This window comes from Arachis ipaensis, chromosome B4, assembly GCF_059453495.1.
Source record: "Arachis ipaensis isolate K30076 ecotype BB chromosome B4, ASM5945349v1, whole genome shotgun sequence".
Lineage (NCBI taxonomy): Eukaryota > Viridiplantae > Streptophyta > Magnoliopsida > Fabales > Fabaceae > Arachis > Arachis ipaensis.
This window is the reverse complement of record NC_142439.1, coordinates 146,896,038-146,966,310: the sequence shown is the minus strand read 5'-3', so window position 1 is coordinate 146,966,310 and position 70,273 is coordinate 146,896,038. Positions and strand designations below refer to the sequence as shown.

At 32.5% G+C, this 70,273-nt stretch overlaps 9 protein-coding genes, 1 non-coding gene and 2 pseudogenes across 13 annotated transcripts; 6 read left to right on the top strand and 6 right to left on the bottom strand.

The window, feature by feature from the left end:
- Positions 1-1,392: 1,392 nt before the first annotated feature.
- On the bottom strand, positions 1,393-7,114 carry LOC107635636 (beta-hexosaminidase 1). The gene is made up of 15 exons (XM_016339159.3): positions 6,563-7,114; positions 6,382-6,465; positions 6,024-6,059; positions 5,426-5,537; positions 5,271-5,341; positions 5,017-5,147; positions 4,271-4,287; positions 4,097-4,145; positions 3,484-3,584; positions 3,133-3,192; positions 2,970-3,003; positions 2,573-2,671; positions 2,409-2,468; positions 2,086-2,336; positions 1,393-1,795 (listed from the first exon to the last, which is right to left on the bottom strand). Exons 1-15 carry the CDS (start codon positions 6,959-6,961, stop codon positions 1,620-1,622), a joined length of 1,680 nt encoding a protein of 559 aa, XP_016194645.1. The 5' UTR covers positions 6,962-7,114; the 3' UTR covers positions 1,393-1,619.
- Positions 7,115-13,878: 6,764 nt separating this feature from the next.
- LOC107635634 (metal tolerance protein 11) lies at positions 13,879-17,995 on the top strand. 2 transcript variants are annotated; one of them, XM_016339157.3, is made up of 6 exons: positions 13,879-14,326; positions 15,486-15,595; positions 15,767-16,012; positions 16,315-16,395; positions 16,489-16,722; positions 17,294-17,995. In XM_016339157.3, exons 1-6 carry the CDS (start codon positions 14,152-14,154, stop codon positions 17,636-17,638), a joined length of 1,191 nt encoding a protein of 396 aa, XP_016194643.1. In that variant the 5' UTR covers positions 13,879-14,151; the 3' UTR covers positions 17,639-17,995. The 2 variants fall into 2 exon arrangements, with proteins under 2 accessions (XP_016194643.1, XP_016194644.1); XM_016339158.3 differs by lacking the exon at positions 13,879-14,326 and adding an exon at positions 14,749-14,850.
- Positions 17,996-23,115: 5,120 nt separating this feature from the next.
- Positions 23,116-29,477, top strand: LOC148569597 (putative sulfate transporter 4.2). Of its 2 annotated transcripts, none has more exons than XM_088485866.1 (17): positions 23,116-23,661; positions 23,856-23,904; positions 24,478-24,679; positions 25,183-25,351; positions 25,518-25,583; positions 25,666-25,773; positions 26,110-26,217; positions 26,317-26,382; positions 26,593-26,653; positions 26,789-26,916; positions 27,199-27,240; positions 27,667-27,783; positions 28,149-28,200; positions 28,311-28,449; positions 28,520-28,608; positions 28,853-28,929; positions 29,022-29,477. In XM_088485866.1, exons 1-17 carry the CDS (start codon positions 23,311-23,313, stop codon positions 29,349-29,351), a joined length of 2,154 nt encoding a protein of 717 aa, XP_088341992.1. In that variant the 5' UTR covers positions 23,116-23,310; the 3' UTR covers positions 29,352-29,477. The 2 variants fall into 2 exon arrangements, with proteins under 2 accessions (XP_088341992.1, XP_088341993.1); XM_088485867.1 differs by having other exon boundaries at positions 23,193-23,661; positions 24,474-24,679.
- A 54-nt stretch (positions 29,478-29,531) lies between these two features.
- LOC148569596 (wound-induced basic protein) lies at positions 29,532-30,699 on the bottom strand. The gene is made up of 2 exons (XM_088485868.1): positions 30,519-30,699; positions 29,532-29,782 (listed from the first exon to the last, which is right to left on the bottom strand). Exons 1-2 carry the CDS (start codon positions 30,587-30,589, stop codon positions 29,710-29,712), a joined length of 144 nt encoding a protein of 47 aa, XP_088341994.1. The 5' UTR covers positions 30,590-30,699; the 3' UTR covers positions 29,532-29,709.
- Positions 30,700-31,123: 424 nt separating this feature from the next.
- LOC148569595 (U12 minor spliceosomal RNA) lies at positions 31,124-31,275 on the top strand. Its single transcript, XR_015882535.1, has one exon. It is a non-coding gene; the product is annotated as a U12 minor spliceosomal RNA (small nuclear RNA).
- A 2,517-nt stretch (positions 31,276-33,792) lies between these two features.
- Positions 33,793-35,886, top strand: LOC107637444 (uncharacterized). The gene is made up of 3 exons (XM_088485407.1): positions 33,793-33,940; positions 34,184-34,289; positions 35,414-35,886. The coding sequence occupies exons 1-3, from the start codon at positions 33,896-33,898 to the stop codon at positions 35,569-35,571; spliced, it is 309 nt and encodes a 102-aa protein (XP_088341533.1). The 5' UTR covers positions 33,793-33,895; the 3' UTR covers positions 35,572-35,886.
- Positions 35,887-41,479: 5,593 nt separating this feature from the next.
- LOC107635631 (uncharacterized) lies at positions 41,480-46,085 on the bottom strand. 2 transcript variants are annotated; one of them, XM_016339154.3, is made up of 5 exons: positions 45,637-46,071; positions 44,874-44,973; positions 43,494-44,732; positions 42,562-42,736; positions 41,480-42,437 (listed from the first exon to the last, which is right to left on the bottom strand). In XM_016339154.3, exons 3-5 carry the CDS (start codon positions 44,661-44,663, stop codon positions 41,815-41,817), a joined length of 1,968 nt encoding a protein of 655 aa, XP_016194640.1. In that variant the 5' UTR covers positions 44,664-44,732; positions 44,874-44,973; positions 45,637-46,071; the 3' UTR covers positions 41,480-41,814. The 2 variants fall into 2 exon arrangements, with proteins under 2 accessions (XP_016194640.1, XP_016194639.1); XM_016339153.3 differs by having other exon boundaries at positions 43,494-44,973; positions 45,637-46,085.
- Positions 46,086-49,023: 2,938 nt separating this feature from the next.
- On the top strand, positions 49,024-49,869 carry LOC148569594 (uncharacterized; annotated as a pseudogene).
- A 342-nt stretch (positions 49,870-50,211) lies between these two features.
- Positions 50,212-52,875, bottom strand: LOC148569593 (uncharacterized; annotated as a pseudogene).
- A 3,161-nt stretch (positions 52,876-56,036) lies between these two features.
- On the top strand, positions 56,037-57,540 carry LOC107635630 (small nuclear ribonucleoprotein SmD1a). Its single transcript, XM_016339152.3, has 4 exons — positions 56,037-56,220; positions 56,319-56,395; positions 56,822-57,013; positions 57,126-57,540. The coding sequence occupies exons 1-4, from the start codon at positions 56,207-56,209 to the stop codon at positions 57,185-57,187; spliced, it is 345 nt and encodes a 114-aa protein (XP_016194638.1). The 5' UTR covers positions 56,037-56,206; the 3' UTR covers positions 57,188-57,540.
- LOC107635629 (triphosphate tunnel metalloenzyme 3-like) lies at positions 57,531-58,496 on the bottom strand. Its single transcript, XM_016339151.3, has 2 exons — positions 58,167-58,496; positions 57,531-58,053 (listed from the first exon to the last, which is right to left on the bottom strand). Exons 1-2 carry the CDS (start codon positions 58,384-58,386, stop codon positions 57,665-57,667), a joined length of 609 nt encoding a protein of 202 aa, XP_016194637.1. The 5' UTR covers positions 58,387-58,496; the 3' UTR covers positions 57,531-57,664.
- A 4,816-nt stretch (positions 58,497-63,312) lies between these two features.
- On the bottom strand, positions 63,313-63,745 carry LOC107638190 (putative glutaredoxin-C14). The gene has a single exon (XM_088485463.1). The coding sequence runs from the start codon at positions 63,712-63,714 to the stop codon at positions 63,313-63,315; it is 402 nt and encodes a 133-aa protein (XP_088341589.1). The 5' UTR covers positions 63,715-63,745.
- Positions 63,746-70,273: the final 6,528 nt, after the last annotated feature.

The window sequence follows — 70,273 nt, the reverse complement described above, 5'->3', positions numbered from 1 at the left end:
TATTGTCTTTATAAATTAAAAAAAAATTAATCTGACAATTCGCACTCTGCGAATTCTATAGCCCCAGAATTTTGTAAAACATCATAACTTCCAATATTAAAGGATTACACCCATTTTTTATCCAATATAAAAAAAAATTAACCGTTTAATTATTCTTGATATTTTTATAATTTTATCAAATTTTTAATTATGTTTCTATATTTTTTTTTAATTAAGTCCTTACTCTTTAGACGTTATATAAAATTACAATGATAGACTTGCATCAAGTAGTTAAATGTTACAGAAAATTGTTACCAACATTAGTAGAAAAAAGGAGATGAAGATTACAACAATATATATGCTGTTATTTTACTGTTTTTTGGTTAAAAGGGACTAAATTGAAAAAAAAATTAACATCTAAAAATTCAATTGAAAAAAAAAATATAGAGATTTAATTGAAAATTTGGTAAAACTATAGAGACCTTTAGAATAATTAAACCTATTAAAAATAAGGTTTAGTTATTCTCTTTGTCCTTATAACTTCATCAATTTTTTAATTATTTTTATATATTTTTTTTAATTACGTTCTTATACTATATCAGATTTTATAAGTAAGTCTTTTTTTTGGTGACTTATAAGTAAGTCTTTATTATAATAAAAATATTGATATTAACAGAATATTTTGTTATTATACTATATCAGATTTTATAAGTAAGTCTTTTTTTTGGTGACTTATAAGTAAGTCTTTATTATAATAAAAATATTGATATTAACAGAATATTTTGTTAAACTATATAGAATATTCAAACAAGGGTTAGGTATATTCGTTTTGTTTAACGAAATATTCCATTAATTCCATCATTTTTGTTACGACAAAGACTTAATTACAAAATCTGATATGATATAAAAACTCAATCGAAAAGAAAAAAAAAAGTATAAGAACCTAATTGAAAATTCAACAAAACTATAAGCATAGTGTAGTAAATAAACCTAAAAATAATTTGTACCCTAATTGGAGTAATGATAACTGTACTTGCAATTATATACACCAGTTCAATTTACATCCTCATTACCGAAAAAAATTATGAAAAAATAACAAAAACAGGATTTTGTAATGAAAGTACTTTCATGTAGTATGAAATTTTGCTTTGCTTTTTGTGCAGATTAATGTCTGTTTATTTGTATATAGTATTGTGAAAATTACTTTCATACCATCAAGTATCTTTCTTATATCATAAACTCAACTTTCATGATTCACCAATAACTAAACTTATTTCACCTTTTCTTTCTATGCAGAACCATTTTCTGGTGACTTGGATGAACATCCTTAAATGGTGTGAATTGCAACTAGCAATTTCTTTTCAAATTTATAAACACATAAATTACTTGGATAATCATAATTAGATACTATAGTTTATCACAATGGACATAAACATAGTATAAAGAACTTTCAAACAACACACATAATAAAAAGAAGTTTGCTTTTATAAACAGATGGTAAAAGAAGTGGATACTATTTTGTTAAAATTCATCAACTTCTTTCATTTATGATGTCACTGTTGCTAAGCTCACTAGGGTGCCCTGACATACACAACAAACATGGCTGCCAAGGCTTTGATGTTTGATAGTTTTAAGACTCATTATTGACTGTAGCACGAGCCTGCGCCGTCTGGAGCCTGTCTAGCATAAAAGTGTCTGACAGGAGCGGCGGCAACCCCACGTCTATTCAACAGGCATCTGAAGTTTAGCAGCCGCGGCAAGGTGGTTGAGGTAATATTTGCTTTAGGAGTTGACTCTCTTGGACTCCACAAGCGTTCTGTGCCAATCAAGTAGCACTTAATATGATTGCGAACACAATATCAAAATTAAACTCTATATATATCATGGTAGAAACTCATGTGCAGTTGTTTTCATGTGATGTTACTAGTTAAATATCGTTAGATGATTTCACATGTTTGACTAAATTATTATCTAACATGAACACAACTGCACGTGAGTGTTTACCATATATAATTGAAGAGATACTTCGACAAAAGAAAAATGAATGATGCAAGAATGGCGAATGACAGAACGTCGAACAACTTGGCATCAGTAAAATGTGCATACCTGCAGCTGCAGCCGCTCGAGGCCATATTGTTTGCTGAATATCGGATGTATCAGCCGTCTCACCCCACATGCATACTTCTCCACCGATTACAAGCTTTTGCTGGGAGGCGTCGTATATTCCTTCTAGCGGCTCGGCCTTATAGACCTCGTCCCAAGGCACATCTAGATGGTCAAGATACCAGACTCCTTGGTTACTGAAAATGCACCTGAAACCTTTCGCAACAGCCTTCGGACAAACGCCGGGACCCAACCTACAGTTTTGAGAAACACATTTGAGTTTTGTAACATAATAAGAGTACTTACTTACACTGATGGAAACTCACCAGTTATGCACTATAGTTTGTGGATTGAGCTTAGATGGAAATGCATTGAAGGTTTCTTCCCTGAAGAGTTATCACAATAAGAGTCAAATCTATGAACACATGTAAGATTTAAGAGCGTGACATCGTAAATACATAAAAGCATTATGTATATATAGAGATTATACCAGTTCACTGGGGTCCAGTTTTTCGAAAGGGCTATTTCTTGCGCTTTCAGTACGAAATATTGATAGCCATCTTTTGTAGTCAAGTTGTTAGTCTGGAGCCTGCATTTCAGTTAATGGTCAAAACACTGAATAGGCATCAAGCATAAACATTGTGCAAAAAAATGAAGTGTCTAAAATGGGACAAGAGAAGCTGATAAACTAGATTGTCTGTTTGAAAATCGAAGCTCTGCACGGTGGAAAAAAGAAAAGAAAAGAAGAGAAAATATGACATGATCACTTTACCAGTCCTTTACATATGAGAAGTTCTACTTGAGATTCCAATAATTTATGTGCTCAAATGCTAACTGCTTTACATGAACAACAATTAAAGCATCATAAAATATAAAGAGGTTAGTACCATTGTTTTACATGAGGAGTTTTGCTCCAGCAATCTGTCGAAACAAAACATAGTTCTTACATCAGTTCGCAGCAGTTCACATTACTTCTTAATTACAGTAATCATTCAAAGTCTAAACTCTAAAGAACAGACTTTTTGATCAAGTGAAAACAGTCAAACTGACCTGTATTAACTTCGTCACCACCCAAGTGAAATAGCTCAAATGGGAAAATCTTTCTCAACTCTGAAAAATTATTATATACAAAATTAAGAAGTAACCAAAAAACTGAACAAATTATAACTAATTGAACTGTTTCAACTATACGGTAACAGCTAGTTTAAGAATGTCATCAAGCACTACTATGGAGGTACTACACATCAGAACAAACTAGTTTTCAATAGTATTGCCAAGGCCAACTATGAATCCACAAGAAGTCATCAATGATTTATATCAGAGAATACAATTATTAATGTAGCACACAAATCCAGAAAGAACAGAACAACTGTGAGGCTCCGGGTTTTAACAGAAGCTAACCTGTCAGAATACCGGAAAAGACATCAAAAGTGAAATTCTTTGAAACATCTAGTGGCTCCCTACAGGTAGGTGATGGCCAAAGATCCGGATATCCGACACCCCTAGACATTTAAAGAAAATAAAAAAGGAAAGACAGAAAGAATGAATGAAAATAAAACAAAGAAAACAAGTTAATTTTTATCGGATGCGCATTAAACTTGATGTTCATGAAGCCAGTAAAATGCTTAACATGTGGCTTTTGTCTTCTTGATTTCAAGGTAACAATCTGACCAAGCAAATATGGAAGGGGAAAAAAAACTTAGCAACTCCTCACTATGATAAACAAAATTGTGAATTCAATGTCAAACCATAGCACTTCTTCGAGGATACATTGAGCTAAATACCGACAATCAACATCTAATTTTCCGACGAAGGACTTACTGTAATTATATATTACATTTTTCAAACTAATCATCAACTTCTCTATGGTAAACTATGTCTTTCAAATCTTGAAGTAATTACAATGAGTTATAAAAGTATATGAAATTCATTGCTCTTACTGAGTAACAATAATAAAGCCAATTACTATCATACTATCAAGCTGCACTTAAGGTATCAGAAAATGTTTTTTTACCATGATTCTGCATGACCAGGGACATCCACTTCTGCCATCACATTTATGCCTGTGATAAATCATGCAAATATTCATCAAATAGATGATCATTATAGCTTAACAGGCACAACAGGGGGGAAAAATCATAGTCGACAAGCATAATTTGCGTGATAAATATATTAAATCAAACCTCACCTCTCATTTTGGCAAAACTTTTAGCAGCACATGGTGCAACATGGAATAAAAATAAGAGGAAAAAAAGTATTAGTCTTTGATAGATTAAGAAATTTGACTCAAAGATATGCCCTGAAAAGTAACAAGTTGGTAAAAGGAAAATATCCATGGATCAATTATCATTATTTTGGAACATAGAACATGTTACATTTATAGCCCTTCCCCATCTTCAGTTCTAAAACAATTTTTTTATTAAAAAAAAAAAAAGAATTTCATTAGATGAGGAGAAGGATAATACAAAATGTGGGGATAAGGGATTTCCTATACAAAAGCAAAACAAAACAAAAGGTTTATCACTTTATCTTGAAGCATAGCTTTCCAATCTTTCAATATGTCAGAGAGGGAAAGTCCCTGAACAGATCATGAGCTTTACACCAAATTGATGCTAGGCGTCTAACCCTATCCCATAAATCTTGCTTGTAAGAACATGTATCATTGAAGGTGTGTGCCTTATGCTCCAACCAAAAGAGTCCTAATAGTGGCAAAAACTGCCCAGTGCCACAAAACTTTTGCCTCTTTTCTACCCACCAAACCCAACAAACTATTGCCTCTTTTTTAAATTCAACTATGAGAGGATTCAAAATTGCTTGTGATGATAAAAGTTTGAGATATGTTTACAGTAGTTTAGTTGTGGTAGCAGCATTATTTACAATGGGACAGTGTGAAGCAAAAATGATTGTAGAGAACTTGGATAAGGTAATTCTTACTTGACAATTTCATATGCATCCTCTACTGTGTAGCGTTCCCATTTTGTGTATGAACCGTTCCACAAATTTGGATATGAAGGTACCTCAAGAGGAAATGACTCTTCATCTATGATGTGCCAATGCAGAACATTCTATGGGGTTGAATAAACATCAGCATTACATGAAACAAAAAGAGCAGGATAGGCTTGTTAGGTTGATACTTCTTCAGTTTCTAATTGTCACAAACAAAACGAAACTCGTGACACTGATCTTACAAATTTAGCATAGGACATAGAGTCAATGATCTGCTTAATTACAGTAATTGGTAAATAGTGTCTTGATGTATCTGCAAATTAAAGAAATTGAATAATCATCATGATATAAAATTGATAATTGCAGAGTTTTTCTCAGTGAAAACATTGCAGCTCACCCAACATAAGCCCGCGGTACGCAAATCTAGGCTGATCATGGATGACCCAAGGTGCTTTGTGTATTTGTACTGTCTTAGTTGTATAATCAAAAGAACACAATTGGCTGAATGTCTGGTGCATCATGCAAAGACAATAGATTATTTTCTTTAAGCAACTTACAATCTAAATGCAAACACATACTTCGGCAGTATTGAGATTGATATTCGATAATGTAAAGGTATAAGAAGGTAATGCACTTGTGCAAGGATAAAAACAGATTTCAGATTTACAATTCCTATGGAGAAAATGCATACCTACAATATCAAAGGTGGATCATGCATATAGATACATAATTTGAAGTTAAACAGTATATGTCACAATTAATCAGGAAATATTTGGTATCTATAACTCTTTTAATCAGATATGAAATAATAATGCTATCAAGGAAGTTTAGGACTTGAAAACAAGAACTTAAGTGTTCTATGTTTATCAATCTCTTTCTTCTCCTAGATTCTAGGCATGCTCCTCTATTTCAAGTCCCCTAGAATAAGATGAAAAGGCAAAGGGGAAAAAGTCTCAGCTGATTGAGTTGCATGCACTTGCAAATTCTATACATACCTCTATTCCGCGCAATGCACCATAAACAGTATTCGCCTACAACAAATTGAGTGTCAAAATAAGATTACTAGCAATCATCTAGAATGGCAGTATTGCTTTACATTATCATTACAAAGATGTCTTTGAAGATGATAGTTAAAATATTGACATGCATTATGTTGAAGCTGAACAGTTTAGTCAAATATATTAAATTATCTAACGATTCTCAACTATTATCTTAGTGAGTTATAAACACTTGGTTCATTTTTTTTTTTCAGTTTTAGAAAAAAGAAGCAATGTGTAAGCTACTATCAATTACCCTAAAACAAAAGCATACAGATAAATAATTAAATTGTTGTAATCACAATTCACAAAGCACCTCAATTGTGACTTCCCCAGCAATGGAATCCTCCTTGACTTTTGAAACCTGCAAGGTATAGCTTTCATCCACTCCAAGTTGAAGCTACAAAGAGAAAGAGAAAGTTGCCATCTTTTTCAAAACCCATAAAAGAAAACAATCAAAAGAGACCAAAAGTCTGAAACTTTAAGTAACAAACAACCTCATCATTGTCTGAATGGACAGTGATCTTCAATTGGGAAACATCATATTCAGATATGATACTTTCCACCAACACCCTCTTAAAACGAAGCCTTTCACCAACATTACCACTACCACTGTGCTCAAATATGATCTTTTTGTACCTCTCAAAAGCTTCTCCAACAATGTAAGAGGCACCAGCACCACCAGTTCCAGCTACAGAAAGTTTGAGTGAAGGGTCAACTGAAAGAACTTCATCACCTGAAGTGAATTCAGCTGGTAAAGGCCAAAGGTATGTGAGGGATTCATCAAAATGGGGTTGTTTGGTTCTGATTCCTCTCGAACCATCAAGTAAAAGTGATTGAGGAAGAACAACAAAGAGAGCACACAGAACGAAAAAGTAGCAGAACATGCGAAGCATGATGATGATGATGATTGAAAGTCCAAAGCTTGAAGAAGAGTTGAATTTATAAATATATAGAGAATTTTTCCCTCTTATATATTTGGATGATGTGAGTAACAAGGTTAATAGATTTGGAAGAAGGTGAAGACTGAAGACCGAAGAGTGAAGACTGAAGAGTGCTAGTGCTACAACGTTTACCAGCTTGGGGATCTAACTCTGGTGGAAATGTCTCTGAGTTTCCACCGGTGCAGAAAAGGTTTTAATGGCTGTAAATAAGCCACGTGGCGTGTTTAAAGGTGAAACAAAAACTAATTAGAATAAAATATATTTTTTGTCGTTAAAGTTTGACAAAAGTTTTAAAAATACCCCTAAATTTTATTTTGTTTCAGTTTTGTCCCAAAATTTTTCAATTTGCATCAAATATATCCATGACGACTAATTTTTCAAAAAATTTAAGACCAATTCAACAACAATTTCATAAGAACAACCCTCAACACAAGCAAATCAAGCATAATATTCATGCATTATTGTTAGATTGATCTTAAATTTTTTTAAAATTTAATCGTCGAAGGTATATCCTATACAAATCTAAAATTTTTTGGATAAAATTAAAATAAAATAAAATTTAAGGATATTTTTAAAATTTTTACCAAATTTTAAAGATAAAAAATATAATTTACCCAATTAATTATCTATTATAAAGGTTTTTTTATAAAAATAGAGTAATTATTCAATTTAATTTTTTAATTTTTTAATATTAAATATTTTAATATTTTAGGTTTTAGAAAATATAAATAGTCTTTAATTTTTATTTTTGTTAGACAATATAATTTTTTTTCAGTTTGATCCATTGAATTGAAATCATTATTTTAGAATTTTTAAATATTTTCAGAGATTATTTTGAGATTTTTTTAAAGTTTTTTAAAAATTCTTTTATACTTACTTTTCGAATCAAATTAAAAGAAAATGTGACGTCTAATAAATAAATATTAAGGATTGGTTTATGTATTTTAAAATTTGAAGACTAAAATATTTAATTTTAAAAATTTTAATGACTAGTTTGGTTACTCATAAAAATATTATATTATACATACTAAAAAACAGTTATTAAATTAGTTATATATATTGTTTTATATAATTTTAATATTACTTTTTATTTTAATATATATATTTTATATAAATAATTAGTTTAGCGACTAATTTATAAATATGATAACCTCGTGCAAGTGCATGCATAAAAGCTAGAATAAATAATTCTATTTGATGAAAGTAGGTAGGTAGATCAAGACAGAACAATTTCAATTATAGCTTAGGTCAAAATTTGTCTATTTATCTATTTAGTATGATATTTTAGTTTAATTTTGGCATAATTTTAGTGTCTATGATGTGATTAATTATCTATATAAAAAATTGTTTTAATTTAATAGTACATGTAGTAGTTTTGAATATACTGATAGAAACAATTTTAAAACTATTATCAATTTTAGCCATTATAGTTAATTCTCTAACTCAATCTTTGAATGTAATAGTCATTAAATAGAAAATTATATTCTTAATATATCAAAATTAATCTCCTCTATGGTGTAGTATGGACTATAGATATATACAATTTTTTAGTTGATACTTTTTGAAAATTTCTATATGACAATGTCTCATATAAAAAATTCCCATAAAATAAAATATTTTATTGTTGGGTTGGGCCTTCATTGTACAAAATTCCTATAAAGCCCACCATGACTGTATATGGATCCATATCAAAGTATCAAACCAAATAACAAATATATTTTTGGAAAAAAAGAACTTTTTAGAATTAATAATGTATGCTATGAAATATATAAATAATAGATCTAAAAATTGTTATTATTGTTTTTCTTAATAAAAAATAATTTGATCCATGAAGAGGGACTAAGGTCCTATCAATTTTTTATTTCTCCATCCCAGAATTTAAATGATGAAAGTTATTTTCAGTTTTCTTTTCAAAATAGATAAAATATAAAAACTCACAAATACGCAATTATTATAGATTTTAGATTTCCAGAAATATTATAAAAGTTATATGGATAAACACCAAGTCACCAACAAACTCATGACTCAGTATTATTGTTCATTATTATTTTTGTCTCTGTTTATTCTTTTGCGAACTTTCCTCGTCCATAAAGCAGGTTAGGGGGACCATTCTCTATTAATATGTGGCCGAATTCAAGGAAGTTGCATCATGCCCAACAAAATAAATGACTAAAATGAGTATTATATTGATATAGTTCGATTCTTTTTTAAAATAAAAATATTTATATTTTAATTTTAGGGTAAGGCACATAATTATATCAGTACAATAATAACAATTTTACATCAATGTTCTAAAATAAAAAATGTTACGTACATGTCTCCATACACATATTTATATAAATTGAATTAGGCTAATTTAAATTAGATTTTGTAGTAATAAATCAAAATAGGGTGTATCAGATTACTAGTGTTGGAGAAAACTATATAAATCGAAACAGCTTATATCGATTTATGCATTACTAAATCGAATGTAATCAATTCAATTTATGTGCATTGTGTGATAGTAATAAATTGACACAGCCAAGTTCGATTTAGTATATATGAATCAACCATACGAATAAATCGACATCAACTAATTTGATATAGTAGGATACACCTTTATAAAAAGGAACTGAAGTTTATTCCTCATTATAGTGGGGTTCGCAATGGTTAGTAATGAGAGTTTCTTAGTTTTAGTGCACTATAGAGGGTCGATTAAAAAAAAAACGTGATTTGGGATAAAATTTATTGATAAAGATCCACCGAGTGTTTTTTTAAAACCTTCAATGAGTTTCGGTGAATTTCAGAACACTATAATCGAAAAATTTGGACTGCATGGTATGAAACGGGATGATAAATTATTCTATAGAATTTCAATTTCGGTGTTGCACAACAGTGTGAAGTACGATTCGTTCGTCATAGACAGTGACAAGATTTACAAGTTCTGTTCTATTGTCGTCGCCAGTTTTCCAAGATGAAGACCCCTAAGCTATTAGCTAAGCTTGTAGATGTGGTCGGTAGTTCAGGAGGTTCGAACTGAAATTCTCAGTCGACGACAAATCCAGCCGCTTCCAGATTGAAACTTGTTGGTGCCTCGTTATCTGTGCCTGTGATTGCACATGCGGCCGTTTTAGTTGCATCTTCGTCCTTCGCAGCTGATATCAACTGCAATTGTGACGGAGTAGTAGGTGACAATCGATCCTTCAGTAATCTTGTTATTGCTATGACCGGTACTCCTGTTATGGTCCCAGTTTTCGAAGAGGGTGGAGCACTGGTTGGTATCGATGATGTACTGCGGGATGATGATGATAATGATGTGGAGTCCACCATGATTGTTGATGATCGTGATGACGACATCGCTATGAATATTCCAATTAGGGCTGGTAGAGCATCTAGTTCAGAAACTCATTAGTACTTTTCATACTTTTCAACTTTAAACTTGGATGCCATGACACAGATGTCTTTACCGGGAGTACTCTTTAAATTTGGGATCAGAGATCCACAGGATACTGGAGCGTCGGCTGAGTTCCAAGTCGAGCAGCAATTTCAGGATAAATAGGAGGTCGTGTTAAGCGTGACGACTTATAATATCCGTTGTGGAGTTGAGTACAAAATGTTGAATTTATATAGATATGTGTATCAAGACATGTATGTAACGTTTTTTGTATTGAAACATTGATGTAAAATTGTTATTGTACTGATTTAATCACGTGTTTTATCTTTTTTTTTTTTTGGATTGTCTATTTCAAGTGTAATTATTCTACTGTGATATATTTAATTATTTTACTATGATATATTTAATGTTCGATTAGCCGGGTACCAAACGGATCAGATGAGCGAAGTGGTTATGAGGGATGAAGGGAATCTGGTCCAAGGATGCTGGCGAATGTATGTATCTCCCGGATTCGTGTCTAAGGATGGATCGTTGGAGCCTCGCGACCTCACAAGCTGTTGTGGTGTAAAGGGGGAGCCACCTGCAAAAAAGACTCCGACGTCCAAGTCAGAATCCGTACAGATGGCAGGAGAGAGAGGGTATAGTGACGTACTTCGGGGAAGGGTAGGACCCTCCCCTATATACTTCGTACCTAGGGTGGGTCCCACAGAAACAGACCCGCCTTTCAAAAAATTTTTTTCCTCAGCTGTTAGGTGCTTTGCTGGAGGAGTAAAGGTGTCGAGTTGACCTTCGAATTCGGATCCGACGTGCCTGTTGGGTCGACCGCCCGGGTCGAGGCGTAATGCCAGCTGAGCTGAGTCGGAACATTTAATTATTTTGATAATCGATTATTTAGTTAAAAAAAATGCATCTGAATGTATAAATATAAAAAAATACATAATAATTAATTTATTTAATAAGTTTTAGTATACGTATTTTTTTATATTTTATTTAGATGTATATGCATTAAAATTGATTTTTTTCGACTGAAACTAATAACATATTTAATTTGTTTAGAAAAAGGTTATCGATTCTGATCAATTTTGATGACATTATCAATTTATTTATATTTTCCAATAAACGAAAATCAATTATAATAGTCTCTTTCCATGCAACTTGATAGGAGAAGATATTCAAATCCAAATCCAAGTAAAGCAATCATCTTATAATAGTCCAAAATTTTGAATAGATTGGTTATAGTAATTTAATGAGAGATTCATATTTCTTTTCATAAAATTCATCGATAATAAAATTTATATCAAATTTTGTAGTATTTTTTTAATGTAAATAAAAAAATAATTAATAAAAAATTTATCTTTTATTTTATTTTAAAATTTATTTTTTATAATATTTATAACTGAAAAAAATTAAATTATACTTAACAAAAAAAGCTGAGGCCAAAATCTTCATTTGTCTCTATATGTCCGTTCTTGTCTATAATTTATAATATAAATATACAATATATATTATATTTTTTAAATACTTTTCTTGTATAATTGTCAAAGAGAATTATTTATATGACTTTAGTTTATTGACAAACAGATATATAGTTTTCCCCAGAATCCCACTCACCATACAACACCTTCCCTTATTATGCATTGCAATAATAAATTAAACAATTATTATTTATTATATCATTCGATAATGGTATATTCTTTTATTATATTCTCTCCCACCCAGTTGGTTCTCCATCTCTGTTAACAATTTGATGTTGATTCTGAAATATAATGCTAAGAAAAATGGGCAAATTGTACATTTTGACTAAAGAAAATTCAAACATATTATTAGAGCTTTTATTTGCAATATTTAGAGTTGGTAAAAATCAATGAATATAGATTGGGTCCAATATTTGAAAACATTTTATCCATATAATCTATCCACTTTTTTAAGATACTATCTAGTTGTTTCAAAGCCATGCTGTAGAGAATAAAATACAAAAAAAATTATCAAATATTTTATTCATGTCAAATAAAATATTACATCATAAATGTTGTTAGGTTAAGAAATGAATAAATTCCTTGTCATATCCAATAAAAAGGGAGGTGCATCATACATGCATCATATCAAACTAAAAACAAAAGTTTTTTTTTTTTTTTAATTCAACATAATATTCTTTCACCAATATTTAAAAAAAAAATTCAATATTGTCGAGTAAAGAATTTAAGCCTAAAATTTTTTATTGGAAAAAAGTAGTTTTAGTATTAAAAAATTAATTATTTGATTATAAAAAGGCTGGTTATTTTTTATAGTTAATTGTTTTATCTTTACATATACATATATTTATTGTTATAAATTTTTAATATTTGTAAAACATTTTTATAAACAATTATACAAGAAGTTGTGTAAAAAAAAAATCAATTATGTTACATATATACTAGAAATAAACTACCATGTATACTGTATAGATTATAAATTTAGTATTTCATAAAAAAAATTTATATTATTATAAATATATTTGATTATTTATCTATTACATAATTAATTATTTTAATATAATAAATTTAATTTTTAATAATTAATTATTTAATTAAAAAATACAAATCAATATATATATAATACATAATAATTTTTTTGTTTTCATAATAATTAATTTTTAGTGTATATAAACATTTTTGAGAGGCAGTATATTTATCAACACTCATGCACTTTAAAAAAAGTATCAATACGGAAGTATACATAATTAGTTACCAATAATGATAGATACTCTAATATATAATTTTTTTTATATTAAAAGTATTGCATGCTCCATTATTTCATCTAAAAGAATCTATATTTTGTCAACTCTATTTACAGCAATCATAAAAGTCTTTACAAATTGGGAATTCTATTTTTTTTTTTAAAAAAACGTTGAGATTCAGTGAAGGTGATTTACATTTACTTTGATATTTTTTTTGGTAACTACATTTACTTTAATATATTATTTGATTTGTTATTTTTATCATAGAAACATAATCCAAATAAACCAAACCTATACGTATTTTTTGGCTCAGATAAAAAAGGCACTCAATTGGAGACTTCTTGGTAGAATGAATGAACACGCCATGTTTGAGTAGAAACTCTATTGGTAATTATTTTTATATAAAATTATTATTTATTATGATAAAAATTTAGATACAATTAAATTTATATAAAATTGATAATAAAAAATTATTATATAAAAATTTAATTATATTATTTAAATTATTTAATAATTATTAACTATCAATTTTACGTAAAATTGACTGCACTGTTAGGTTTTACTCATAGTATCATTTTCAAAACCCGGGACCAGATTCATCATTCATGTGGCCCTTGCTCCGCGCAAAATCTCATCCGTCCACGTGTACAATACCAAGCCACCACGCGCCAAAACCATCAATCGTCGTCACCGTCCAACAAAACCACCACCACGTATCGCGCGTGTTCCTTACTCTCTTAGTTTCAGCTACTACTCACTCCTTCAGCTCATTTCTTTTTCATGCCTTTCAATTCCCCTCTCACAGTCTCACGTTTCGAAACTATTTCAATTGTGTCTGCATCTTTATTACAAGCAAAGAAGAAAGAAGAAAGTATATCATAGCATCAACACCAACCACAACCACAACCACAACGTTCTCTAAAATGCATCAATGCAATCACAACCGTTGATTCTTCTTCTTTCAAAATCTTGATCTACTTTTTCAGTCAACAACGACGACGGCGAGAACGTTATAAACGACGGCGTTTTAGGGGTTTCTGGTGAACGGAGACAATGGTGGAGACGTTGGAGGTGCAAAGCGACGAGCAGAGATCGCTGCTGTCGCCGGACTCGAACAATGGCGACCGTTCATGGCGGTTGAACTTCGAAGGGTTTCAGATGTCGTCGCCGCACGCGGACAAGCAAGTGAAACCCTCGCGTGGAATCCATGACTGCTACGGTGTTCTAGGTACAGCACAAACGATAAAATCGAAATGTGGAAAAAAAAAAAAAGAAGGAACAAATGAAGAAATAAGATGAAGATAATTGAGTAATGATTCTAATTAGTACCTTAATTTGTAAGTGATTCAAATTAGTACCTCACATCGGTACTTGTCAGATGCTAATTTGATCGGAACTTTACTATTTTGAGGGTGAATTTGAGGATTTACTGACAAATATAAAAAATTTTGCTATAACCTTTTTGGAATTTCTTTCGGTATTGGTTTTGTAGTATATTTTCTTGGAATCTGCTTTTTGTTATGATATGGTGAGGTTAATTTATTTATTGTGAGTGGGAATCTGGAATTTGCTTTCTATGAATGGTTGTAGTTAATTGCGAGCTTGTGCTTCTAGAGTTTTTGCTGTTTCTGTGTGTACGAGAAGGATTTAAGCTCCCTGTTTTATATTCTTTTGTATTTTCTTTTGCTATAAGAGTATACTGATACTATTTAGGGTTAGTTTTTCTCTTTCCGATGGTGGATTTCGTTCAAGGTGAAATTTCAGAGTTTGTCGTTGCATTTATGTTTGTTTGGCCTGGTTTGATAGTATTTATTGGAATTTTGTGTTTTGGCCTAAGGGTCTGGGACTCTGGGTATAAAGTGAAGGTCCTTGTGAAGATTTGGGTGTTTTGGGGTTCTTTCCGTTTGCACAATAAGTTAGTAGCTTTTGGTGATTGAATTGTACACTTTCATGCTCCATGTTTTTAACTTGAAGAAGTTTCATGAAATGAAACTGGTGTATTAGGTTTTGCATTTGGATTTTGGATCTTTGCCTTGTGTCTTTAAATGGAGTTTTGTTGCTTCTGTGATTCCTGCAGATTTATGGAAGGCTTTGCTTTTCAAGTTAACAATCTGTCCGCTTGTTTTCATATGACTTGCTTACTGTGTTGTCTGGTTTATGGAGACTTTTTTCTTATTATTTTTGTGGTCCTTTAAATTAAGTTTATTTGTACTTGAGCTTTGAGTGTGCTACTGAATTTTCTTCATCCATGAATTCTTATGTGCGGATTTCTTTCTGAGAGGAGGTTAATTATATTTCTAACAAGTTTATTTTGAATGATGGTATCTGTATCTTACTCTTACCTACTGAAATTTGAAATGATATTTCTAAAAGTATTCATTCCTCAGGGCAAGAAGATAACATTGCTGAGTACTATCAGCAACAGGTTGAAGTGCTAGAGGGCTTTAATGAAATGGATGCCTTGGCAGAACGTGGTTTTATTCCTGGGATGTCAAAGGTCTATATTTCATTCTGCTTTCTATGTTTCCAGCTGAGTTTTCCAAACAAATTGATGTCCATATAATCGACTAGAGTAAAAAGTGGTTATATAAATAAGCCACTATTGAAATATATTTTAACGTTCCAAATACATCAGTGCCTTTGGCTGAATATCCAATTTTGTGTACAGGAGGAGCAGGAAAAGCTAGCAAGAAGCGAGACGTTTGCCATCAGACTATCAAATGTAGCAAACATGGTTCTCTTTATTGCTAAAGTCTATGCATCAATCAGAAGTGGTTCCTTGGCCATCATTGCATCCACTTTGGACTCGCTTCTTGATCTCCTGTCTGGATTCATACTCTGGTTTACTGCATTTTCCATGCAAACACCGAACCCGTATCAGTACCCTATAGGAAAAAAGCGAATGCAACCTTTGGTTAGTTCTCCTAATTTATATTCTTTTTGAGAATGTCTGAATATCAACTTATGTTCTTGCCTGTCATACAAAGAGTTGGTATTTTTCTGTTTCCCTATCTTCTTGGCTCTTGGGATTTACTTTATAATTAAATCAGATATTGAGAAAGATTACTATGTTATAGTTTGGTTCTGTTGTGTAATTGCGTAACGCGTACATATGTTCCATGGATAAAGCATAAAAGAAAATTTCATCGATAATTCTCTAACGGATAATTATGTTTTCATCTTGCCACTAAATATTGAATTCAAATCTGGTTGCAGGGGATTCTTGTTTTTGCCTCTGTTATGGCAACACTAGGATTGCAAATTATTTTGGAGTCAATGCGGACACTAATATCAGATGTAAGTTGATTATTGGTTATGAAGTTGACGTACAAACGGATAACAATATATCGTGTTTCTCTAATCTAATCCATTGCATAATAACAACTCCAGGAAAATGCATTCAGCTTGACCAGAGAACAAGAGCAGTGGATTGTTGGTATTATGCTTTCAGTGACGTTGGTCAAATTCCTCCTAATGATCTATTGCCGCTCCTTTACTAATGAGATTGTCAAAGCCTATGCCCAAGATCACTTTTTTGATGTGATCACGAATGTCATTGGTCTCATTGCTGCACTTTTGGCAAATTATGTAGATGATTGGATGGATCCTGTTGGTGCTATCATTGTAAGTGAATATTCCCCCTTTGTTTAATGGTTTGAACTGTGTTATTTTGTTAGCCATAGAAAAGGACACACAAGTCTTCTGCCAAACTCTCCATGAATTTATGTTAAGTTCTGATTCATACCTAGGAGTAAAAGCTAATGAACCAAAATATACAAAAATGATATTTTTTATTCCTCACATTCATTGACAACAGTGACCATCTCTGCATTAGCTTCTGCTGTCCTCCTGTATTTTTACAATTTATTCCTTTTTATGGAAATCAATATCCTGTGCAAATGGGACCTGGTTAGACGATTGCAACTGTCAAATTAGCCTCGTAATTTCTGTAGTCTCTCTTCCATGAATTATTGCATGTTATGATGGTTTGATGCATACAGCATACCTTTTATATCATACTCTAGACTTCTAAGATTTAAAGAACAAGCATTAGTCCTTTTGAGCAGTACCATATTGTGATGGAAGCGATGTCATATTATCACTATTTATGTTTACTTGCCAGCCTATATAATAGCTTGTAACATATAACTTTCAATTGCCTTACTTATGGTTATGGCTGACTCTTCTACTACAGCTGGCTTTGTACACTATCCGCACATGGTCGTTGACAGTGCTGGAAAACGTGAATTCCCTGGTTGGAAGATCAGCTGCACCAGAGTATCTTCAGAAACTAACATACCTCTGCTGGAACCACCACAAGGCCGTGCGGCACATTGACACTGTGCGTGCTTACACTTTTGGGTCTCACTACTTTGTTGAGGTTGATATTGTCCTGCCTTCTGATATGCCCTTGCAAGAGGCTCATGACATTGGGGAATCACTGCAAGAAAAGCTTGAGCTTTTGCCTGAGATTGAACGTGCCTTTGTTCATCTTGATTATGAGTACAGTCACAAACCTGAGCATGCCCAATCCCATTGATAGCAGCAATTAGGAAATGCAATGCCTTGCCATCAATTGTAAATGTGAACCATTTCACTTGGATTCCACTCTAAAGTTGCTAATCTTCCACATAACCCTGTCATGCATCATAAGTTCTTAAATCTCAACTTGGTAATATATGCCCCAAGTGTATGTCATGATAGGAAAATCATGCAGAGATCCTTGAACATCCCAGAGTACTATAGTAGCAGAAATAGATTCCTTGCTTCTACCTCTATTCAGGTACAGTATCACCCATGTATTGTATCTCAATATAGGGTGCTGGTTAAAATGTGCAAATCTAATGTTTTCCTTGGACCAGTTTCATGATTAAACTATAGGATGTGTTTTTTTCTAGTTCATGTTTTTGCCTTCCAATTTTCCGTGATTTCTATGTCTGGTAATTTTGTTGAAAAACAATACATGTGAGGGCTTTAACATCAAAGATCAATCTGGTAAGTTGCCAAATTAAAGATGAATTTCACGTGTAATATCAAGTGATTCGAATATTTAGATAACATACCAGCAAAGGTTATGCATAACTATCATCTTAGATTTGAACATTTCTGTAACTCTTTCACACACACACACACACTAGCTATTTATTTTTTGTGTTGGAGTGCAACTGGTGTTTTCTAATAATGTGGATGGTTAACATTTTTTTTTTGTATGGACACCACAAATCTGAGGTCAGATTTGTGGTTTTTATTTTTTTTAAAAAAAATTACAAATCTGATCTTTAAATTTGTGCTTTAACAATAAAAATTTTTTGAAACATGCAAATTGAACCCTCTGATTTGAGGATTTTGAATTTTTTTTTGTTTTTTTATTCAAAATTTACCCTCAGATTTCTATTCCTACACAAAACCAATATTCAGTTTTCTATTCTACCTAAAATCTGACCCTCAGTTTTCTATCCCTACCCAAATCTGAGTCTCCGATTTGTAGTTTCTAATTTAAAAAAAAATAATTATCTCTATATCCATAAAAAATATACCAACTCTCCATAACTATGTATTATAAACCTCTCCAATTCATTACCAAAAAAATTAGCCCCACACACACACATATATATATAGGGAAGGTCTTTAAATAAATGTCAAAAGAGCTGGTTTTATTTCGTGACGTGCAAATGAGTCTGTGGATCAACCGATGAAGTCAAGGAAGATAAAATATAATATTAATATGCCATGTGCGACACGTTCGACGTATGAAATTCATAATAGATCCAACAAACAAGATATTTATTTAATTTAATGTCCTTTTACACTAAGCATCATTTTCTGTTTTTTGTTTTCTGAGAATGTTAGGGGATAACATTTATTTAAGAGAAAACTGATGATTATCTAATTTTTTAATAATAATAATAATAATATCGTTGTTAAAGAGAAACGTTTTTCTTTTACGTATAGTATAATACGAAATTAAACTAAGACAAACAATGGGACACACTTAATATACTATATTTAAAACTAAAAGTTTATCTCAACTTTGCACGAACCATCTAATTTTGTGATTATACGACAATTTAGGTGTGTTATCCCTAACCATATGCAACCTGACATAAACAATCGAACCACCAAAAAAAAAAAAAAAAACATAGTGCATGAGTCCATGTCTTCGGAACTAAGAATTCATAATATATATAATTACCTGGTCTTATTCGATTCCTTTGTGTTTGATTTCAAAACATGAAAATGATACTACCACTTAAGTCAGAGAGAGTATTTAAAACTTAAAGAGGTTAATAATGTAAATAGAAAACTGCTTAGATAAGGTAACATCTACTGAGAAGTTAGATCTTAAGTTGCGTGTTCAATAAAGACTTGTTAACCTATTTGTTAATTGTAATTAGTATGCGACTATTTCATAACATCTATTGCGTAACACCTCAATATAAAATTCTAAAACATGCGTGATTCTGATTCATAAACCTTGACAAGCAATGAAAGAAAGAAAGAGCAATCACCATCTTTAGAATAATTTATTTAAAACTTATTTTATTCAAGTGATATAATATTCCATCGTTTAATTTCAAGTGACATGATAAATAATAATCTAATAGTCTAATATAATAATGATTAATAACGATTAAACCATGATCTTTGAAAATGTTTGATTTCAAATACGTTTACCACTCCTAAGATACTATAATCCTATCTACATATGCATGTATGTTTCGTAATTAGACGGGTAGTCAACTCACTCGTCTATTTAAATAAGTGTAAATGGTTCAAATCTCGTATTGTGTATGCATGAAAATGAAAATATTGATTAAGGGTGTTCAAATTCAAACCGATCTAAATTAAACCGTTCATTCAATCCAATCTAAACCGAAAATCGATCAAAACCGTATTAATTTGGATTTGATTGGATTTTATTTTTTTTAAACCGCTGGATCGGATTGGATTTCAGATCTACTTTTCATAACCGATCCAATCCAATCCAAACCGCACAATGTGCAATAATATTATTATTTTATTATTATAGTTACAATTATACTTATAACATGTTTAATTTGTTAACATTTTATATTATTCATGTATTATTATTATTTAATAAATATTTTATGTTTAAAATATTATTTATTTATTTATTTATTTTAACTAACCTATAATTTTATTTCTATTATTATGTTATCATTAGCTTTTTGAAATATTATTGAGACTTATTATGTCATTGTTGATTATTTAAAATTTGATGTTGAGACTTGTTATGTGTATTTAATTTTTTTAATTTACAAAATCGCAAATCCAATCTAATCCAAACCGCTTAAAATTGGATCGGATCGGATTTTTTCAAGAAAACCATCCAATCCAAACCGCACCGCAAGTAAAATTAATATTCAGATTGAATGAATTTTTAACTTAAAACCGATCCAAACCGCACCGCGAACACCCCTAATATTGATACATAGATTTTAATGTTCCATAAGCAATTATAGTAAAGTTGTTCATATCATTGACTGTGACAACATCCTTCATACAATAATAAGCACATTATATAGCAACATACATTAAATACAAGTGATGGTCCAATTGCCTATTTTCATGACCTGATTATTACCTGACAAGTTAGGTGCATCATTGTGTAAGTTTGTAACCAAATTTTATTCCATTTTATTTTATAATTTTTTTTTTGTGAAAATACTATTTAAATTTTAATGAACCCCAATTAGTTTGATTTAAGTTAGTGACTAACTCTCTCAACAAACATGTAATGACCAATGGTATATCATTCTAACATATTTTTAAGTTACTCAAAGTACAAAATACAAAATGAAGTTTTTAAGATATATTTGATCCAATCATAGTACAGTGTGAATACAAAAATTCAGTTATAAATTAATCTTTGTGTATAAAAATTATATTTGGCTTTTCAAAAAAAAAGTCATTATATTGTTATAAACAAGTTTGATTATTTGTTTATTATTAATTTGATTATTCTAATAATTATTATTTAATTAAAAAAATATAAATTAATATATATAAATATATAGAAATATATAGAAATATATAATGACTAATTTAATTACTTAATTAACATATTGTATTAAGTATTTTTGCTAAGAAAATGAATATCAAGAGTTTAGATACAGTCTTATTACTGCTTTATTAGTAGATTTTAAATTAATTATTAATTAAAATATATTAAGTGATGAAAAGCAAGTTTCTTTAGATAATTAAATATTCCCATAAGTAGTCAATGACAATAAATTTTCACCATAAAAAAGGTGAACTACTTAACAAATTAGAACCTTACAGCTATATTGATTAAGAGTAGTATATTCCTAAAATTTAAAAGATTAAGAGTAGTATACAATTTTATAAGAAAGCTGATTAAGCCAAATCCATCATTTAAAAAATAGTGAATACCCATCTGACCCTGACAATTATCTCAAAAGGACAACGGGACTTTTAAAAAAAAAAAACATCTAATTCGGTCTCTGATCTTTTTTTTGGAATTGATTAACTCCTGTACAAAAAAAAATAATATTAACTTTTTCTTAGTACAGAGACTTCATTATCCTTTCGAAGTAATTATTAAAAAATGAGTTGAGTTTTTTTTTTTTATTAAAGATCTCGTTGTCTTTCGAGATAATTATGAAAAACTATTTTAAATTTTTTTCTTTAAAAAAGAATCTTGCTTGTAGTTGCAGCGTATCCCATAATATTTTTAGATCTTCATGAAAAGACGTCTAGGTTCACGTCAATCATTCAAAGTTGAGCTACTTATTATAAATAATATAAAATTTACAGCTAATAATATTATGACAAATGTCTTCATTGTTCATTATTTATTTGCTTTTGTGAAAATATGATTGGCTTTCTATAGAATTAATTCAACCCACCAATACGGGCACATACATTATTGGCCACCATTTCGAATTTCCCAATAGATCATATGGCATATCAAACGATGAATAACTAATAATGAAATCCTATAAGAAATTATTAATTTCATCATAGAGTAAATGATATTTTGTCCTTTTATGAGGGGAAGATTCATTTTTTTTCCACCTCACTATTCGATTCATAAAGTGGAGCTTAAGCCATATTTGACTAATAAACCATCAAATAATAAACAAGTGAAGATTTGGTTTCCCAATTCCCACGTTTCTTCTTTCTTTCCCTCCAATTATTCATAGGAAGAATACTAAATCATACCGATCAATATTTTCAAAAATATTTATAATTTAAACTCATATATATATTAGTCCTAAATAATATATAACTCACAATTAATCACTAAAATTTCAATCATTTTGAAGATTTGAATATATATATAAAATTTAATTTTGATAAAATAATTTTACACGTGTATTTAATTATTTAATACTGTATTAACAAAAATAACTTCCTTTCACTTTGATATCGTGAATAATAATCATAAAAAAATAAATGTGATTATATGACTATTAAAACATTTTACATTATTAATACATTAAAATTAAACTATATATATAATACATATCAACTGAATTTTTTTTAATGTGACACACTAGCACTTAAATTCAATAATACATGATTATTCATATATTTTTTAGTTTAATAGACTAAAAATTAATACTTATTTAATCAAACAAATCAATTGACTAATTTGACCAAACTAAATTGCATATTTAGAACACTAAATATGAGATCTATACAAATATCTAAGAAATAGTAATATAATTTACAAAACTGAGTAAAATCCACATTTGTTTAACTGTTAAAATTTCTACAGGAGAAATTGACTAAAAGCTTTTCACATGACATCAGTTAGATTATTTCTCAATCAACTTTCCTTATTCGTCATTATTATCATTATTATTATTATTATTATTACCAAAGATATGAAGACTTGAACCCACAACCTCTTAAATGAGTACGGAGAGTTTATGTCATTTGAGCTATTACTCGTTGGCTATTATTATTATTATTATTATTATTATTATTATTATTATATAAAAGATTTTTGTGTCCCATCTTACCCTTGAGTTCTTCTGATTTGTGTCTCATTCAGTTTTTCTTTTCCCTTTTAATTCTCCATCACTACCTATGCCTATGCGCCACAACCACTAGTTAGTTATACTTTCAAACTTTCAACTTCGAAACTCATTCCCACGCGCCACACGCGCCACGCACGCGCATGCTCTGAAATACCATCACCGAAATGCGCCGGCGCTGCGCATGGAGATAACCTACGCATCCCCCAGCTTCGCCGACCTCTCTTCCGCCTCCATGACGTCGCCGGCGACCAACACTACCTCCGCCGCCGCCGGAACAGCCACATCCCGTCCGGTCAGGATCATCCCCCTTCAGCACCCGAACATTACGAGGACGTCTTCTTCTTCGTCTTCCTCGTCGCCGTCGCCGTTTCCGTTCTCTCGGTGGGCGATGAAGCTCCGGCGAATGACGTGGATCGAGTGGATCGAGTTCTTCCTACCTTGCATGCGATGGATTCGCACTTACAAATGGCGCGAGTACTTCCAGACCGATCTCATGGCCGGCATCACCGTCGGCGTCATGCTCGTTCCTCAGGTAACTCATGCTTTTTTCGTTGCCGAGAAAAAACGGAGGAAAATTTGAATGAGTTCTTATTTGAATTGCTAAGTTAAGTTCGTGTTTGGTAAATGATTAATTGTTAATAGATAATAGTTTCTTTCTTAATCTGTGATTTCATTATAAGCTGTTTTTAACTAAGCTGCTTATTGCTCGTTCGTTCGTTCATGCAGTCGATGTCTTATGCAAAATTAGCAGGACTGCAACCGATATATGGACTTTGTAAGATTGCTCATCTCTGCTATGATGTTGAACGGTTAATGAAGTTTTTCGATTATGCATGTAACGTAGTTAAGCATAGCTTCATGAATTTCTAAATTTTACTCATCTCTCTCTCTCTCTCTGTTTTTGAGTGATTGTATGTGGGAAAAGGTGATAGAGGCCAATGGCAATGTTTTCTTTACTGGAAGAACTAAAATAGTAGATGAGAAAGAAAAAAAGATGAGCAAATTGATACAAAATTATGAACGAGTTTTTCCAACTTAGACAAAACCAATAGAACTCTCAAGTTGTTGACATTGTTTGATTTAGATTCAAAAATAGTTTTCTTTTCTTTTTTTTCTTTTATCAAATCATCTATGCACAAAATAAATATATACCGTGTCTTCCAAGCATCTCCCAGAGTTTGATTCTTACGAATCAAGTGTTGTTCATACCATGCTAATCTTAAAACATGCTATACTTTTGCTTTCATTACTTTTGTAGCTTGCATTATTTGTGTGTCATATATTTTTGTTGCTTATATCCTGAAGTTCTATGTAATATTTTGTTATTGATGTTATCTTTGCAAGGAAGACTCTGGATTTGTTCCCCTATTAGTGTATGGGCTATTTGGTTCTTCTCGCCAGCTTGCAGTTGGTCCAGTCGCATTGGTTTCTCTCTTATGCTCCAATGTGCTAAGTAGCATAGCTGACCCATCCAGTGAATTATACACAGAACTGGCAATACTATTGGCTCTTATGGTTGGGATAATGGAGTGCATAATGGGAATCTTGAGGTATTTTTGTCATTCTCATTTTCTGAATATAGGTTTAGTATTTTACCAAGGCTATGGATACATGCATGGGCATTTCCTTAAACGTTGTTTCTCCCTTTATGTACTGGTATCTGAATATCTGATAATTTAACCAAATATATAGTTGTACTTTATTTTCACCATGCGTGTTAAATTGATCAAATAATTATTTTGATACAATGCCTTTGAATCGATATAGGGTTGTGTTAGGCTTGTGATATTGTCCTAATGTATGGACACGATGTAATGATGTCTTTGGATTCATTTGGAATATGGCTTTATTACAATTAAGGTTAAGGACGATAAACGTGCTTGTATAAATTGACATGATGATTCTAACGGATTAATTGAAATATGAGTACCGTAACCAAGAGGAGGGATGGGACTCTTATGGCACCTGTTATACTTCAAACAAACAATTGAGCATCAACCAAGTTTTTTCTTATGAAAAGGATTTTAAGATACTTGTCTTTTGGTTGTTTCAGGCTGGGGTGGTTGATTCGTTTCATTAGCCATTCAGTGATATCTGGGTTTACAACTTCTTCAGCTATCATCATTGGTTTATCTCAAGCAAAATACTTCTTGGGATACGATGTAGTCAATAGTAGCAAAATCATACCACTGGTTGAGAGTATAATAGCTGGAGCACATAAGGTATGCATTACCGTCCTTGCGTTGCTTGGTTAACTTGAACTAGAATCAGTGCATGTATGACTTTCTAGTGAATTTTCAAGTAAATAAGTTGTTGTTCATATAACTATCATGGAAAATTGTTCCTTCTGCATTTCTTTATTAACAGAGGAGGTTTTCCCATTTGTAGTTTAAATGGCAGCCTTTTGTGATGGGGTCAATTATGCTTGCAATACTACTTACCATGAAACACCTGGTATGTATATGTCCGGTATTTGCTAAAACGTTTACCTTTTCGTGTCAGCTTCCTATTCATTGTGTTGACATTATACATTCAGGGAAAATCAAGGAAGCAGCTAAGATTTTTAAGAGCCGCAGGTCCCCTCACTGCAGTAGTTCTGGGAACTATCTTCGCGAAAATATTTCATCCATCATCAATTTCTCTGGTGAGTACCTAAAAAGATGTGACAAACTATTGGCCTTGCAATGCACTGGTCATATTAATACTCAAACATTTGACTCTCATGGTTCTACAATGCTCAAGAAACTTATTGCATACTTCCATGTCCTCTGATTATTACCCTAAATTACTGTCATAAATGAGAAAAATGTGCTTTGTTATTTGTACAGATAATTGATTTTTGTATTATACGTGACTGTAGTATTCAGAGTTTTGGACTTTGGGTTATTCTCTTTGAAATAATAATTGAGAGCTATTGATACATGAAGCTGATCAAATCCAATGTAACAAACTGATTAATATTGTACTGACTTTTGACTAGGTGGGAGATATACCTCAGGGCCTTCCGACATTTTCTGTTCCTAAAGCTTTCGGGTATGCAGAATCTTTAATTCCAACTGCTGCTCTTATAACTGGTGTGGCGATATTGGTAAGGTCTCCTTTTTTCTTTCATTGGGTTTTTCTATTTGAGCTTAATTAAAATAGTAGCTTGGCAGTTTGTTCTAGAATCACATAAATTTCCAAACAGGAATCTGTGGGTATTGCCAAGGCATTAGCAGCTAAAAATGGGTACGAGTTGGACTCAAATCAAGAGGTATATCTCTTTCCAAAGCATTTACAATGCCTGTTTGTTGCAGTTGTATAGAAGTATCTCCAGTCTAGTTATCCGTCCTGAGATACGGGATGGATATTGCTAGTAAAACTCATAGCAATTATTGGATTGGATACTTTTGGTTTTTTCTTTTATTTCATGTTTATGCAATAATCCAGATTGTATTTAATTTGTTTCTGGTTTCCTGGATAGTTGGTTGGGCTTGGTGTTTCGAATGTTCTTGGCTCATTCTTTTCAGCATACCCTACTACAGGTGAGACTTCTGTGTGACTCTGAAAATATTTAGCTTTCTGCCATACCAAAGCATCAATTGATTTCGGAATTATGACCTAACTAGCTCAAAAAATATATTGAAATAATTTTCATTTATTCTGAATGAGTAATACAGGTTCATTTTCAAGGTCAGCTGTTAACAATGAAAGCGGTGCCAAATCTGGAGTATCTGGGATTGTTTCTGGAATTATAGTGACCTGTGCACTTTTGTTCTTTACTCCATTGTTTGAGTACATACCTCAGGTTTGTTTTCATGTCTTTTATAGACCATATGCTGTGGTTGAAAAGGTTTTTCTTGCAGTTGTCTGTTTCAGACTAAATAAGTTCAAATGGAGATTCTACTACAGCGACATGCTGGAATTCAATCATAAAACTTAGAACAATGTTCACTAGTAAATAGCATTAAAATTTGAGAAATTATTTAACTTTATCTTTCCTTTCTATTGAATTTAAACTTCTTTCTCAATATGCATTTTCAGTACTGAGTTAGTGCTTACTATGAATTTTATTGTCCCAAAAATCCAGTGTGGTCTTGCTGCTATTGTTGTCTCTGCTGTGATAGGTCTGGTAAGAATTCCCCCTTTCTACTAATGAATTTATTTCATGTTCAATTTCTGTGGATAGTTAGAAGTGATATATTTACTTAGTTCTGGAGGAAAAAAACGAAGGAAGAAGTAATGTTAGTACTTTTATGTAGTGGAAAATCGGAAAACGTAATTAGAGTTTACTTCTATCTTTGTTCTCACTGCTATGAGATATTGTTTGATCATTTTATTTTAGCTTGGATACGATGAAAAATCAGCTCATTAGTAATTTTTATACGTTAAATGTCTTCTTTTCTATCTCATCTAATTTTCAAAATTTGTTGATTCGAGAGATTATCTTTTGTAGCAGCTAAATCATTTATTGTCATGCTCATCTAAACTCAATTGTGAATGTTTTGTAGGCTATCGCTTTTTCCACATCTCAGTATTTACTTTATGATTCTTTCAGGTAGATTATGATGAGGCCATCTTTTTATGGCGTGTAGATAAAAAGGATTTTCTTCTTTGGACCATTACTAGCATTACAACGTTGTTCTTTGGTATTGAAGTTGGTGTACTTGTTGGGGTGAGTACAAGGTGAACTAAAAATGCATATTCATTATGGAGTAGTCTTTATATGGTCAGGCATATTCTTTATGGAATAGACTTTTTATTGGATAGAACCCTTCTTGTTTCACTCGGAGATGATGGATAAGCCATTTCTTAGGGTGTTGATCTCATTCCAATGGAACTATGTAAGATGATTTCTTTGTATTTGTATTTGATCGGATACGTGTTCGCTCACATAATAAATTGACACCCTAAAGCCTGAACATTGTCATCTTGATTTCTTAGGATGTTTATTTTTAGTAGTCTTGCAAAATTAGTTGCATTCTCTATATTCTAAGCTAATCATTTTTTCTGACTAGTGATAAGGTTTTGAAATTGTAGGTTGGTGTCTCACTTGCCTTTGTCATTCATGAGTCAGCAAATCCACATATTGGTAAGTTGATTGGTCTAGTAATAGTCTTTAGACTCTTTAGATTATTCTTGTGTTATCTTGTGAAAAACACTTTAGTATTGTTGACATTATTATTTTGCTGTGAGCTGCAGCTGTTTTGGGTCGTTTGCCAGGGACAACTGTTTATAGAAATGTTAAACAGTATCCTGAAGCATATACATACAACGGAATTGTAATAGTTCGTATTGATGCTCCTATTTATTTTGCAAACACAAGTTATATAAAGGACAGGTAAGAAACCATTTGTAGTTAGAGTTTCTTTCTAATCGAGTGCTTTAATTCAATTAGTGTTTTCCATCAGGTTGCGGGAATATGAAATCGATTTTGTTAATTCTACAAGCCGCTGCCCCGAGGTTGAAAGAATTTACTTTGTGATTCTAGAGATGGCACGTAAGTCTTGCCTTTTTTCACAAATTAGCATACTGCATACGCCGTAACCTCAATTCCACATTTCTGGGCATGATTATGAACAAATTAAATTCTGGACATGCTCTGATTTGTCTCCTTGACACTATAATTTTCCCTTTTTCAGTTTTGTATTCTGTCTTTGATGTTCTGATTAATGATCATTGAAAGTACTTTCCTAGTTAAGAAACACCAAAAAAATTTTCATATGGACTTGTGATGATTGCAGCTGTGACCTATATAGACTCTAGTGCTGTTCAGGCTCTGAAAGACTTGTATCAGGAATACAAATTACGGGGCATCCAGGTACAACGAAATTTCATTTACACTTCAATTCGAATGTTCAAAATTCTTCCCAAGTATCATTACCACCAACAAAATTGGGTTGTTACTTGCAGATTGCAATATCAAATCCAAGCCCAGAGGTTCTTCTTACCTTGTCTAGGTCTGGGGTGGTGGATCTGATCGGCAAAGAGTGGTACTTTGTGAGGGTACATGATGCTGTTCAAGTTTGCTTGCAGCGTGTTCAAAACCTTAAAGGAGTATCCAACGGTTCATCAAGAGCACCCACTTTTTCAGAAGACAAACCAAGCTTGTTTGAGCGATTACTAAAACAGAGAGGAGAAAACTTGTCAATTACCGACTTGGAGTCTGGTAATGGCAGACCTCCACCCTCCAATAATGACAAAGCTTCCCATCTGGAACCGTTGTTACCAAAACAACAGTGAAGTTTTCTTTCTAGGTTTAGTGTAAAAAAAATGTATTTGCCATTATTTTGAATTGTATGATTGTTGTAAAATGTACTGAATAAACTTTCAAGCAATAATTTTTTGTGAAACTATCACTTTTTGTTATGCGTTTTGGATTGTTTATATTCAAACATTGTCTCGAGTTGCAAAGGAAATGCATTTCAAACAAAACTAACTTCTCAGTTCATTAAATTGTTTCCATCACAACTCACAAGGTCTTGATTATCAACCCTAATCACTATTACAATTACCAGAGTGACTGGCGACACATAACAGATACGCATAGGACCAATACAACAACCTATGTCCCTAATTCATTCTTATAACCAAGCTTCTGTCACTCTGTCATAACAGGTTTGTTCTCACTGGCTTTCGGTCTTTGCTCTTTTGGCTTCTGCTCCTCTGTTTTCCTGAAATACAAGAAGAGTTCCTTATTATTAGTCTAAACACAACATCAAAAGTCATTAAGAAAAATGAGCAAAACAAAAGTTCATATATACAGTGGATTAAATTTTTCAGCATTTAACCAGAGTAACAAGAACCTATACCAATGACCAACAACACTTGATGAAATAAGGCTTGTTTTTCGTGATATATATTATCACTCTAATAAAATATTTCCAACATCACTAAATAAAGTGCTTTTTAACAGAATATATCACTTTAAGAATATTCAAAGCAACTGCTGCATAATTCAAACACCATAAGCACCAAGCTGAGGTTAAGTGCCACAAAGCTTGAGCTGGAAATGTGTGTATTCTTTAATCCTACTTCTCTTTTTTTTTTTCATGCACATATAAAGAAGAATTTTCAATACACAGAAATGAAAAATCAACAAAGTACGAGTTAATCTGCTGATAAAATTACACAATAATAGCATTGCATAATTCACAAGAATAAAAACAGCATATGTTTTATTCAAAACTTTCCATTTAGCATAAACAACACTCTCCAAACAAGCACACAAAAATTTCTCAATATAAACGCACTAAAGGATTGAAATTTCACAATAAAAAAAAAAGGTATGCTCAAAATCATAGTACATATTCTGTTCTACAGAACATATCATGAACCCTAAGTCCCTAATTACACAATTTAGCAAAAAACGTCGAACGAATCATTGAGAGAGAGAGAGAGAATAAAAACCTCTTATCGGAGGAGCCTCCCTTCTGGCTAAGGAAGGAACGGAAGAGAGGAGAGTTAACGTCGTAAATCATTGTCGCCTTTGTCTTCTTCTGATTGCGGATGAGGAAACCCTAGTTCTCTTTCTTCCTTTGAGATCGCGCAGTTTCTGCAATCTTCGGTCTTCCTTCAAAAAGCAATTTATACTTTAGAGAAGACGAGAACGATAAAATCACCTCCAATTGGGCCGTATTTGGGCCTAGTCCAGTCCTTGTTAAGCCCATAATAGGACCCGACAAGAGCCACAACAAACAATTATTACTAAACTAGACAACTAGTAGTACTTGTTTGTAAGTTGTAAGTTATAAGCAAGCATATATGAGCTAAACAAATTAAGCTGCAACGTAGAATCTCTGGGATTTAAACACCCACAAACAGCATAAAATGAATAAAAGTCCTTCAATCTCTGAAAAACACATGATTTATGCAAAGATGGAGTGAGTTTGAACATACAATTATCTATGTTATAGTGTGGTATCACTTTGTTTATTTTGTCCTACATCGACGGATAAAGCTTTTGAAGCAAAGGAAGAGGTGTATAAATTGAAGAGAAGGAGCAACGGTAAAAGGTGCCTTAAACTAATGAGTAAGGAAAACAAAGCAAGTGGTGGGAGCCGCTTGCAGCGCTGAACCAAAAAGGCGCAAGAATTTATGGAGGGGTTATAGGCTGGCCAGGTGTGGACGCTGCTTACTTTGCAGGACCCACTTGTGCGGGCCTCCCAAGCCCAAGCCCCCTAATTCAGTTTCAAAACTTCACTTTTTTAAATTCTATCATCAATTTATTTTTGGCTCAACCAAAAATGTCTTAAAACTATTGTTCTAGTCACTGTGACCAATCCAATAACAGTGTTTCATAGGTGTCACTGATTCAAATTTCAATAAACTCAAAGCAATACTTCACTGTTTTGAGTTGTTCCCTCAATAAGCTTTTATTTGAAACACCAATTTTATTTGATTTTGGATTTCTGGTCTTTTGACTCTTATGCTACTCATCAAACTAATAACATCATTTATGTTTGTGTGGTATACTCAATTATTCACTTCCCTAGCCAAAAAGTTTGCCATCGTTGCTTCTAAATTTGCAACTATTGACAAAACTCTTTTCTGAGGAAAAGCAGGGAAAGGTGGCGAGTGATGGAGAAAACCAGTGAAAAATCTTGCAAAACCAGTGTTGAATTCTAATTAACTTATGTATAACTCACCTTTTAAGTCTAACTACTTGTTAGTTAACTAAGCACAATAATCTTACCATCTGAACCTGTTAGAAGCTCCCACTTCAAACAGCTAACTGATCATATCTGTACCTGACTTTAGGTACTAACTATACTATCTCTGTCTATAAGTAGCAAACGACTTATGTATTTAATTCAAATTTTATAAAAATATTTAGATAATTATTTAAAAAATGAATACAAAAAAATGAAACAAAATTTAATTTCTAGATCTCTTTTTCATTTTTCTTAAAACTTTTTCTACTATTGCACAAAAAAAAAAAATCACAAAAGATATCCATTTGCCATGAGATTATAAAATTATTAAATTTTAAAGATGAAAATATTCTACTTTTTTTAATCACATTTATAAAATATTGTATCAAAACTCATTTCTAAGTCTCTTTTTTAGAATATAAATTTAATATTTAATTTTTTATTACATTTTAAATTTTTTTAGATATTTTTCATTTTGATCTTTCAAAAATATTTGTTAGTGTCAAAATCTTTGGAGGCAGTCTTGTAATTTACTTGAGACCTATTGAAAATGTATAGGACTCATACTCATCTAAGAGAGATGTTAGTTGTCTAATTATAACTTATAACATTGTTGTATTTTTAATCTACTTACTTAACTGAGATTTAAAATAATGATAGTCTAGGAGTAGCTGATATAGCATTTTTGTATTTCAAATTGTGCATTTATTGATATATTTAATTTTGTATATAAATTATAGCTAACACATAGGTATGGGAATATTTATGATTTATTTATTATTCTTCATTTTAATATATAATATTTCAAGATATTTGCTGTTGTATTATTTATATAATATTAAGAGAATCTAAAATGAACGGGCTATATTAAACTCTATTTTACCTGAAAATGAAAAATCATATTTTTCGATTATCAACAAGACACTCAAAGTTGCTCAGAATTTTAATTGTGACAATAAATTTATGTATGATTTTTCATACTACCCTATTCAAACTGTTGTTTTTCTTGAAAAGCTATAAATATTGTTAGAAATGATAAAAAATTTAAACTAATTAAAGCTTATTATAAACTATATATTTACATTAGTTAACTCCAAATAAAATTTTTTCATAAATATAGTAAATTTAATGTTGATACACTATCAGTGTAAGGTAGTTTTATACGTGCATCCAATTATATAATGTCACTTCAGTAAACATAACTACTTTTTACATTGACCACATAAATGGTTATCGAAAAAACAGATATAATTACACGATTTTGTAAAATGATAAGTAAATACCCAACCCTTGATAATTACCTCGAAAGGACTATTAAGCTCTTAAGAAAAAAAACCCAACCCAGCTTCTGAACTTTACTTTTATGGCTTTTATGGGACTGATTAGCTCTTGTGTTAAAAAAAAAAACAAAAAAACCACACTGCCACAAAAGTTAATCAGTCCCATAAAAATAAATCTCAAGAGTCGGGTTGGATATCTTTTTTTTGTTAAGGCCTCGTTTTCTTTTCGAAGTAATTATCAGAGACTGTTTAAGATTTTTTTCTAAAACGTTTTACACTGTCATTATTGTATCAAAATCAAACTCGAATATAATTTCAGAGCTAATGAACCAAATGTGATGATATTGACCTATGCCTGAACACAATGGGAAATAAAAGCATGGGCAAAAATTGGATGGTGGCAAATAAAACCATAGGTTTTGTAGAATGATGAAAACTTAGTTGTTTCTACATGGATCCATCACCCATGCATTAAGCTCATGATGATGTGTTAACCAGAAATCCCTAATGTTGTTTCAATGTTTGTCTTTTTAGGGAAAATATGTGTGGGGATGTCCCACAAATCACGTGGAGGGGTGGGTCCATGCACAAGACATACAAAGAATTGGTCATTTACAATCTCCTCTAATCCCCTCTCAACCAATTATCATTTATCTTTCACGTGGGACACTTTGTCCCACCTTTCATTTTTCCCTTTATATAATGTTCTACCTCTTCTTTCATTTTCTTTCATAATTATTAAGCATAAGATCTCAACAATACAATAAACTACTTGCATTGCATATCATCATCATCTCTTTGATCATTCACTATTTCCTTCACTACTATTTAGCAACTATTATTGGATCATATCATGGGAGATTCTTCTTCTTCTTCTTCTGCATCATACATTCATATGGTTAGTTTAATCATATTTACATGTATATTAATTTTGGTATAGTGTTGATCATCATATATTTATATATCATGGCTATGTTGTTGGTTTTAGTTAGTTTAAGAATTCTCTTTGTTGTAAATTTTAATATGTTATAGTTTTTTTTTTTACAATTTTTTTCTTATATATTAATTATAAAAGAAAATTTCATATCTATGTTACCATTTTAATTAGTTTTTTTTTTTTTTGGTGTGAAAATGAAATTAGGTGCAGCACTTGATTGAGAAGTGTTTGATCTTTCACATGACAAAGGAGGAATGCATGGAAGCTCTCTCTAAGCATGCAAACATTAAGCCTGTCATAACTTCCACAGGTATATAAATATACAGAAATGTTTGGTAACTAAAATAAATTAGCCAAAAATATCTAAAATTTTTTGACTATTTTTTTGTTTCTCTAGTATTATCGATAAATATATATGTTCTTTATCACTAGCTTTGATACCTATTTTTTGTTCTTATATTATATGTGTTGTTAGTTATTAAACATAACAAATTAATTAAACCACATGTATATAGAAGTAAAGAGCATATATACACAATAAATGTAAGATACAAATCCATGGCTTAGCTTGCAAAGTTGATGAAGAGATAATTAATAGTTGAATGATCATTAACATAAATTAAATTAAAGGTTGAATTTCACACCTAGTTATTTTATATATCTATGACTACTCATGATGACAATTTGTATAACTAGTTTGATTCGGCTTATAAACTATGTTGAATCTGAAATTAAATTAAACTTTTGATAATATATATATTAATCAAAAGCTTTTTGTTCATGTCCATCTTAAAAAATTATCAAGCCGAACACAAGACTACTCATATTTTTAGGATGCATAATTCATCTTTAATTTGACTTTCATTTAAGAATTTAATCTTTTAAGCTCAGATTAACATGTGCTTAATTTATTCTTATGCTTCAAGTCTAAAAAGGATTGCACTGTAACTAATTAAGAAGCATGTTAACTAATTAAAAACATATATAACTAGTGAGTTAGTTTAAAGCCTTTATTTGTTATTAATCATCATCATCAACTTTCTTGTGTGTTAAATTTAGCCCATCATGTTGTTAATTAAAGGTGCATAATAATATAAATAGTCTCATATATATAATTAGTAGAATTCAATTCCATCCCCTACTCATATACATGTTCCACATACTCAAAATTATACATATAGCATGCATCATGCATGTATGCATAAGTTGAATAGATATATAATAGTCTCATAATAAATTTTTATATATTGAACAATAAAAATTAATTAATTAATTAAACACACATATTTTCAATAATGTTAGAAAAATAAAAGAATACCGTCTAAATTTATCTTATTTAATATTTATTAATTTTAATAATAATTAAAAAAATTAAATAAAATAAATTTTAATTTTTTTTTGTTATAAAATATTTTGGTATATTTATATATGCAGTATGGAATGAGTTGGAGAAAGAGAACAAGGAATTTTTTGAGGCATATAGTGAGTCTAAGAGCAAAAACGACCGAATGTCTGAGGAAGAGACAAACCAAATGATACAGAAGATGATCTCCGATTCCTCTTCTTCTTCTAAAGGTTCTACCAACAACTAATATAATATAATATATAATTATTAATAATCACATTATTCCCATTTTTATTTATTGAAAACGATTTCTCAGACCTTTGTGTTCAGTTCCTCATCATCAAATTCCCTTGGCTTGTAATGTAACCAACCAAAACACATAGCTTCTTTCTCTATCTTTAGTAGTGTATGTTTGTGTTATTCCTCTTTTGTTATTACATTACTATTATTGCATGTGTATTGTGGTCCCTTCTTTCTATATATATATATATATATATGTAATATTAATTAAATTATGCTTATGCATGCTGGATGCATGCATGGATCGTTTTTATGTATGTATTATTATATTGTTGCAATGTTATACTAATCTATGATATATGATATGATAATTACTAATAAAGTGTTAATTTGGTGGTGGTAGTTGGGCTTTATTCATTCTAATCTTTTAATTTTGTATTGATAATAAGTCGATTATCTCTATACATCTTATTAACTCTCAGGCTTATATACAGAACAATCTTCATCTCTTTAAATTGGGTATTAAATTGAGTTTATCGAATGATTATTAATAGTTAATTTAGATACTAGTTAAGTTAAAAAAAATTAAAATGAAAAAAAGAAATCATATGATAGAAAGAGATAACAAACGAAGAACAAGCTAAAATCTTATTAAGGAAGAGAAAATGAACATCCCCATACTATTTAGAATAACCATCTGAGTACTAGGGATAATAAATATCTTTTCAAAAGCTTAAACCGATTTTGGAGTTCACCAAAGATCAAACTCTTGACTTTTCGGATCTAGAGCTCTAATACCATGTTATGATACTACTCATCCCAAAAGTTTCAGTTGATGGAAAAATATAACACTAATAGTTATATCTCTAATACTCCATAAACTTCTATTGTACATATTGTACAAATATTCTATTGGCTCCTCATACTTTTCCTTTGTACATACATATATTAATAATCTAAACGAAGAAGCTGATCGGCAATGGACTCACCGCTAACAAGAAGCGCGATGCAGCTGGTACTGACAAGCGGAGAAAAACGGCGGCAAGGATTTGCGCGCAAAAGTGTGTTTCGCGCCTTTGTCCCTTTGTGTTCACGCGAGGAAGAGAACAAACTACGAATTTGATTCTGGAAACGGTCGAAGGCAATGAGACAAGGGTGGATCGGCACCACGTGATTTCACGGTGACACAGCGGAGCACGGTAGAGCAGGAAAGAGTTCTGCGTACTCTACACTCTTCTTTGACGGGTTCCTTAATTTATTGATTTTGGGTACTCTGAATTGAATTTGGGTAAAATCACTAAATGGATTGGGGTTAACGGCAGAACTTAGTGGAATCGACACTAATTCACTACAATTCGGCGTCAAATTGATGATTTGGGAAGAGATCGCAGTTATCCTCTAAAAATTGTTGCTGTTGAAAAAACGGCAAACAATTTGCCGCCGCTATTCTCTGCTCGCTTCTGTTGTAGTGATTTATTGAGTGATTGTTTTATTTCTCTATTTAAATAAGTGTTAAATTTTAAATTTTGTTTTATCTATACAACGATTTAATAATCATCAGTAAATCTTTAGACAAAGTCTAATTTTATAGTAAATCAATTCTTAATTTATTAAGTTGGAATAGTATCGTAAAAAACAAAAGAAGAAACAAATAAATAAATAATGAAATAAATGTGATATATACGGAAGGAGCACGGAAGTTTGTTACATTACATGGCCCTCATAGGACCATAAATGGTCTCACCATATCTAATGTAAAAGCTACATCATCCATAAGCTAGCAAATAAAAGCATGCCACGTCAGCATCAGTAAGATTTCTACCTTTAATTTGATCTATGATGTTGATGGATACATATAAACGTTGTATGTTGAGGTGGGCAATGTGGTAATTTGTCTTTGTTCTACCCTAATACACACATATTGACACAGAGAAAGCTAAGTCATCATCATGCATAAAACATTAAAACTCAAATGTAATGTCAACATTACATTATAGACGACGATCCAAGATATTTCCACCATATAATAACTATTTTCTTATTTAATTTGAAATGTGTAAGCATGATCATGACTTAGCTTCAATCATACCTTTGGTTCTTTCTAGAACGTTTTTCAAAATATATAAACGAGTAACAAAGTATCGTTTTTATCCCCAACGTTTAGGGTAAGTACTATTTGTGTCCCTAACGTTTAAATCGTCTTATTTGTATCCTTAATATTTATAAAAGTGATTTAATGTTATCCTACTATTAATTATACTAACCAATCAGATTATATTTTTCAATTATTCTCACTTAAATGTATTCATTCTCAATTAGGTCTTATTTGGATGTGTTCGATTTTAATTTTATACCCACTATTTATGTTTAGATTCAATTATGTCCTTAGAAAAGTGAATTATGTAAATATTGTAGGAATTAGTTTCAACATTTGATGAGCTATTTTTGGAGTAGATCATCGATTCTATCCTAAACATTTGTATTCTAACTTCAAGAAGAGATTTTTAAAACTCAAATTAAATCGCTCATGATGTGTAATTAATGACAGGATAACATTAAATCACTTTTACAAGCGTTAGGGATACAAATATGACGATTTAACGTTAAGGACAAAAACGATACTTTACTCAATATAAACTATCCTTAATTATCAACAAGTATCCCATACAAATCTTAAATAAAATTTATTGGTTTAATTATTGAATTAACTTTTTCTTTTAGTCAATAAAAAATTCAAACACAATGTTGAAGGAAGATACAAAAAGAGACAAGACAGCAAATATGAAAAAGTTGATTGAATATTGATCAATATCGAAAAAATCGGTGAGTTGTGATATTCTAATGGAGTATCTAGCGTAAAAAAAATGGTTATAATTATAAGAAATTCTTTGTAATTAAGATTGAAAATCACAATATTTGTATAGAATAATTTTTCACGTACAAGCGTTTTTTTTATATAAGTCTTTACAAGTCATTTATATTAACGCGCTTCGAACCGTTACTGTACGTTTTTACTGCATCTTCTTCTTCTTTTTGCTGCACGTTCTTCTTTCTCTTCCTCTTATTCTTTTTCTTTTTTTTTGTTTCTTGCCTTCTCTTTCTCCTTCCTCATTTACGTGCTTTTCTCTCTATTTTCTTTTTTCGTTATTCTCGATTTCCATTGTTTTTTGACATCAAGCTCTAAAATCATTTTTTAAGAAGAAGAAACAGCAGAAGATGAGGAAGAAAAAAAGAAAGAATTCTGAATTATGCATGAGGTGTACTTCAACGAATTTTGGATGTATTTCTGTAATCGTTTGGGTGTATTTCTGAAGTTTCATTATCTTCAATTTTGGCAAGAAACTCGTTTTCATGGAGGAAGAAGAAGAAGAGTCGTTCATAATACATGGCGAGTAGCGTGCTTTAGAAACAGGAAGTGGTTGAATAACGTGCGTTTATTTACTCTTGAATATAAAAGTGTAATACGTGTGTTTTATTGGACTTGTGCCAACTTATAAGACTTGTAATACAAAAAAACTTGTATGTGTAGCAAGCTTCATTTGTATAACACGCTTAATAATTAAATTTGTCATGAAGCTACACCGGCATATAATACAGTTAGAAGTAAGCCAAGTTAAAAAGTTAAATAAGTTTAAATTTGAATTACAAAAATTGGATTCGACTCATAGTTTAATCCGCTTATTAACAATTAAATATATTTATAAAATTTATGTTCGACTCATTAAAATTTATGAATTGACACAATTAATATAAACATAATTTATAATTTTATTTAATTTATATTTAAAAAATACTAATTATATATGTTATTTATCTATTAATTATAGTTCATCTTTTTTATTGTTATAAAAAGATGACTATAAAATTTTATTTCAAAATATTAATATACAAATATATTGCTTTCTTTTAAGAAAAATAATTTAATTACACTTGTCACGTTTTAATTTGTTATCCACTCAACTTACAATATATTATAATTTAAATATGACAAAAATAATATGCCCTCATATATTTAACAAACACGAATATTATAATTATGTGTATGTGTGTAAAATTGTATATTATTATTATAAACTAAAAATATAAAATATATAATATAATATTAGTATAAATAATTATAATAAATAATATATAGTTATAACTTTATATATATAATTAAATTAATTTATTAGCTAATAAATTAAGCTTATTTAAGTTTAAATTTAGGATAAAGTTTAGTTCACAAGTTTATAAATTTCACTTATCACATTAAAAAGTTGAATTTAAACATGTTCATGAATTGACTTGACTCATTTTTAGTACTATCAGAATAGTTGTAATGTTGATGGTGTGGCGGTAACCCATAAACACATTATACTATATTTTGTGACAATCCAAATCGTCACAAAATTACAGCGATTAAAATTTTTTTTACCTCGCTATGCATTTACAATACATTTATGTACATATTTGTGTTTAATTAATCTTGATTATTGAAAACTAACGAACTATAACTCAAATAATATAATTTTTCGGTCTTTATATAAAAGTTTTGGATTCGAGTTTCATTCCTGATACGTTATCTCATACTTCGGCCACCCGCAAAGCTCGGAACGTAACCAGATAAGCTCGGCACCACTTATCCGAAAAATAAAAAACGTGCTTAAACAAAGCAGATCACTAAAATAGAATATGATAACTAATCCATAAACTCGGACTAATCCAGAAAAAACGGGTAAAACAACGTCTATAAAGTCGAGCTAATATTCTCAGCTAAAGATCAAGTTTAATTCTCAGTCTTCATATTTACTTAATTACTCTCACTCGAAATTATCACTAACTTGAGCGTCGGGGTATCTTTTGCAAATATTCCTACTGCGGTGTTTGACCTTAACCGACGTACAGCTCTTCTCCTCTACCTGCAACCTGCTCGAAATTGCTAAGCTCGGTGACTCTAGTACTCGGATGAATCAATTCCTAACTTTAGAAAAAAAATATCTTAGAGCATTGAAAAAATTTGAGGTCGGTACAAGCAGAAACAAGCAATAATTTTGTTGATGTAGCTTTGATGGCTATATAGTAGTGTTAATGATTTACAACTTGAACACTCACTTGACATTCCAATTCAATACAAAATTTGATAGTGGGTTGTTATCTCATCACTTTGATGCATCCAATGAAGATGATATTTAATATCCAATAGACCTTGGTGTGGCTAATTCCTATTGGTTGGTTTCATACCATCATATCATATATTATTTTCTTGCAGTAAAAACGACATCATTAGAGATCCAAAAACGACGAGGATACACCTCTGAATCCTTATTGAGGCGTGAACAATTGTCGTTTGTCTTGTTATTATTGCATCATACTCATAGTGGCAGCATCTATTGTAGTAGTACAACGTTAATATTTACATAGATTTGTGTAATAATAACATATTTGTTGTTTCCCTACTTCTTTCAACAAAACTATTATTCATCACTTTTTTGTGTTCAATTATATATGATGTAAATTTTGGTACATGTCAGAGCAGTGTTAATTTTTTTTTTACTTTTCATGATATTTTCTAACTCGTTTAAAGACTAATACGTAGCAGATCTGAACTCTATTTAAGAGTTTGTTGTTAACCAATAAATGCTTACATACACACAACGAGATTCAGATCCTCGACACTTGCTTAAAAATGCAAGTATATTATATAAAATAATCATGATATATATACATATGCATGATTTTCTACCAAGAAGATTCATTTTCCTTATGACTGTATATTCTGTTTCAGTTTTTTTATGACTATATTATTTTAGCAAACTTTTAATATTGCAATTCTATGGAGAATGGAGATATGATCACAACCAAAAATATGAAGCTAAGGTTTGAATTAATGGAATGAGATGCATAAGAAGATCATAAATTCATAACAAATTCAACAAATCCACAACTACTTCCTTTCTCTTTCTCTTTTTTTTTTAAAAAAAAAAGTACAAATGAAATACAATAGTACTCCATATGAATGAATAATGAACCTATACCTACAACCTAATTCAAATTCTTCAACTTCTCAACAAAATAAAGAACTCAAAATCAATCTCTCAAAATCGACTCCAAAATCAATCTCTCAAAATCGACTCGAAATCAACCTATACATGAATTTTTTTTTTCTCTATATATGTGTCGGCCACAATTTATCTGCCTCTTCCTAACAGTTTAAGCTCAACAATATGAATGCTATAGCTGGACGCAAAAAAACCGAAAAAAAAAACATCTTTCAAAAATTTTCCAAGCTATCTACCATCTCTTGTGCAAGATCCTCTATTAACAACTTAACTATCTCTCTAACAATATCTTCAATACTTTCACCTAACTCTATCCAACTAATTTCACCTCCAAGCATATCATTATCTGCTGAATCCTTAATTGCTTTCTTCTCCTGAGCAACAAGCATCCACCATATCTCCTCCTCGATCATGTTGTCGCTTAGTTCCGCACTCAACCTTCTCGACACTGGCTTTTCCCATGTTGGGACATATGCTGCACATGGCTGCATAATCTTCGATAGTCCTGCATTGATTCGGTCGAAAAGAAGCCGTCTTTCAGATCGTTTCCAAAATTTCTGCTCACCGAATTTCTTTTCAAGGTTTTCGAAAACTGAAGTGCTAATAGGGCATTCTGCAGAGTGCCATGTAGAGAAGTCAGTAAACAAGCTCCTGTTTAAAACACCCGCCTCGGTTAACACCTCAACAAGATAGGAGAAATCTCGACTCTCCTCGGATCTAAATGATCCTACTAAATCTTTCTTCTCTTCATATTCACCAGTAACAGATTTATCTCCACACTCTTCATCACTTGAAATATTCAAGGCAAATACTTCATCATCATCCTCAGAGAAGTCTGAAATCAAGATGCAATGATACAAAGGTAGTTAATAACCGAAACTGGAGGGAGACTAGAAAATGAAACAAATAGTATGATATGTAAAGCGAATTTTGCGAAGGCTTTGCAGATTGTGACACACCATATACATCAGCGCCAGAAGTCTTCAAATTAAATGAAGTTTTGTTTCCAAATGAGGGGTTCATCAGGACTGAAATTGGACTTGGTTCGCATGAATCCTCAGAGCTACCGAGAGAATCCGGGTCAGTTCCAGATAAAAGTGAAGATACAGAATCTTCTTGAAGTTCTGATGCATCCTATAACATACACAGAAGGACAAAAAGTAAATAACTCTGCAATAAAAGTATTCGCAAAGTAAAACGAAAAGATCATCGAATTCCATCAATTTACATAATCATACAGGCCAAAAAAAATTCACAAAAAAACTAAATATGAATTGTCTATTTGAATTCTCTGTTTGATACCCAGTAAAGTAAAACTTAATATGGTTCAGCTTAAATTGAAGGCAATGAAGCAGAACAGACGTAAACATTTAAAACAACATCAAAACTCGCTATAACTAGAACTTAAAATCCCTATCAGTAACATTGTTTTGCTTCAAAACTCTTAAATCTAAACATGGTTGACAAAGACTTCTATTAAAGTGTTACAGGATATGTTGAGCTTACTTTAATAAACTTCAATAAGAGCTTCTAAAACCTAGATGATCAATTAAATTGATGGTTTATTCAGAATTTTAGACATGCAGTCATGATTTTTAACAATTCTTATATATTTAAAGGTCTGAATTCCACTAAACCAATGTGTAGGTCTATACTACTTTCATCTGTTCACTTGATAAATTTCATGAATGTTTTCGTCAAAATATGCCAACTCAGACACCTAAACTTTGTATCCGGAAATAAGCATATGGTAACCAACAGAGGTTTGATTTTTGTCTTGTATCCAACCTCACCATTAAAGATCTATTGAATAGTTTAGTTGTAAGTTTGTAACCCAATTTCATAGCATTAACAACTTGCGGGAAAGTGAAAATAATGATAACAATCATACCTGTTGTGTTGAAGCAGATGAACTGTGACTCAAAGCATCATTGTCTCCCGGTAAGCCCGTTGATTCACATTGCTGCATGGTTGGATTATATAGGCCAGCATAATTCTCTTTAATATGATTAATATCCGAAAAAGAGGAAGAAGATTGGGATTTCTCACTGCTGGACCTAAGGTCCATAGTTTCTGAATAATCATTATGGTTGATACTTTGATTCCTTGACTTCTGTGGAGGCGAATTTTTTGAACTCTTCCTCAAACCCCAGTATTTCTCGAAAAGGTTATCTTCAGTGATGGATCTGCGATTATCAGCAATAAGTGAAGATCCACAAAGATCCACTTTTCTAACACGACTATGCTTATCATCAACCTTGCATCTGAGGTTTGTTTTGATGTTAACATTACCAAAGCGACTTTGCTTATTCATGTTTGTTGTTCCATCCCCTGGAACAGTACCTAAAACTCTCTTTGTAGCATTTCCAGCTTGCACAGAAACATTCTCCGAAATTTTACAAAAAGATCTAGAACTCTGCTTACCAAAATCATCGTCGCGAGAAATTTTCCTAATCTCTCTCATTTCAGGATATACCCTCGTGATTTTAGGATAAAACACCTCTTGGAGCATTCCATTAGCCAAACGAGAATATTTGCAGGAACTTGGAAATAAAACTCCATTTCCCTCCTTTCTAGAATTCGCCTTCGAAGTCGCTGAGTTGAAAGTATCACCCTTCATGTCCAATTGAGATTTTGGAAGCCTAAGTAGTTCATACAATCCAGCCTCTCCATGTTCATGCACATCTTTCTGCGAGAGCTTTCCCTGATTCACATTTGAAGCATCCATAAGCAGTTGTTGTGGCGAGCACTTCGCCTTTGTTCCCAAAAAGTATGGATTTTCTTTCCCAATTTCCCTCGACGGATTATCATGCTTATCTCTCCTTATTGTTTTGACCACTCTAGAAACACCCTCAGGTTCTTCCATTTCTTCATCAGTTCCCGTTCCAAGGGAACGATGCTGGTGCGATGAACGCTTCTTTCTAACACCAATGGATGCAACTTTCTGCAGGTATTCTTCAGAGAGCACTTTCGGTTTATCTCGAACAGGTTCACGGGGAGACACTTTATCAAGACCCATCAATTTTAAAATTACACTTGGTGGTTGGTGTGTAGACTCCATATTCTACAAGACTACTCAATAAACCTCAAACTCGATTCACTCCCCGAAAAAATCAGCCAATAAAAAGGTCTGCAACAAATTACAAGGACTGACACAAAGAAACAAAGGCGATTCGATACATAAAATCTATGCAGCAATGTCTCCCCACTACCTTAGAAAACAACCTATGAATGCAGTGAATCCGAAAAAGCAAAAGAATTGCAAACTAACCCTTTTATTGCATCAATCTTGTGCTGTAGACCAGCAAGAATAATAAATAGGGGATATCAAATCTAGAGCTTCCAATTCTTGGAATCCTCTTCTTGCCTCCCTGTAAATTATGTCAATATTCTAATATTAAAATTAGATTAGGATTAAGAGAAGATAAACTGACAAAAGGTAAGAATACTGAAATGAATAAAGTAAGAGGGGGTAAGTTATGAAAGCAAACTCAATTTCAGCATAACAAAACAAAAAGATTCTCATCAAAGAAGCATTAATGAAAAGCATATTGCAAAACATGGAATTTTTATTATTTTAACAAAAGAAAAAGAAAGAAAGTAGCACCCAATAAGCTGAAGCCTAGTAGTTAACCTTTCATATTTAGTAGCAAATTAAACAATAAAAGCATAAAGGAGAAAGATATCAACACAAGCAGAAACTAAATCAACGAATCTAAATATCCAAAAGAAAAAAAAAATCAATGAATCTGATACAATTATGTGCAATCAACACACAGCAAAGAAAGCAGTGTAAAGTCAAAAGCAAAATCATTCTGATCCCACTACAAACACCAAAATAGAATATTAAAATAGAAATTAAAATCATACTTTGACATATACACAAGCAAAATCAAGATCTTAGCTAAATCATGATTTTCTTCTAAAATGAACCCATAACAACAAAAAAAAAAACCAAAATCAATCATAATCATAAAAAAGAAGAACATCAATTACATAGAAAGAATACCAAAGAGGAGTGTTAGAGAGAGAACCTTCTTCTTGTTGTTGTGTGAGAATTGTGTGCAAGTGAAAGAAGACTTTTCTTGTAGCTTAGTGGCACCCATAATCGAAAAACTCCATTGCATGAAACAAAACCAATCAAAGTTGCTTCCTTTTGCAAGAAAGCAAATTGGGCAATCAACAAAATTCTTTATTTATTATATTATCATCAGAGAAGGAGAAAAGGGACATAAACATCAATTGGGTCAAAAACAGCTGGGGATTTTGACACGTAGCTGTTTCTCCGATAAAATTTGTGAAAATTTTGGGGATACAAAAAGAAGGGATTGTGGATTTACGAAGCGTTGGTTACTTGGTTTAGAATTAGTGTGGGATTGAATGATGAATGAATAAAAAAAGAATGGATTTTGATAAACAATAATGATGAGGTTCCAAGTGGGCCTGAAACTAGTGTTACTTCACAATTTGATCATATAAATTTAGTGTTTATTTTATTGTTAGGTTTAGTTTTAGTTTCGGTTTGTCGCGTGTGGATTTACGCGCCAAACAATAATTGTCTTCTTCGCGTATTTCCCGCCATCAATATATTTTTATTTTTATTTCTATTTATTTTGGTGTTGACTGTTGACTGCACATTTTGTTTGTGCCGCCAAAGTGCTAACCCTAATTATTATTCCTTATATTTTTTTTCGTGAATTTAATTTTGATGCGTTATTAGTGTAAAGTAATTTTACATATATATTCAATTATGTAATATTATATTAATAAAAATAATTATTTTTTATATTAATTATGTGAATGGTCAATTAGTCAGTTAAAAAACGAATATAATTATAGATTGTATTAAGTATCAATACATTAAAATTGAATTCATCTTTCAATACAATAAATTAAGTATCAATTTATTGCAAATTATAATTCAATTAAAGGGCAAAATACTATAATAAGCCAACATCAATCCAAATTTACCTATATGAGCCAAAATGAAAATCGATACAGCAATAAGCCAGATCATATTTTTATGTAATTCGAACCAGGCTAGTTCGAACTTCATCTTCAAATAAATCGAACCAGAGCAGTTCGAATTTCAAATAAAAAATTGAAAGTAAATCGAACCAGCTTGGTTCGAACTAGGAATGCAAGTAATTCGAACCACTCCAGTTCGAATTATGGGTAAATGAGGTCATCATGTAATTCGAACCACTCTGATTCGAATTACTAGTGATTGGCCTATATAAGGAGTTCGAATCAGCCTCATTCGAACCATTCTCACCTTCCTCTGCCCCACCAAATCTCAGAGAAAACGACCCAGATTCTCTCCGAGAAAGACCTGAACGGAATACTCTGCTCATGGGGGACGATCCGGCACGGTTATATCGCTTGGACGGAGTCGCCCATATAGCTGGGGTCATCAACGAAGAGGTTAGTACGGAAATAACTTTGTTTTACCGGTACATGTGAGTTAGTGGTTTGGCATGCGGGTTAGATGTTGGTTTAGTTGGTGGTTTATTTTAGTGGTTTATGTTAGTGATTTCTATTAATGGTTTATGTTAGTGGTTTTTGTTAGTGGTTTATGTTGGTGGTTTATCTTAGTGGTTTATCTTAGTGGTTTATGTTAGTGGTTTATCTTAGTGGTTTATGTATGTGGTTTATGTAAGCGGTTTACGTTAACGGTTTACGTTAGTGGTTTATGTTAGTGGTTTATGTAAGCGGTTTAGTTGTGGTTTTATAATGTTAGATCTTTCATGTCAGTAGCCTATGGTGGTTTCTAATTTAAGTTTCTTATGCAAATGGTTCTCGTTCTTGGATTTTTAAGCGGCTATACATAGTAAGATTTTTTGGTTTATCAATTATCGTGTTGATTATGTTTGTCACCGTTAATTAAGCTGGTTCTAATAATGCGATTCATTTCTTCTTCAACCTCAGCGATGCATCAGGAGCATGCGACGGCAGCAGGGCATGGTCCTGGATGACAGATACGTTCCGTACCTGCAGATGGCTAGTCTTTACCATCTTGCAAGGCTGAACGATAGATGGTTCCGGTTGGACGAGGCCCTTGTCAGTGCGTTTGTTAAGCGATGGCGTCCGGAGATGCACACGTTTCATATGCCGTTCGGAGAGTGCATGATCACACTGCAGGACGTGGCATACCAGCTGGGTTTGCCAGTGGACGGGCGTTACGTCAGCAGCTGCCTATCAGAGTTCCATATATACATCGAGGGTGGCCGTCCAGCCTGGGTTTGGTTCGAGGAGTCGCTTGGAGTGGTACCTCCTCCTAGCCAGGTTCAGAAGTACGCGGTCAACTGCAGCTGGTTTCAGGAAACGTTTGGTGAGTGCCCGGAGGGAGCTGATGAGGATACTGTGCGTCGTTATGCCCGTGCGTACATCATGATGTTGTTGGGCACGCAGCTTTTTGCGGATAAGTTGGGCAACCGCGTTCACATCAGATGGCTTCCGTTTGTAGCTAGGCTGGAGGAGATGGGGACCTACAGCTGGGGTTCTGCAGCACTGGCATGGTTGTACCGGTGCATGTGCCGTGTGGCGAACAGAAATGTTATCAAGCTAGCGGGCCCACTTCAGCTACTTCAGTCATGGATTTTCTGGCGATTTCCTCGGTTTAGGCCTGCAGGATTTAAGACGTTCAGCTGGCCATTGGCCTCGAGGTACTTTACTAATCTTTGTCTATTTCAATTTACTACACATAACCGCGTGTTCATTCATAATGTATTGGATACCCTAAGCACACATATAAGTAGCGGTAACACATGTGCATGTTGCAGGTGGTCAGGTTACATCCCTTCCAGTAGCGAGAAGGGTCCTAGAGTTCAGACGTGGAGGCTCTGGATAGACCGGTTGCAGGATAGAGAGGTCAGTATGTTACTTAATAAGTTTTTTCATTTAACCACGATTTACGAGTTGGGATCACGAGTTGCCCTGACATTGTATCGTTCTGGGTGCAGTTTATCTGGATGCCATACAGTAGCCCCGACGTACTTCAGGTCGTGCATCCCGAGGTTTTGGAGCCTCGGCATATGGTGCTGTGGCGGTCTGTTACATCGCTTATCTACTTTGCCGTCATAGAGTGGCATCAGGTAGACAGGGTTCTTCCGCAGTTTGGAGGGGTGCAGCCCCGTCCACAGGCCGCCCTGAACATCGACTTTCTGATGTCGAAGGACGGCAGAGGCGGCGATCGATGGTTCCCGTCCCATTTGCAGAAGTGGCATTAGTATTGGGACGACCGTACGGAGAGCGTGCTGAGATTCGATGTTGTTGCTGACCCTGGTCCGTCGCATCAGTTCTTGGATTGGTGGAGTCAGCACGGGAAGAGGTTTTTGTCTCCGGATCCGCAGTTGGGCGATCCGAGAGCTGTCACTATTCCTGTTGAGGCCTCACAGCGGGGAGCTAGGCGAGTACCTGAGATGGATCGGCCTGACGACGTGCCGGACAGGAGGCGGGTTGATAGGAGAGCTCGCGTGGGAAAACGTCGTAGCCAGCGTGACTGGGGGTGGCTTGAGCGTGCTATGGAGGCTGGCGACGAGGCCGGCCCCGCTGGGGGTCGACGACGACATCATCCTGGCAGAGGTAGAGGGCGTGCTGCGGTTCATGCCGCTGCACCTGACCCTGAGGACGATGACGATGATCAGCATGGGCCCGAGGGCGGAGATGGTGCAGGGGCGGCTTCAGTTGCTGGTGGTAGTACCCAGGATGGGGTGCACGGAGGTGAGTGGTATGGCTCAGGGATGGGTGACGGGGCTGAGCCTAGTGACGCTGGACTTGGGTCCGGTCCTTTTGGACATTACTTTGTTGGAGTACCCACCGACGACCAGCCTCAGCAGGACGGTACTCCATGGGTTATTCCCGGATCACAGTGGCAGGACTTCCTTGGGGCAGATACGCTTGATGCGGACTTCGGCAGTCCACGGTTTCTAGCAGAGATTTCGGCTATCATGCAGGAGGACGAGCCGGGCAGGAGGCGTCCTCAGACCCCTGGCACGCAGGCACCCTTAGATGTTGATCTGAACGAGCCTGCTACGACACCTGTTGGTGACCATTTTGGTTTGGGAGGTACCCCACATTCCGCTTACACCGCTGCATCATAGTCTGTCGCCGGGCCGTCTGCCGCACCTGTCCATTTTACGCCACCCGCACAGCCTGCCCCGCATGAGGACGCAGATGAGATAGAGGATGAGGAGCCGTTTATCCGCAGAGGTCAGAGGCCACGGGTTCCCCGTCGTTGTGGGACAGGCTCCCACTTGTTTAGATGATTTACATTTCATGTATTTTGGATGTTAGGGTTCACTCATGTACCAGACCGATGTGGATTACTGTTGTTACTTTAGAGCTATTTTTCCTTGTTGTTTCCTCATCTTATTGTACTTAAAAATCTGGTATTTACCTAGTGGATTAGTGACTATGTATTATCATTGAATCATATAACACTTTAGTTATCAACTTTTGCAGTCATGGGATTTCTAGCTATATTCAAATTCAAATGCAACTTTTTCATTACTAGAAGGTAAAAAGATAAACAGATTACATAAGTCATCTTACATAACACGTAACAGGAAAAATAAAATCAATAAATACTAACAATAACAAGATCGCTACTACTGGCCCCCCGTGTGAGACGGTCCTCCAAGCTGTGGGCAACTCCTGCGGGTGTGTCCGGGTTGGCGACAAAGGCCACACCTCTTTGGCCGATTCGGATCTGCCTCGTCCATATTCGTCCGTATCCTAGTGGATCTCGGACGACCCTCTCTTGCACGCCTCTTGGCGGGGTCCGGGATCACGGTTGGCCCGTCGTAAGGTGGCCAGAATCCCTCCGTTATCGGCGGTGTGAATCCCATCTGGTACACACGGAACACTGAACTAATCTGATACATGCTGTGAACATAAGAGGACCAGGTAACCCGTGAGTAGGCGCAGCATGCAAGTGCGTGCTGGCACGGGAAATGAAGTGCCTGGAAGTACCCGCAGTCACAGGTCCGGGACGCAAGCGATACTCTGTAGGTACCCAATGAGAAAGAGCCCGTCGGAGTGGTCTCGGCTACGGTGAACTCGGAGTTATGCCGGTCATACAAAGTCACCGTGAATCACCGCGAATTCTTCAAGTTGGCCTCTATACACTTCACCAAGTACTGACTGAATTGCTGTCCGGTTCCCATCTGGGCCTCAGCCTCTCTACCCTTGCGAACAAAGAGTTCCGCAAGCCTTCCATATGTTGCCTTCACCAAAGAGCATACAGGGAGGTTTCTGACACCCTTTAGGATTGAGTTCACACACTCCGAGATATTCGTCGTCATGTGACCGAATCTCCGTCCCTCATCACGATGCTGAGTCCATAAGGAATAATCAATCTGGTTCGCCCACTCACACATCGCCGGGTCTTCAGACCGAAGAATATCAAACCAGTAATCAAACTCAACCTCGGTCTTGGCATATGCGGCATTCACTAGAAGCCTACGTGCATCCTTGCCCTTGAAGGTAAGGGCAAAATTAGCCGCTACGTGTCGAATGCAGAATGCACGGTATGCAGATGGAGGTAACCAACCTCCGTCCGGAGCCTCAAGCGCAGCCTTTATGCCGTTATGCCTGTCCGATATAACCAGAAGACCGGGCTGCGGTGTCACGTGCTGTCTAAGGTGGGAGAGAAAGAATGACCAAGACTCTGCATTCTCACCTTCTACTAGTGCGAATGCAACGGGTAGAATGTTGGAGTTCCCGTCCTGTGCAATCGCGATGAGCAAAGTACCCCCGTACTTCCCATACAGATGGGTCCCGTCAATGCTAACTAAGGGCTTGCAATGGCGAAATGCCTGGATGAGCGGTGGAAACGTCCAGAAAAGTATGTGGAAAAAAGCTTGAGACTCGTCTACTTGTCCACTAACTCGAACGGGGCTCGTCCGTAGGATTGCAACAGTACCGGGCATCGTCAACTGGACTCCCAAAACCCACCTGGGGAGCTCGTTGTATGACTCATCCCAGTCACCGTATACGAGGGCAATTGCCTTCTGCTTCGCCATCCAGACCCTCCTGTAAGTCGGCCTAAACCCGAAGTGTGCTGCCGTGGCATTTAGAAGCACCTTGATGCTGACGGATGCATCAGCCCTAACCATTGGCATAACGAACGCGGAAATCACATGATAATCCAAGCTCCTGTGGTCACTCGAGATGGAGGTCGCAAGACAAGTGTGAGGTCCATTGTACCGCTTGACCTCCCAAATGCCCTTGCGCTTCCGCAGACTCAGTCGAATCAACCATGTGCACCCATTCCCAAACTCAGAACACTTGCCCACATAACGGCGATGATCAGACTCCACAACCTTGTACTGTACCCCTCGCCGGATGCTGTAAGTCTTCACACTTAACAGGGCCTCGTCTTTATCCTGAAATTGCTGACCAACCTGGAACTCTGTCAAACCAGCAGTCCCTTCAGCATCTCTAGCTCCGAATCCAACAGAGTGCCCTGAAACACCCTCTTGCCTCATGGCATCTAGGTCCAAAGAGGAAAAATGTGGTGGATACTGCTGTGTGCCAGAACTAGAACCACCGACTACCAATGCAGGCTCAGTCGCTCCAACCTCGTCGCCGCTGTCATCCTCAATCATATCCGGCTCGACGTCGTCCTCCTCTACATCACCCAACACTCCGTCTCCGACGCCAACCGGTGGAACTCCCTGTAAAGCGTTCGGCAGAATATCAACTGATCCTACCACGTCGCCTACTCCATCATTCAGATCAACAGCAAAAGACGGGGAGGCGACTGGTTCGACCGCTGGCTCGTACACAGGGACGGACGAAGAAGCAATGGCAGGCCTGGAACTCGAACCGGCTGCCGCTGCTTCAGTGGTGGCATTCCGGTTCGAACCCCCTGAGCTGGATACCACATCAACCAACTTTGCCAACAACTCTGGTGTCCTCACCTCGGGAAACTGCCTCCGACATAGAAACATGACTTGCAGGTCCTCATCACTACCAATCGTGAAGCAATCATACTTCACCGTATCCTGCAAGACAGTGATTGGAATGCGATAGAAAAACTTCTTCACTCGCTTCGCACTTTCCAGACCAAGTTTCATCAGCACAGATCTAACAAGATCATCATAGCTCGTCGTTGGTTTCACGACAATACAGAGAGGATTCTTATCTGTAAACTTCACACCGGAGCGAGTTTTCCTCTTAATGGATCCTCTATGGTGAACCAAAACCACAAAACTCTCCTCACTAGCCATATTACACCCTCTATGAGAGCAACTCACGTTTAGAACCATATATATACTGCACTGTCTACCACTAAATCGAACCGGACTGGTTCGAATTCAGTTTGTGTAATTCGAACCAGCCTGGTTCGAATTACTTGATGCAGCGTCTCCCCATATAATTCGAACCAGCTTGGTTCGAATTATGTGCTACGTTTTCCTCCCAAGTAATTCGAACCACCCTGGTTCGATTTACTTGAATGAATTTCTCTCTTAGTAATTCGAACCACCCTGGTTCGAATTACTCATGAATAGAGTTCGAACCACACTGGTTCGAATTATATAAATATAGGGTTTGGCTCATTGCAGAAACGAATTTCACTTTGGCTCATTTAGGTAATTTGCAACTTCCCTTGGTTTATTCTAGTTTTTTGCCCTCAATTAAAATTTGTTGATACTTGATAGTTAATAGATTGATATATACACAAAATAAAATTTAAAAATCTAATATTTATTTAAATGAAGGAATAAATTTATCACTCGATTAATTTAAATTAATTTGTAAAATAACTAATACAAATTAAGATACTTAAAAAAAATTAGGAATATAAAGCTCAGATGTCAATTATTAGTAGATATAATTGTCCAATAAGAAAAAGATTATCAAAATTATTTGATATTTAAAGAAAATCAGCTAAAAACAGTCATAATTTACCTTATTTAATATTTATTAATTATTATGACAATTAATTAATTGCTATTTTTTTTTGTCTAACCAGCATTACCCAAAGATTATATGGGTTATGAGAAGTAGTGGTGACCTTTCCTTCTTTTATAACATTACACTATGATTCAGATAATATTAAAAATTCATAGACATTTTGTTTCCCCATGTATTTGTCTTTACTTGGTTTATAAAACTACTCCGAATTGTATAATATATGCAACAATATTATATAGTTCCTTATGAATACTAATGACCCCAATCACTCCATTCAAATCCAAATTGGAATTCAAAGAAGTTCTAGGCATATATCCATGTTGATTAAGGCCAAAATTTTTTAGAAAGAAAAAAAAAATGGATCATATGCGTCTAAATCAATGTTATACATATGTAAGATTCAATGTCCCTCGTATATAATTACATATAATCTACTTAAAGAAAAGCAAGATTGATTAGATAACATAGACAAAAATATAGTAGCTATAAATGACCCATGAGTCCATGACATTTTCACTTGAATGGATGTTCTATTTAAAAGGAACAGGTAGAGAAGAACACTTTACTACTATACTTCCGATCCTTAATTATGTTAATTACATGATTTTGAATTTAATCAATTTGGATTAGTAGAGTTATCAGTTCATTTTCATTCGCTTAAGTAAATATTGGAGATATTGATTAGCAATAGATCCTTAAATAAAATTTAGATCTACGACAGATTAATTTTTGACTTGTCGAGTTAAGAGAGAGGATGAATAACTATTATTGTAAAGCCAGAATTTGTCTTATTTAACATTAATTAATTATCGCAACAATTAATGAATGCTAAATATGGCAAGTTATGACTGTTTTTGGCTGATTTTCTTTGGTTACCAAACATTTCCTATTGTAAAATAGCTAGTTCTATTAGCAATAAGATGGACATTTTTCAATAATTCCACTCCTTCCAATAATTCTTTAACTTTATAATGACCAATTTGATTGTGTTCTGTGTAAATGAAGTTTGAATTCAATTTATCCCTCTCATTATGGATCTTAATTATTAACATTCTAAGAATAATTAGTACTATGTGGGACCTTTTAAGAAATGGTGCATGCGAGGCCATTATATTATGTTGGATAATTAAAATATTAATTTTTTTTATTGAGTGTTTTATAAAAATATGTAGCCTGGATTTTTGTTTTTATTGTGATGTTCATTTCCTTCATAGTTCCTCCCTATTTCTTGGTAAGAAACGTACACATATATTTGTTTAATTTTATAGTCAGCATCAAACACCGACCGAAGTATGAAGCAATTAACTCATTAAGTTGATTTTTCTATGCTATCTTAAGATTGCAACATCTTCATGGAATATGGAATAATAATAGGACAAATCTATGCTCAATAATCACTATCATCTTAATAATTCCTTAAATAATTTTTGTGCCACCCTAAGAAATTAAAAAGCCTTCATATTTGACTATTATTTTCGGAAAATCCTTCAACATGTTGGTTGCCGTCCATTTATATTTGAGTTTTTATTTTCTCCTCACTTCAATTTAGTTTCGTGTCACTATTTTTCATCTTTTTTTCTTTTTTAGGAAAATAGACTTAATATTAATTGATAAAATAATTTAATTAGATATAAGCGAGAGATTATATAAATTAATAAATAAGAACATAAAGCAACAGCCCATTGCCACCACAAAAGTTATTTATTATAGTAGAGAAGTCTAAAATTTTATAAGACTTTTGTTTAGATTTTAATTCATATATATTCAGAGTCTCGCACTTATTTAAATGGATAAGTAAGTTAATTAGTGATTAATCTAAGTTAATTATTTTTTTGGTCGAATAAATTGGACAATTTTTAATTATAGACATTACACACTACATATTTAATGGTTATGTCTATTATTAGGCTACGGTCAAAATTCAAATTTTTTTTGTAATCAGTAGATTGGACAACTCCCAATTCTAGGTATCCCAATAAATTGGACAACTCTCAATCATAGGTACACAACACACCCACACACTTCTCATACTTTTTATCACATTTTTTTTTCAATTGCAATCTCTAGAGTTTGAATCCTAAACCTTTGAAGTAGGGAGGGAGAGATATGCCATATGAGTTAAGACTGATTGACCTACTCAACCAAAGCTTTAGTTGCGGTTGGTATTTTTTTTTTTTTGGACATGGCCATGGGCCAGAGATCTGGCCCTGCCAAACAACTAGAACCCAATTCGTCCCATAACCTGACCCCGTTGATGCCCGACCCTAATAGTCTTGCATACTTGGACTCTTGGAGCATGCTATTTTTTGGGGACAATTATACATGCTGTTTTAAAAAATTGCCAGCCCTCCAAAATAAAAAATTGGGCTTGGAACATAGTCTTGTATGAATTTCGGATCCAGTTATGTATTGTACAAAAAAAAAAAAAGCGTATTGTGAAGATAATGTATTAAGATTCAGACGAGAATACCCTGAATGAAATTAAAAAGACAATTGTATCCCTAAATCCAAAACCCAAATCGAAAAGAAGCCGCTTCTGAAGATTTCAATTTTTCGCAGTTTGCCCTAATCTCTCTGGTCGCCTCCCAAAAGCTGATTAGCTGAAAGGAAAACGCCGCGCCACTGCCTGCAACCACCGTTCTCCGGCCGCCGCCCCTCACCACTCCCTATCTCACCTTCATCATGAAGCTCGTCAGGTCTCTCTCTCTCTCTCTCTCTCTCTCTCTTTTTCTTTTTTAAATTTTGAATTTTGAATTTTAGGGTTTTAGAACTTAATATGATGTTATTTGAGCAGGTTTTTAATGAAGTTAAACAATGAAACTGTGTCAATTGAGCTCAAGAATGGTACCATTGTTCATGGCACCATTACAGGTTGGTTTTTTTTCCTTCTTCATATTTTTGTTACTGAAAAAAATTGTTATCTTAACCTAATTCAGTGATTGCCAAATTCTTATTATAATGCTTTCATTAAAAGGTTATCAAACTCGAGAGTTCATTTGAATTCGTGTAGCTTAGGTAAATTTGAATAGTAAATTTGAACTCTTGAACTCTTAGTATGCTGACCTTGCTTGCAATTAAAGTATTAGATTTGGAGTAGTAGGAAGATATTTGATTTCTTGAAACTTGGTTGATTATTGGAAAATCTCTAAGCTTTTTTAGAATATAAGTTCTCTAATTTATGCTAAAATTAAGCTTATTATTAATGATTAGTAATGCTTATTATTGCCTATTGGCCGGTGTCGAATCTACTTTCCAGTGTCTGGAAAATCATGTTAATGGTGGGACATTTTGCCACAGGTGTTGATATTAGTATGAACACACATTTGAAAACAGTTAAAATGACTCTGAAAGGGAAAAATCCGGTGACTCTGGATCATCTCAGTGTGAGGGGTAACAACATCCGTTACTATATTCTTCCCGACAGCTTGAATCTCGAGACTTTGCTTGTTGAGGAGACACCTAGGGTCAAACCCAAGAAGCCAACTGCCGGTACTCTATATAGCTTTTCTCCAGAGTTCTTCATTCATGCTCTTTCGGTTGTTCTAATGGTATCCCTGTCGTAGTGAGTTATGGACTTAAAAAGTTTTTATTGCATTTGCAGGGAAGCCTTTGGGGAGAGGACGGGGACGCGGGCGTGGACGTGGTCGTGGTCGCGGCCGTTGAGTTGTGGTTCATAATTTTTGTGACATGTGGTTTGAAGCTATGTTTGGGAGGATTTCTGAGGTGGTGTTAGACCTTTAGGAACATCTGAGAAGCAGAATTGTTAGTCTGTTCCAACTGTTTTCTTGCAGAAGCTGATTTCTCTGATGTATCCTTAATTATGATTAGCTTATAACTACCGACTTAAGTTTGACCCAACATTTTAGCAATATTGATGTACTGTCCATGACTTAGTGATGATACAAAACATAGTAAATAGGCCCAAGAGAAAGCCTAATGCTCTTGAACTATTTGTGAGATATTTCCTGATTATTCAGATTCTTATGTTTAATACATGCACGGCATATATTTAAGAATGTGTGCTTTATAAATCAATGTAGTAGTGAATTGTTCAGTGTGCTGCATATATGATTCACAGAACAATGTTGTGTTTTAAAAACACCCTAATCATATCATGCATTCAACATACTAATTACTACCTCATTGAGGCAACTTCCTGGACTGAAAAATGGCAAACTTAGAAACATTAGAATATGAATATTGCACTCCATTCTCTTTGAGGAAGTCCTCAAGCAATTCCTTGTGCTTTTCAGGGTCAGCACTCTCACATTCCAACTCATAGTTTGTACCAAAGTCATAGTTGGTCTCATCCAGCTCCAGCTTCAACCCTCTCCACTCATGCACAGCCCTCAAGTTCCTAAACCCTCCCAAGCACACAACCCCACTTGCACCAAAACCATATTCATCTCTCACCCTCCTCAGTACCTTCGAATTGTCGACTGATAAGAGCCTCCATGGCTCGGCAATGCATGCTCGACCGAGCACAGGGTCAAATGGCTCCTCATGCTCCTCCATGCGGCTCACCCCACCTAGTAGGAATTATTGTTAGTACACACAAGAGTTAACTGCATGAATAAGTCTTCAATATCTGAAACTATAATAGAAAGAGGAGTAGTAATTAGTGTTTTCTCATCACCACTACCTGAGATCATAGGCTTGGCTTTGAGGGAAAGAACACAATTTTGATCCATGTCGTAGAACCGGACTCGGAGAACCGCAAGGTTGGAGGTGAGCTCTGAGTTTGTTCCATCAAAGAAGATGTTTTCTTGTATTAAAGTTTTGGTGTGAAATTGAGAGAGCAACTTGGAAAGCTTCTGGTGAGATGCTGAATCTTGTAGCCGAAGCTTAATCTCTACTTCCATTTGTAATTATAACCTTCTTAATCAAGCTTGACAGAGAATGAGTTGTTTCAAGTTTCCCAAGTTTATTCTGTGCCTCTTGAAATGGATAAGATTCATGCTAAACAACAATTTCCGTGAGACAAAAGTATAGTTCAAAAAACAACAAAACCAAACCAGGAGGTATATGCTTTTGCCTAAGACTTTTTTTTTTTTTTTTTCTCAAAATTTTAATTGGCGTTAATTTTTCACTACAAAAGAATTGCAATTACATGAAGATTATGTAAATCAAAATTATGTATACTAACAAAAATCATTTTTTTAACTCTTTTTTTTTCATGACACAATAAGATAAAGAGATATAAATATATTGTTATTCTTGTATTGAATGAAACACTGAAACAAATACACTTATCTCAATGAGACTATAGTTATATATAAACGTTGACCAAAAACATTTTTTACCCAAATAAGAAAAATAAAATATATTAAAAAATAATCTTCTCATCTTTGGCTCAAACTTATCATAATATATATGTTTTATTATAAACTCTTAAACATATTGTCCAGCCACATTACTACAAAACAATATTATACAGGTAACTTCTCGCCATAGCCTTTGGTGATGAGATATAACTAAGTTTGCCCCCTTATTAGTTGAAAATAATTAACATTACACAAATTTCAAGAAAATTGAATTGATTTCATAAAAGCTTATAAACTCTTTGATTTTTCCTCTCTCAATTTGACTTCATTAGTATATAAAAAAAAATGGATGGAAGAGAGAAAGGTGCCATAGCAGCACTAATAATTTTAATTGGTGCAATATTAACTTTTGCATGCTTCCCTTTTTTGCTAAGAAAACATCATCAAATAGTTTCATGGGGTGCACATGGTGTTGCTCTATTCATAGTCTTATTCTTTGCTCTATTCTCTTGTTGTGTTACTTGTGTTCCTCATTTCATCAAAAGGTTCAATAATAGGGGCAAGATTGCACCATCTACTTCTTCTTCTGATACTATTGTTGCTCATCATCATCATCAACAACAACAACAACATCAGCTTGTAGCCATGGTTTGATCTTTGATGCTTCATATCATCATCATCATAATGCATATAATTGCTCAAACTTTAATATTATGAAGCTAAGACTCATTCATGGTGTTAGAATATAATTAGCATCAATTAGTGTTATTTAGTATATCTGAATATTTATTATAGAAGATTACGTCTTTATTATTACGATTCTCTTAGTACCTATAAATATCCTTGGTGGAAACTCGGGTGCAGTCGACTTCACGTGAAGTTGATAGTTGAGAGCCGTTAGATGAAAATTTAGTCAAATCAGTCAAATCATTTAACGACTCTCAGCTATCAACTTCACATGAAGTCGACTGCAGCCGAGTTTCCACCAATATCCTTTCATATTGTATCATTCCAGACAACTTGAATAAACAACCTGAATACACTCAATAATATACAAATCATTTCTCCAGTCTAGTCTCTTGTTTCCAACACATGGTTTGTGTATTTGACTATTTGTGACTGAATAAGCTAAGCCATATGTATTATATATTTATATATCGTTATTGCTAAGTTTACTTATTTTTATGATGTAATTTTAAAAAATATATCTATATAGTATAGAGTTTAATTATGATATATTTCAAAATTATCATATATAGTTCATGATATATATGAGTTTTTTTTTTTTTGGGTGTATTATTCTTATTTTGGCCTTGGAGGAGTTTTATTGTCTTACCTCGTGCATTATTTGAACAAATTTTTTTTTTGGGTAAGAAGGAGCATGCCCAACCACTTGAACACGTGACCCTAAAAAAAAAAACTTTACTCATATCACTTTAGAGATAGAATTCTATGAAAAGATTAAGAATAAACTATTTTGTAGTCAACAATTAATTAACATTTTTATTTTTCCTTCTTAATTAATATCTTGATTATCCACTACTTTATTGATGACGAATTGTATATAAGTTCATCATTATTAGTTATCCAATTATTTATACATAATAGCTAATAACTAATGCATAAGTGACTAAATTCATCGGTCTAAACATGGTATAATTTAACTTGAAGTAAGCCTCAAATTCAAACTGTAAAATAATTAAGTGAGCGACAACATTAAAATTTAGATAGAAAAATATATTTAACATTGCAGTAATTATCATCGATTCGGATATAGTTACTTTTATTAAAATAATTCATATAAAATATATACTAAAATATAAAAAAAATATATTAAAAATATATAAATAATATATATAAATATAAAAGTATATAATGACTGATTCTTATATATACTGTCATATAGATGTTAAAATTGAATCTGTGATCAAATCAATAAAAGTATAAAATAAAAATTTAAAATACATATCTTTACTAACATTTTAATAAAAATTAAATTTCAAATTCTAAAAATAATTAATACAAAAATAAACATAAAATTTGTCAGTATTATTACATTAATATCTTAATTTGACATAATAAAAATAACAATATATAAATTATATCTAAAGAATAATTTTAAAATTTTAGTATTTTTTTATTTGACAAATATAAAGTTACATCCTAATTGGTTTTATTTTTATTTGCATTTTTCACAGAATTATTATTAGATGGCTTAAAAGAAAACATGTCATGCATGTTAAATTTGGTATAAACAAATGTAGCACCTGTCTAACCTAAAAAATAGAGCACTTAAAAAAAGAAAATTAGTAGTCACTCAAATTAAGAGAATACAATTTGGTATCATATATAACTGGCCTAAACTGTGTCATTTCAACTCTATATACAAATATTATAAATATTATACTCAACTCTTTAATAGGATATCAAGCCACATATACATACATAAACTAGTACTAGTATAATATATACATAACTTTTCATCCAAACCTTTGGTGAAATGAAATACTAATATACTAATATACTTACCCCTCAATGGTAGCCAAAAGTTATATATAATAAAGATGTAATGTTATAGTTTTAATTGAACAAATCTTCATTAATTTAATTTTAATTTCACCAATCAACATTATAAAACATATATTATGAATGCAGTCCCAAGGTCACACACACACACAAACACATATTTATATAAACAGATATGTGTGTATTCTCATCATTTTCTGCCAAAGATAAGAACAACAATAATTTCTTCTCCATTCTTTTCCTTCTAGAGGGGAAAAAAAAAGAAAAAAAAAAAGAGAGAGAGAAAGAAGAGTAGTGATGTTGAATAGCAGAGGAAAATCAGCAATTCTAGCAGTGTTACTTTTCTTCAGTACGATCTTGTCATGTTTATGTCTAATCCTAGTGTTCCATTTCATAAAGGAATTGGTAGCTACAACAAAGAACAAAGCTAGCACTAGTACTAGTAATTATATTAATAATAGGAATCATAATAAGCAGCAACAAGAAATTCTTTGGGCAGGGTTTAGCTTTGCTTTGATCATAGTTTTTGCATTTACTTTTGTTGTGATTGCCATATTTTCTGGTTGTGGTATGATTCAAGAAATTGATACTTGTAACAACAAGATTGCACCTGCACCCATCACCGATCATGATCATCACCATCATCCACCCACTGTTTAGCATATATATAACACTTTATTTATGCAAATTATTATTATTATTATTATTAATTCATGGGCCTATTATCAAAATTCTTGTCATTCTTACTGATTCTACAATGCAGAATTAGTTATTTTGCTACTTATTTTTAATTTGTTGAACTTTTTTCTCCAAAATATGAGTAAATGAGGCTAAAAATTTTTTATATGGAAGCAAAATGAATAATATACTTTAACATGATAATTTTTGGTATTTTTTAAAATTATGGGAGTACTAAAAAGTTGAAAAAAATTTAGAATACACAAATCGCATGACTTGTGGTTGGACAAATATGAATTTCGGAAGCTAGAAAACGGACCCTCCGAGTTGTTTGTTGTTGTCAATTTTTTTATGAAATGGAATATCAAACGCAATTTGGACCGTCCGCTTTATTGATGGAGAACTCGCATGGTCCGAATTCTGTTTCACTGATACCACATGGCTGTAAAGCACCTGTATTCTCCAGTCCAACACCACTTTTACTTCCATATTCAAATTAAAAAGTGAGTAAACGAAGCTTGTTCTTATAGTATATATGAAACCTAATCTCTGACCCTGAGTTTCTCTAAATAATGTTGGTTGCACATATATATATTATATCACAAAATATGAGAATTGAAGAAACATTTAATTTATCATGAACTAACTAGTGATTTTAAGTACACATTCATCAAGTTTTTTTTTTTTTGGTAATGCATTTCATCATTTATGTTTTATACAAGTCCATTGGATTCATAAATAACACATCTATATATATTACAGATTTACAGTTTTTTTTTCCCTTTCTTGGATACATAGAGAAATATAGTTTCAATATGATATGAACAAAACTAACTTTCAATATTGGTGCAATTTTAGCCAATGAGTAATAACTCAAATGACATAGTCTCCCCATACTCAATTAAGAGGTTGCGGGTTCGAGTCTCATATCTTTGGTAAAAAAAAAAAAATATTGGTGCAATTTTATCCGTATATGTCCATTTAATAAAACTGTTCCAAATATATAAATTATGTATATGCAAAAGAAATTATTCTTTATTCAAATTGCTTGAAATTAAACCAAACTATAATTAAACCTTTCATTCTTGCATCCATGAAATTAAAATAGCAAGCAATGTATGAATAGAAAATAAAATAAAGAAAGAGTTAGTTTCAGTAATTGTTAAATAAAAGCTCATTAATTTTGATTTCCAAGTTTCGCATACATTAATTTTTTTTGCATGTTTATACAAGGCTAAGGCAAATTAAACTACAAAACAAAATCAAAGCATAATAATAATAAGGAAATTAAATTAATGAAAGATGATTAATTATTAATAATTAAAGCCACAAGGCACCAGCTTGTTTGAGAAGAGGAACAAGAGTGCCATTGATGTGAAAAGCCAAGACCCGATCCATGGACCCAACAAGCTTGCCGCCAATGAACACAACAGGGACGACGGCGCCGCCACTGATTCCGAGAAGAGACATCAAAGCACGCTCGATTTGTTTGCCGTTGGGGAGAAGGTCAAGGTCGTGGACCATAGGGTTGACTCCCATGCCGCAGAAGAGAGTTTTCATTGCATGGCACATGCAGCAGCTGCTTATGGTGAAGATCACCACCGCGCTCTCTGACGCCAGCCTCCCCACCCTCTCCATCGTCATCTCCTCCTCCGCCACACGGTGACGGTTACTTCTCATGCTCATGTAGTAGCTCCATGACGATGATTGTTGGTACTGCATTATCAAACTATAGCTCTCTGTGTTTTTCAGATTCTTGATGAGTAGTGTTCTTGTGCTGTGACAAATCGTGAAGCCAATGACATCATTTATATAAGGAAACTCTTCTGCCTACGTGGAATAATGTTACTTTTTTCTAAAGTTTGGAGTGAGAGACTTGGATACGAAAATTTTAGGTGAGGATGGAAAGATTATGTCATTTAAATTATAATTTATTAGCTATTTTGTTATAGGGTAAAGTATTAAATTGATCCTCTATGTTTGGACGTAATTCTATTTTAGTCCTTAAGGTTTAAAGTATTCTATTTGAATTCAAAAAAGTTTCATTTAGCATCAATTTAGTTCCACAATGAGGTCAAAGTTAAATAATTAACAAAATGTCCTACATAATAACAGTACAAGAACAAAATTGATAATCTGAAGAAAAGTACAAACTCTAGAGGCACAAAATCAACCGTGGATGCATTAATATATTTATTTATTATTTTTCTTATAATGTAAATAAAATATTTTTTATAGAACTAAAGAGAATGATAAATAAATATATTGATGCATCAACGGTTGATTTTGTGCCTCTAGAGTTTGTACTTGTTCTCCAGATTATCGATTTTGTTCTTGTACTGTTGTTATGTAGGACATTCCGTTTTTGACCTCACTATGGGACTAAATTGATACTAAATGAAACTTTTTTGGATTCAAATAGAACACTTTAAATCTTAAGGACAAAAACAGAATTACGCCCAAACATAGGGACCAATTTAGTACTTTACCCTTTTTTATATATCTTATTAATATGTAACATTGTATTTTCAACAGATAAAGAACTGAATTTCATTTAAAAGTTTGATGTTAGTTACTGTATGTATAAGATGAGATTTAAACTCTAAATACTTATTTAAATAGTTAAATAAATTGGCTATTAGATCAACCTAAATTGATTACATAAATACAATGACTAATTCTTTAGGCGTGGTTTATTCATTATTTAAGGACAAACTATTAAGTAATGAATTAAAGATATTATATATATGTATATATTAAAATTGGCTATTAAAATTAGTTATTACGTATTTATGTATAAATATATATATTGTTTAATTAATTTTTAATATATATTTTATACTAATAATTAATTTTAGTTTATACTATTATAATCATTACTAAGTATTTATCTATTTAAAAAGAAATGATTAATTATTAATTTTTGTTTACTAGATTCAAACTCTATTTTTTAACTATCAATTACTTTATTTTTTATTTTTCCAATAGAAAAAATATATACTCCCAATAAATTGGAGGAATTCATTCACTATTTCTTTATTTTTTATTTTCTATCCTCTGAATAACAAAACTATATCTGCATAATTAAAATAGTAATGAAATGAAAATAAAAAAAGAGAGCTTAAAAGGGTAAGAGAGAGTGATGCAATTGATGGGGCTGAGAGGGGTGGCTTTTTTGTCTGTTGCTGTCGCAGCGCGTGTGATGATGATCTGACTTTTATGTTTTGTTGAGATTCATTGTTGTCACTCACTTGTCTCTCTTCTTCTCTTGTGCTCTGCCTTATTTACCTCCAGCTATTATGCTACATCCATGCAATTCCAACATCATCATAATTTACTTAACATTAGGATATTATAATAAAATAACAAAACTTTCTACTAGACATAAGTCAGATCATTTGTGAGCTATGCAACAGTAAAGCTGGTGCCAAAGAACCCGGGGAGTTTGTCCAACATAGAAGAAAAAAATAAAAAAGAAATTCATATTAAGTAGATAAAAAATATTAAAAAAAAAATTAACTATTAGAATTAATTATTATATATTTATGTATAAATATATTTGTTATTTAACTTATTTTAATATATATTTTATACTATAATGATTGATTATGATATACACATAGTATGGTTAAAAAATAATTTATACATATTAAAAATTAATATTTTTCGTTTGTATTTGTCTTGTACTTAATTTAGTATTAAATTACTAACCGATTTTGTTCACTAAAAATATTAATTCCCTAATATTTTTCTTCTGAAGTTACAATCTTAAGATTACACTGCTATTGCTTGCTGTTAGGTATATATAGTTAATAATTTTTAATAATTAATTTTGGTGGGAAAAGTGAAAAAATAGACGGACCTAGCTATAGGTACACTACATACATATAGAAGAGTTTCAAATATACCGAAAACACCGGTGTTTCAGTCGTTTTAATCGTTAATCTGAATTATAAAAAATATATATAGCATATATTAATTAAAATTAACAGTTAAAACAATTAGAACACCCATATTTTTCGGTACATTTGAAAATTTTTCTATACATACATACTCCATAGAAAAAGGGAGTGTGCGTCCTTTCTTGTCGATTAACCTCTCTTTTATGTCTTCTCACGTGACCCATGCATGCATATCCTCTTCTTTATTACTAAAACAACATTCATCATAAATAAATAAAATATATATAAATATATAGAGTAGTAATATCCTAAAACTAAGCATCTAACCAAATTTGATACCTGAAAGTGTTGTTGTTATGACTAATGAGATTAAGTAGTGTTCAATAATTAAATATATAAATAATATTTTCCTTGAAAAATGGAAGTGACGAGTCAAAGTTTTATTTCTTTAGTTTATTGAAATATGCTGCTCACATAGTCACACATGCATTATATATATATGTACCTTTTTATAATGATTATTATTAAATTTTTTTTGGTATTGTTATAATGATTATTTTTGTCTGGAATGATTACTATTGATGCATGCTATGTATGTGCGTACTTGTCCAAGTCCAAGTGTGTTAGATCACAATCTATCATCATTCATTCATCATATGCATATATAATCACACAAAAGTATGCTCACTTTGCAAAAGTAAACGCTTTATTATTACTTGAAAACGACTATACTCTAAGCTATATAAACACACATTGCGTTTGATTTTGAGAAGAAGAAGAGAAGATAAACCATAAAAAATAAAAATATAAAAATTAGTATTTTTATATTTTATTTATTAATAAATTAAATATAAAATAAAAATATAATTATAAAAAATTAAATAATAATAATAAAAAAATAAAATATAAATTGTGTTTTAGTTGCGTGTTTATATATTTTTAAAATATAAATTAAAATACATTAATTTAGTATTTTAAAATATAATATTATTATTTATATCTTATTTATTAAATATAATTTTGTGTTTTTATATTTATATTTTAGTATTTTATCCTTATAAATAAATGTAGCTGTATATTTTTTGGTTGTTTACGCTGTTCTTCGATTCGACAAGTGAAAGATTAATCCGTCACGAATTTGAGCTTTATTTAAGGGTTTAATGCAGGCCAATCAATTGCTACATGTATAGAGTGGAATTCAAACCTCCAACAGTTTAAGCCAATGAGTGAGTTGACCACTTGGCCAGCATAATTTAATTTACAAAAATATTTGGTAACCAAAGAAAATCAAGTAAAAGTAGTCATAACTTGCCTTATTTAGCATTCATTAATTGTTGCAACAATTAATTAATACTAAATAAGACAAATTCTGACCGTTTCTTTGATTTAAATGCAGCTGTATATACTAAAGTAACAATAACCACACTAATATAAGAATGAGGAAAAGAAAAAAGAGAAAAAGAATGAATAATAAAAAATGAAAATAGAAGAATGTATGTCTCACATGCAGGAAGCTGCTTTAAATTGTAATAGGCATTAGCCAATGGCAGTACAAAATAAAACTGCCAGCGTGCTTGCTGCTGCCAGAGTCGGCGTGATCAATTCTGGCTAATATAATATATAATTACTTTTAATTTAAATAAGATATTCTTTTTTTTACACTGAATATCCAGGTTTTACACATCACTTTGGAAAGAACATTATTAGTTCTGAGTTGTGACACATAGCACGTAGGTAAACTCAATGGATCCTGCTGGGGATGGACTTTGACTTCTTATTTTTGAATTTCTGTCTCTTCTTATTAACGTCTAATTAATCTACTTGTTATTCACATCACAAAATGTCCCTAACCCTAATAAATAGTTCTAAATTAGCCTACTCTTTTTGTGTGTCATAATTCTAATAGTTTTAAATTAGTCAATATCTAAATATTTTTTGTTTTTTACACATATGTTCCGCGAATTTTTTAATTTTAATATGGAGAGTAGGTTGGTGTATAGCAGAGTTACGAAGGTATATGATGTTTCACCAGGGTATGAGGACTGCGCAAGACAAATCGAACCGTCCGATTGGAGGTACTGAAAACCCTATGTCCGATTTGTGTATTGGCAGAAAATCTTAGGTCCGATTTCAGTATTCACGAAATTCTGCTTCACACAAATCGGATGGTCCAATTTGTGTGTCCCTCTCTCTCTGCAGTAAAATTGGACGGTCCGATTTCTTCCCACTAAAACAAAAAATTGAACGCCGTCACAACCGTGTATATCTTCTCAATACTCCATAACTCAGTATAACTCACACATGTCAACCTCATAACAAAAAAAATTAGCCATGTTCGGCTACTCACGACAAAAAATTATAAATTTATTAAATTTTAAAGATAAAAATATTTAATTTTTTTAATTATATTTGCAAAAACTCTTCTTAAAAAAGATATATCTAATTATTTTTATTATTTTTTAAATATTTTTATTAACAATATAATTTGTGTATATATTTTGATAATTTTTCCTATACAATAATATGAAATTAGGCTGTGAATCTAAGATAAAGAGTAATGGGATTGAAGTTGAATAAATGAAAGAAAGAGAAGAATTAATTGTTTGTATGGAATATAGGGGGTATAGGGATATAATATGTTCACCTAAAGAAGTGACAAAGTGGCAGTTCGATGTTGTCTAAATAAGAGAAACCGCGTGGTCTGCCCCCCTGTCTCTGCTGATATGGGCGGCGCAACCCTTCTTCACTACTTCATTATTTTCTTCCAAATTTTTCTATGCATTGGAAATCACAAGAAAGTAAAAAGCTACTAACACATACATCGTTCCATGCATGTCTTAACTCATCATATATTCCATCAACCCTCTCTCAATGCTAAATATATATAGGGGTGTCTCCTCTTCAAACCTTGCTCTATCTAATTTGTTGCTTTCCAAAAAGAAGAGAAAGACATGCTCTATCTTTTTATTATACTAATAGTCAAAAGAAAAAGAGTCAATCGTCAACAAATTTTTCTACCCCTATATATGTAGGCATTGCATGACTTTAGCATATGAGTGTATGTAAGGTTGCGTTTGTTTATAAGAATGGGACACTAAGATATGGATATAGAGACATAAAGTCGTGTTTGACAGATGAGATATGAATAAAGATATTGTGTTCAAAGATACTAAATTAGTATATTTTGTGTAATGATAGAAAGGTCATTGAGACACTAAGAAAAGACACAACTTATTTTTTGTTTTTGTTTTTTTTTTTTTGTTAATTTTTCATAATTATATTTTTTTATTATTATATTTTTTATGAACTTTTTTGAATAAAAAAAATGAGAATAAATTAGATTTCTATAATTTATTGTACTTTATTATCAAACAGAATACAAGAATACTAAATTTTATGTCTCTATCTTTTATGCCTTGTTCTCATGTCTTATCTTATCCTATTTTTAGAAATAAACACAGCCTAAATGTCTAGATATATTTTTGAATATCCAGTTAAATAAATATGGTGTAGATTTATGTGATAGTAACGCTATGTTTAATTATTATTTAATTATATTACGTGTATATTAAAAATTAATTATTTATATAAAAATATATTAAACATATATAAATAATATATAAATATACATAAATACATCATGATTAAATTTTAGTATGTACAAAATATTTTGTAATTATGTATGTCCAAATGCATGTTGAAACTTAAAACACAAGTGATTACTCTATTAATGTTAGCTTTACTATATTGACATGTGCTCGCCATTTGAAAAAAGTACAAAATTTAATTTATAAAGCTATTCTATGCAATTTTACATAAAACTAGAATAGACCAACAATAACGATAGTAAAAAAGTATTATTTTTTCATTGGATTGTAAAATGAAAATGACTTTGAATTGTAACGCTCACATATAAAAGAGGAATTGAGTCCTCTATATTTTTTTTGTGCATGACGACATTGTTCACAAGTAAGGCTGAGTTTGGTAAAGCTTTTTCAAGAGGTGCTTGTGCTTTTTAAAAGCACAAGCACGTTATTTTGCGTTTGGTAAATTAAAAAGTCCAAGTGCTTGTGCTTACGGCTTTTAAAAGTTTGGGGTGCTTTTGAAAGCACCTAAGAGGGAGCTTTTTAAAGCTGGCTTATGCTTACCAATTTTTTTTCATTTTTCCGCACATATTTCTCGCTATTATATTGCCATTGAAATCCTCATATATTTCTAACTTCTCATCCTAACCTTCACAAATTCTAACACAATCTTCATATATTTTTTATTTTTCAACCTAATCTTCATATATTTTTTATTTTTTATTTTTAGTGATGATATTTAGGATAAAATAAATTTTTATGATACTTATATAAAATTTTAAAGTTAAAAAATAA

Excerpts from the sequence above, each read along its gene's own strand:
- LOC107635636 (XM_016339159.3), bottom strand. The coding sequence starts at position 6,961 with ATGCTTCGCATGTTCTGCTACTTTTTCGTTCTGTGTGCTCTCTTTGTT. Across the intron at positions 5,148-5,270 it reads CTATGTCCTATGCTAAATTT|AATGTTCTGCATTGGCACAT; the intron begins GTAAGATCAGTG and ends TCAACCCCATAG. Across the intron at positions 2,672-2,969 it reads ACTCCTCATGTAAAACAATG|GCTCCAGACTAACAACTTGA; the intron begins GTACTAACCTCT and ends ACTGAAATGCAG.
- LOC107635634 (XM_016339157.3), top strand. The coding sequence starts at position 14,152 with ATGGTGGAGACGTTGGAGGTGCAAAGCGACGAGCAGAGATCGCTGCTG. Across the intron at positions 15,596-15,766 it reads TTATTCCTGGGATGTCAAAG|GAGGAGCAGGAAAAGCTAGC; the intron begins GTCTATATTTCA and ends TTTTGTGTACAG. Across the intron at positions 16,396-16,488 it reads TGCGGACACTAATATCAGAT|GAAAATGCATTCAGCTTGAC; the intron begins GTAAGTTGATTA and ends TAACAACTCCAG.
- LOC148569597 (XM_088485866.1), top strand. The coding sequence starts at position 23,311 with ATGGAGATAACCTACGCATCCCCCAGCTTCGCCGACCTCTCTTCCGCC. Across the intron at positions 26,654-26,788 it reads TTCAGCATACCCTACTACAG|GTTCATTTTCAAGGTCAGCT; the intron begins GTGAGACTTCTG and ends TGAGTAATACAG. Across the intron at positions 26,917-27,198 it reads TGTTTGAGTACATACCTCAG|TGTGGTCTTGCTGCTATTGT; the intron begins GTTTGTTTTCAT and ends CCAAAAATCCAG.
- LOC148569596 (XM_088485868.1), bottom strand. The coding sequence starts at position 30,589 with ATGATTTACGACGTTAACTCTCCTCTCTTCCGTTCCTTCCTTAGCCAG. Across the intron at positions 29,783-30,518 it reads GGAGGCTCCTCCGATAAGAG|GAAAACAGAGGAGCAGAAGC; the intron begins GTTTTTATTCTC and ends CTTGTATTTCAG.
- LOC107637444 (XM_088485407.1), top strand. The coding sequence starts at position 33,896 with ATGGGAGATTCTTCTTCTTCTTCTTCTGCATCATACATTCATATG. Across the intron at positions 33,941-34,183 it reads CTGCATCATACATTCATATG|GTGCAGCACTTGATTGAGAA; the intron begins GTTAGTTTAATC and ends AAATGAAATTAG. Across the intron at positions 34,290-35,413 it reads GCCTGTCATAACTTCCACAG|TATGGAATGAGTTGGAGAAA; the intron begins GTATATAAATAT and ends TTATATATGCAG.
- LOC107635631 (XM_016339153.3), bottom strand. The coding sequence starts at position 44,663 with ATGGAGTCTACACACCAACCACCAAGTGTAATTTTAAAATTGATGGGT. Across the intron at positions 42,737-43,493 it reads CATCTGCTTCAACACAACAG|GATGCATCAGAACTTCAAGA; the intron begins GTATGATTGTTA and ends TGTATGTTATAG. Across the intron at positions 42,438-42,561 it reads TTCTGGCGCTGATGTATATG|ACTTCTCTGAGGATGATGAT; the intron begins GTGTGTCACAAT and ends TCTTGATTTCAG.
- LOC107635630 (XM_016339152.3), top strand. Across the intron at positions 56,396-56,821 it reads TGTTCATGGCACCATTACAG|GTGTTGATATTAGTATGAAC; the intron begins GTTGGTTTTTTT and ends ATTTTGCCACAG. Across the intron at positions 57,014-57,125 it reads ACCCAAGAAGCCAACTGCCG|GGAAGCCTTTGGGGAGAGGA; the intron begins GTACTCTATATA and ends TTGCATTTGCAG.
- LOC107635629 (XM_016339151.3), bottom strand. The coding sequence starts at position 58,386 with ATGGAAGTAGAGATTAAGCTTCGGCTACAAGATTCAGCATCTCACCAG. Across the intron at positions 58,054-58,166 it reads AGCCAAGCCTATGATCTCAG|GTGGGGTGAGCCGCATGGAG; the intron begins GTAGTGGTGATG and ends AATTCCTACTAG.
- LOC107638190 (XM_088485463.1), bottom strand. The coding sequence starts at position 63,714 with ATGCAGTACCAACAATCATCGTCATGGAGCTACTACATGAGCATGAGA.